Source organism: Cetorhinus maximus, unplaced genomic scaffold, assembly GCF_964194155.1.
Source record: "Cetorhinus maximus unplaced genomic scaffold, sCetMax3.hap1.1 HAP1_SCAFFOLD_419, whole genome shotgun sequence".
NCBI lineage: Eukaryota > Metazoa > Chordata > Chondrichthyes > Lamniformes > Cetorhinidae > Cetorhinus > Cetorhinus maximus.
Window position 1 is genome coordinate 42,206 of NW_027596365.1, and position 71,937 is coordinate 114,142.

Sequence of the window (71,937 nt, forward strand, 5' to 3'; positions counted from 1 at the left end):
CCCGCGTTTGCAGCTCCGGGGCTTCTCCCCGGTGACAGAGCCGGGTTCGGGGGAAGAGGCTCCGGAGCGGGAGATTCAAAAATTACGGGGAGACCGCGGGCCGCCCGAGGGCTCAGAAACTGGGAGGACGGACACAGGGTCCGGCTAAGACCCACCCGGGAGGGCCCCCCCTCCTGTGTCCCGCCCGGCGGCAGCTGGGGTCCAGCCTGAGACCCTGAATCAGAGACACAGGAGCTGGAGAACTGAACCAAGGCAGAGAAGAGGGAGGGAGAAAACTGGGAGAAACTGTTTTCAGATGCAGGAGTTTGTAACCAGAGGACACAGATTTATGATTTTGACAACAGAACCAGAGGGGGTGATGAGGAGAATATTTTTACGCAGTGATTTGATGTGATCTGGAATGCACACACTGACGGGGTTGGAAGCAGATAAAATAGCAACTTTCAAAGGGAATTGGATCAATAAATGAAGAGGGGAAAATTGGCAGAGTTATGGTGAATGGAACTAATTGGACGGCTCACTGATCTTTGTGACATTCTGAATTTTCCTCTCCTGAGGTTTTAACATTTGATCTTTTCAATCATAATGTGTCTCAAACAGAAGATTTAAAACGTTGGTTTCTACGAGCTGTCAGATCTGTTTCCTGTGTGTCTGTGCAACTTGGGAACTGCAGGCAAGGGTGAGAAGGAACCGATTCTTTTCAGTTCCTCAGATGCACCATTATCACCTCAGATAACAGAAATCTCTGGAGTTCCCCATGTCGTCATTGCCCTCCCCTTGGGTACAACAGCTCTCAGTCAAGTGGAGTCAGTCACACGTGTCTCTGTCATGACATTTCCACTCCTATTTTATCACACACCTCCCTGTGACACTCACCATAACACAGAAACCCAAATATCATTGCTTCCTTACACCTTGTCCTCCTATTACAATCGGATCTTTATTCTGCCTCTTTCCTCACTTAATGTAAGGTTCCCTGCAGTTAAAGTGACCTCTGTTATTAAGAACTGGAGTCGGCCTGTGTGATTATTTTTACACCAGACTCCAGTCAGCCCCACGTGCTGCAGTCGTAACTCCCTTCACAAACCCAAAGAGGAAGAGATTTTTTTTAAGGAGTGGATGGGCACGTCAAACCTGCAATCATGTCCCAGGAATGCTTTGCTGGATGGAGCAACTGCCCAGAATTGTCCCGTCTGTCATTCCCTTCACTCCTTCTGAGTCTAAGAAAATATTCGGCAAAAGAACAGAGACTCCCATTTATAATGACACCAGGAGCATCGGCTCGGATGATGTGGTCGAGTTTCTGGAGGGGGCTTGAACCCACATCCTTCTGACTCGGGGTGAGAGTGCCACCAATTAGTCAATATTGATATCAGTTCCCATTCCACTAGACCATGTCTGTGTTATTACATTAAACCCATCCCATTCCCATTGCAGTGATCCTTGGCTCTGTTATTAGACATTAGGCAACACATTGACATCATATTATACTAATAGACCATGACTCACTTACATTGCTAGATGAGACCCAAACTTTGGTTTTGCTGCACTAGATACTGACTGCATTATCATCACATTGGATCCAATGATGTGTTAACTAACACACTGCAGCCTAACTCTTATTATTGGAACAAATACTGTATTTGTTACACTCAAGGTGAGCCAAACCTTTGTTATTCTTCCTTTGGGCCCATCTGCACTCTTACTGTATCAGACCCTGTGTTTGTAATTGTTACACTTATACTATGCCACTGTTATTATTAGAAAATAGCCTGTCTTTTATTCCAGTTCTGGTGTCTGTGTTTATTATTATCACTGGAAACATTTTTCCTGCTAGTTTTCAACTGGAACCTGTTTCTGCTATTTGATTGTCATATTTCCATGTTTTTAACTTTATTATTTAGTCTCTATGTGAATTTCCTCATGTAAGTCACACTGCAATTCAGCCTTTGGTCTGAAAACTTGCTTCTTGAATAAAATACCGTTATTATAGCTCACAGTGTAGGATCATAAGCTCAGAATTACCACTTGGCAGGGTACAGGTGGGTAAACAGTAACTGGGATTGAACCTCACCATCACACAGCACCTTCATGAAAGAAAGGAAGAAAAATCAGTGTTGCATCCCTGTTGATGTTGATGGGCCATATTCTACCACCTGAAGCATTCCGGGTATCATCATCTGCCATTGTCTTCAGATGGTACAGGAGCTAATGGATGGTGTTCAGCTCATCGTGTTTGTACCAGCGCTTTAGTGTAGCTATCGAATTAGTCCCACTCCCCTGCTCTTTACTCCTAGACTTGGATATTTCTTCCTTCAACTATTTATTCAATTCTCCCAAAAATGTTGCTCTTGAATCTGCTTCCAGCACCCTTTCAGGCAGTGATTTCCAGATCACAGCAACACACTGCTTAAAAAAAAGTTCTGAAATCTGTGTCCTCAGATTAGCAATTTTTCTGCTACTGGACACCCTTATTCTTTCAGTTTGTCAAAACTGTTCATGATTTTGAAAACCGCTTTGCATCTTTTTTGAGAAGGTGGTGGTGAGCCATCTTTTTGGCCTGCTGCAGTCCATGGTGTAAGTTCTGGGTATTTTAAGAGTCAACCATATTGCTGTGGGTCTGGAGTCATATGCAGGCCAGACCAGGTGAAGATGGCATATTTCTTTCTCTAAAGGGTATTAGTGAATCAGATGGGTTTTTATGACAAGCAACAATGGCTTCAGGGTCATCATGAGACCTGGTGGGAATCGAAACCCAGCCTCCAGAGCATTAACCCTGGTCTCTGGGTTACTAATCCAGTGACAATACCATCATGCCACCACCACCACCATCCTGCTTAACCCTTTGCTCCAAGGAAAACAATCCCAGTTTCTCCATATAGCTGAAGCCTCTTACCTTTGGTACCATTCTAGCAAATCTCTTCTGCACCCTCTCTAAGGCTTTCACATCCTGTTTAAAGTGTGATGCCCATAACTGAATACAGCACTCCAACTGAGGCATAACCGTTGGTTTATAAAATCAGTATTAACTCATTGAATGTAAGCACACTCAAAATAATTTTTTTTAAATCTGCACTAAGAGATCGCATGGAGGTGTTCACAGGAGGCTTTTAACTGCTGCTACAATTGTATAACTGACATTCAATCCCCAGATAAAGAAGGGTACGATAACATCATGGTTATCCATCAGTAATCCCTTCTGTCAAGGGTGATTCTTCCTTGTGGATGACTGGGTGCAAGTGATACGTCAGTGTTAGTTGTGTATTCACAGGTGACTAATGTGTCCTATCTTAGCCTTGCAGGCTCTCCTTACAGTGAGGACATGGGGTTTGTTGGCCAGTAGAGTTGGTGATGGATTGTTGACTCGAGCAGCTGCTCTCTCTGTCCCTCTCTCTCAGTGGCTGTTCTTGTTGATTGAAAAGTTCATGGATGATGATTCACCGTTTTGGAGGCAATTGGGAATCTGCTTCCCAAGTGTTTCTGTTAATAGAGCAGAATGTCAGGTAGGCCTTGAGATTGTCTTTGAAAAGTTTCCTTTGGCCCCATGTGAAGAGCCTCCCTGGTGTAGCTCCGAGTACAGCACCTGTTTGTCAATCTGAATTCAGGCATTCTGACAACATGCCCAGGCATAGTGGTTACATTACTGGATTAGCAATCTAGAGGGAATAATAATCTGGAGATGTGAGTTCAAAACTCATCACAACAGTTAGAGATTTTAAATTCAGTTAATTCAATAAATCTGGAATAAAAATCTACTATAAAAGCTGTTATCAGTGATCATGAAATGAATGGATTGTTATAAAAGTCCAACTGGTTCCCTGACATTCTTTAGGATGCCATCCCAACCTCATCTGGTCTACTGGTGACTGCAGACCAACTACAATGTGATGTGTTTGACCCTTTGAAATGGTGCATAAGCCACTTGGTCATATCAAAGCCGCTCGAAGAAAGTAAAATTCAATTGGATTGCAGCGGTTTGGGAAGGCAGGTCACCATCACATTCTCAAAGGCAATTACGGATGGCAATAAATGCCCGCATTGCCAGTGACACCCACATCCTGTGACGAATGAAAAAAAGGAGCTGCAGCCTGTTTCCAGATTACTGTGTTATTGGTATGTGACAGCATAACTAAAAATGCACAACCAGGAATATCCACGAGACAACAATCCTGACAGTTACTCACTGAAAGGATTCACTCAGTCACCCCATCTGCTAAGTTCACATTTGACTGGAGGGATTGGATTCCCCGTCATTGCTGCTGTTCTGGTAAAACTTTGGGGGATTTGCAATTCACCATCAATTCCCTTTTTGGTGGATAATGGAGTTTCTGTGCACTTGGGCTTCTGTATAATTTGGTTCCTAATTTAAAAGCAAAATACTGCGGATACTGGAAATCTGAAACAAAAGCAAAAATTGCTGGAAAAACTCAGCAGGTCTGACAGCATCTGTGGAGAGGAAGACAGAGTTAATGTTACTACGGACTCGAAACATTAACCCTGTCTTCCTCTCCACAGGTGCTGTCAGACCTGCTGAGTTTTTCCAGCAATTTTTGTTTTTGTGTTGGTTCCTAATTTTATTGACTGCCCGACACTCGCCCCAATCCCCACATCTTTGCAAAAAAAACACTCACCACTACCAATTAGGCCATTCTATGGCAAGGAATTTACCCAGCATCCCCCGCGGTGGTGAATGTCCCCTTTCCCCGCCAGAGGAGAGCAATGCGCAGGTGCATTATCGCCCAGTGTTTGGAGCATGCGCCAGAATGGCGATGTGGCGTCTTCTGTCTGTCTTATCTTCAAACTGGAAAGGAAATGAAAACACGGAGGAACGATGGAGGCGCCGGGAGGACGGGGAGGGTTTCTAAACACTTTGTAAAGGCTCCAAACCTTGAATAAGACCCTGAGATACCCCTGTTTGCAGCCCGGTTCTTTTTTCCGAAGAAGCGCGTTAACGGCCGCCATTTTGGATCAGCGGGGTGCAGTGCGCATGCGCGGACGTCTTTTTTTTTGGTTAAAAATTTACTTTATTCATAAAATGTCGTCAACCACATTCCAAACCATTTCAAACACACCATTACAAAGGTACAATCAGGTTCAACTTTTACAACATGTATCACCAGGTGCATCAGTACAAACAATATTACAATCATTTGCAGACATTCATTTTGAGCTGGACAGCCCGAGGGGATTTAAGCAGTTCCCAGTCCCTCGGTGCACTGTAGCAGAAAGGTCTTAGACAGCGACCCTTCCCCATTGCGCCTTTGCGGCAGCTGCCCCAAGCTTTAGTGCGTCCCTCAGCACGTAGTCCTGGACTTTGGAATGTGCCAGTCTGCAACACTCGGGCGGGGACAACTCTTTGCGCTGGAAGACCAACAAGTTTCGGGCAGACCAAAGAGCGTCTTTCACCGAGTTGATGATCCTCCAGCTGCAGTTGATGTTTGTCTCGGTGTGTGTCCCTGGGAACAGCCCGTAGAGCACAGAGTCCTGTGTCACAGAACTGCTCGGGATGAACCTCGACAGAAACCACTGCATCTCTCTCCAGACCTTCTTTGCAAAGGCACAATCTACAAGGAGGTGAACAACGGTCGCTTCCCCACCACAGCCACCTCGAGGGCAACGTGCCGAGGGGGTGAGACTCCTGGCGTGTAAGAAGGATCTGACGGGGAGGGCCTTTCTCACCACCAGCCAAGCTACGTCTTGGTGCTTGTTGGAAAGTTATGGCGATGAGGCATTCTGCCAAATGACTTTGACAGTCTGCTCGGGGTACCATCCCAAAGGATCCACCCTCTCCTTTTCCCTCAGGGCCTCTAAGACGTTACGTGCCGACCACTGCCTGATGGACTTGTGGTCGAAGGTGTTTCACTGCATAAATTTTTCCATGAGGGACAGGTGGTACGGCACGGTCCAACTACTTTGAGCGTTCTGCGGTAGCGTGGCCAGACCCATCCTTCGCAACACCGGGGACAGGTAGAACTTCAGCACATAGTGACACTTGGTATTTGCGTACTGAGGGTCTACGCACCGCTTGATGCAGCCACACACAAAGGTGGCCATCGGTATGAGGGCGATGTTGGGCACGTTTTTTCCAACGTGTTCACATCCTTCCTGTGGTGCCCAGAACTGTACACAGTACTTCAGCTGAGATCTAAATAATGTCATATATAAGCTCAGCATAACCTACTTGCTCATGTAGTCTATGCCTCTATTGATAAAGCCCAGGATACTGTATGCTTTATTAACTGCTCTCTCCACCTGTCCTGCCACCTTTAATGATTTATGCACATATACACCCAAGTCCCTCTGCTCCAGCACCCCCTGAACAATTGTATCTTTATTTCATATTGTCTCTCCATGTTCTTCCTACCAAAATGCCACATCCAGTCGTGAATGATGGTGGACAATTAAACAACTCACTGGAGGAGGAGGTTCCACAAATATCTCCATCCTCAATGATGGAGGAGCCAAGAATATCAGTACAATAAATGCTGAAGCATTTGCTACAATCTTCAGCCAGAAGTGCCGAGTGGATGATCTATCTCGGCTTCCTCCGGAGGTCCCAAGTATTACAAATGCCAGCCTTCAGCCAATTCAATTCATTCCATATGATGTCAAGGCACGAGATACTACAACGGCTATAGGCCCTCTCAACATTCCGGCAATAGTACTGAAGACTTGTGCTCCAGAACTTGCCGCGCCTCTTACGAAGCTGCTCCAGTACAGCTGCTACACTGGCATCTACCCAGCTATGTGGAAAATTGCTCCAGTATGTCCTGTGCACAAAAAGCAGGACAAGTCCAACCTGGACAATTACTGCCCCATCAGCCTACTCTCGATCTTCAGTAAAGTAATGGGGAGGGGTCATCGACATTGCTATCAAGCGGTACTTGCTTGGCAATAGCCTACTCATTGACGTCCAGTTTGGGTTCCACCAGGGTCACTCAGCTCCTGACCTCATTACAGCCTTAGTTCAAACATGGACAAGAGAGCTGAACTCCCATGTGAGGTGAGAGTGATTGCCCTTGACATCAAGGCCGCATTTGACCGAGTGTAGCATCAAGGAGCCCTAGCAAAACTGAAGTCAATGGGAATCATAAGGAAAACTCTCCGCTGGTTGGAGTCATAGCTAGCACAAAGGAAGATGGTTGTGGTTGTTGGAGATCAGTCGTCTCAGCTCCAGGACATCACTGCAGGAGTTCCTTAAGGTAGTGTCCTCAGCCCAACAATCTTCAGCTGCTTCATCAATGGACCTTCCATCCATCATAAGGTCAGAAGTAGGGATGTTCGCTGATGTTTGCACATTGTTCCGCGATTCTTCGGATACTCAAGCAGTCCATGTCCAAATACAACAAGGCCTGGATAATATCCAGGCTTATGCTGACAAGTGGCAAGTAACATTCACGTCACACAAGTGCCAGGTAGTGACCATCTCCAACAAGAGACAATCCAACCATTTCCCCTTGATGTTCAACGGCATTACCATCATTGCATCCCCCACTATCAACATTCTGTCAGTTACCATTGACCAGAAACTTAACTGGACTAGCCATATAAATGCTGTGGCTATAATAGCAGGACAGAGGCTAGGAATCATGCGAGGAGTAACTCACCTCCTGACTCCCCAAAGCCTGTCCACCATCTAAAAGGTACAAGTCAGGAGTGTGATGGAATACTCCCCACTTGCGTAGATGAGTGCAGCTCCCACAACACTCAAGAAGCTTGACACTGTCCAGGACAAAGCAGCCTGCTTGATTGGCATCACATCCACAAACATTCACTCCCTCCACCACCAACACACAGTTGCAGCAGTGTGTACCATCTACAAGATGCACTGCAGGAATTCACCAAGGGTCCTTCGGCAGCACCTTACAAACCCACGACCACTACCATCTAGAAGGACAAGTGCAGCAGATAGATGGGAACGCCACCAGTTGAAAGTTCCCCTCCAAGTCACTCACCATCCTGACTTGGAAATATATCACCGTTCCTTCACTTTCGCACAGTGGATGTACCTACTTCACATGAAGTGCAGCGGTTCAAGAAGGCAGCTCACTACCACCTTCTGAAGAGCAACTAGGGATGGGCAATAAATGATGGCCCAGCCAGCGAAGCCCACATCCCATGAATGAATAAAAACAAAAATCACCTCACACTTCTCCACAACGAACATCATCTGCCAGATAGATGTGCCTTGACAGATAGTGTCCACTCCACAAACTTGCCTCCGTCCTTTTGAAGTTCAACATTGTGCTTCTCAAAGTTTACAATTCTTCCAAGTTTCCTATCACCCCCCAACTTCGAGATTATCCGAACTCTTTGGCTGCAATTCCAATTGAATGAAAACGATATTTCGAGTCTGCGCGGGTGAAACAAGTACCTAATTTTAATCCCATTTTCCAGCAGGAGGCCCATGGCCTTGTATGCCATGGCATCGCAAGTGCACATCCAAATTAAATATTATGAGGGTATCTGCCTCTACCACCCTTTCAGGCAGTGAATTCCAGACTCCCACTACCCTTTGGGTGAAAAAATACTTCCTCAAATCCCCTCTAATCCTCCTTCCCCTTACTTTAAATCTATGCCCCCTGGTTATTGATCCCTCCATCAAGGGGAAAAGTCCCTTCCTGTCTACCCTATCTATGCCCCACATAATTTTATACACCTCAATCATATCCCCCCTCAATCTCCTCTGCTCCAGGGAAAATAACCCCAGTCTATCCAATCTCTCCTCATAACTAAAACTCTCCAGCCCAGGCAACATCCTGGTAAATCTCCTCTGCACTCTGTCTAGTGCAATCACATCCTTCCTATAATTCAGATTCCAGAACTAAAGGCAATACTCTAACTGTGGCCTAACCAGCGTTTTATACCGTTCCAACATAACCTCCCTATTCTTATATTCTATGCCTCGGCTAATAAAGGCAAGTATCCCATATGCCTTATCTACCTGTTCAGCTACATTAAGGGACCAGTGGACGTGCACACCAAGGTCCCCCTGATCCTCGGTACTTCCCAGGGTGCTCCCATTCATCGTGTATTCCCGTGCCTTGTTTGTCCTGCCCAAGTGCATCACCTCAAACTTATCTGGATTAATTTCCATTTGCCACTGACCAGCCCGACTATATCCTCCTACAATCTAAGGCTATCCTCCTCACTATTTACCACCCCATCAATTTTCGTGTCATCCATGAACTTACTGATCAATCCTCCTACATTCAAGTCTAAATCGTTTATATATACAGCAAACAGCAAGAGACCCAACACTGATCCCTGTGGAACCCCGCTGGACACAGGCATTCAGTTACAAAAACACCCCTCGACCATCACCGTCTGCTTCCTGCCACTCAACCAATTCTGGATCCAATTTGCCAAATTGCCTTGGATCCCATGGGCTCTTACCTTCATTATCAGTCTCCCATGTGGGACTTTATCAAAAGCCTTGCTGAAGTCCAAATAGACTACGTCAAATGCATTGCCCTCATCTGCACACCTGGCCACCTCTTCAAAATTTTCAATCAAATTGGTCAGACATGACCTCCCCTTAACAAAACCATGCTGACTGTTCTTGTTTAATCCCTGCCTCTCCAAGTGTAGATTAATTCCATCCCCCAGAATTGCTTCCAATAGTTTCCCCACCACTGAGGTTAGACTGACTGGCCTGTAGCTCCCTGGTTTATCCCTTCCTGCATTCTTGAATGACGGGACCACATTGGCTGTCCTCCAGTTCTCTGGCATCTCTCCTGTGGCCAGACTTGCCTCACTGACTGACAGGAATGGATTTTGGAAACTCCTTTTACAGGGGGTTAGAAAAGGAGGATTTACAGAAGGGAAACTAAAATGTTTGATGGGATCTTCTACAGGAATTGTGTTGGTGAGTGGTCAGAAAAGGGCAAATGAAATTAAATCCAGAAAAGTGCGAGGTAATGCATTTGAGGAAAGCAAACAAAGCAAGGGAATACTCAATAAACGGGAGGATATTGAGAGGGCTGAAGGAAGTGAGAGACCTTGGACTGCATGTCCACTGGTCCCTGAAGGTGGCAGGACAGATTTACAAGAATGTTGCCAGGACCGGATAATTGCAGCTATGAAGAAAGATTGGATCGGCTAGGGTCGTTTTCCTTAGAACAGAGGAGGCTGAGGGGTGACGTAACTGAGGTACACAAAATTATGAGGGGTCCAGATAGCATAGACAGTAAAGGCTTGTTTTCCCTAGCTGAGAGGTCAATTACCAGGGTCCATAGATTTAACGTGATTTGGTAGGAAGATTAGAGGGGACTTAAGGAAAAATCTCTTCACCCAGAGTGTGGTGGGTGTTTGGAATTCACTGCCTGGTTTGGCGGTGGAGGCAGAAACCCTCAACTCATTTAAAAGGTACCTGGGTCTGCATCCAAAGTGCTGTAACCTGCAAGGCTACGGACCATGTGCAGGAAGGTGGGATTAGAATGGGTGGCTAGTTTTTTATTTTTCGGCCTGCATAGATACGATGGGCTGAATGGCCTCTTTCTGTGCCATAACTTTTCTGTAGTTCAATGAATTGTTTCTGAACTGCCTCACTATCCCATTAATATAAATAGACTGTCGGTTGCTGTGAGTGTCAGACTATATTGTGTCTCCTCATTCTTCCCCCTTCTCCCACTCCGAGTTCCAGGCTGGAGGCTCCTGCGGCTCGATGTGTAGCTTTGGTGGGAATGTGGGACAGTTCTTGGGCCCAGAGATCCTGGAGGGTTGTAGGGCTGGAGGAGATAATAGAGATTGGGAGAGGGGAGGCCATGGAGAGATTTGAAAACAAGGATCAGCATTTTAAAATTCAGGTGCTGCTGAACCGGGAGCCAATGTGGGTCAGCAAGCACGGGATGGTAGGCCAATGGGACTTGGTGTGAGTGAGGACATAGACAGCAGAGTTTTGGATGATCTCACGTTTACTGAAGGTAGAATATGGGAGGCCGGTCACGATTGTGTTAGAATAATCAAGTTTAAAGTTAACAGTTTGATGGATGTAAGTTTCAGAAGCAGATGAGCTGAGGCAGGGGCAAAGTCAGGCAATGTTACTGAGGTGGAAATGGGCAGTCTTAGTGATAGTGCAGATTTGTGGTCAGAAGCTCACCTTCTGGTCAAATATGAAATTGAGGTTGCAAACAACGTGCTTTAACTTCACACAGTTTGTGTACCATCGACAAGGTGCACTGCAGCAACTCACCAAGGCTCCTTCGACAGCACCTTCCAAAGCTGAGACCTCTGCCATCTAGAAGGACAAGGGCTGCAGATAGATAGTAACACCACCACCTGGAAGATCCCCCCCAAGCCACACACCATCCTGACTTGGAAATATATCATCATTCCTTCACTGTCGCTGGGTCAAAATCCTAGAACTCCCTCCCTAACAGCACTGTGCGTACCGACACCACATAGACTGCAGCGGTTCAAGAAGGCTAAAAGATTAGTTAAGGAAAAAGTGGGACCTATCAGAGATGAAGATGGAAACTTGTGTGTAAATGCAGAGGCTGTGAGAAGGGTTTTGAATGAATATTTTGTCTCCATGTTTACAAAGGAAAGGAGGATGGAAATATAGTAGTCCAGGAGGAACACTGCAAGATATTGGACTGGATAGTCATAAAGAGAGAGGAAGTACTCGAAGGGTTGAAACCTTGAAAGTTGATAAGTCACCAGGGCCAGATGGATTGTTTCCAAGGCTGCTGAAGGAAGTCAGGGAGGAGATAGCAGATGCTCTGAGGATGATTTTCCAATCTTCACTAGATACAGGGGAGGTACTGGAGGACTGGAGAAATACAAACGTAGTTCCATTGTTTAAAAAGGGATCAAAGGAAATGCCAATTATAGGCCAGTTAGTCTTACATCGGTGGTGAGCAAATTAGCAGAATCAATCCTGAGAGATTGGATTAACTGTCATGTGGAAAGGCATGGGCTTGTCAGGGATGGTCAGCATGGATTTGTTAAAGAAAGGTCCTGCCTCATAAATTTGATTGAATTCTTTGAGGAAGTGACAAGAAGGGTTGATGAAGGTAGTGCAGTGGATGTTGTGTACATGGATTTTAGCAAGGCGTTTGACAAGGTCCCACATGGCAGATTGGTCAGGAAAGTAAAAGCCCATGGGATTCAGGGTAATGTTGCAAACTGGATAAAAGGTTGGCTTTGTAACAGGAAACAAAGGGTAATGTTCGATGGATGCCCTTGCGAATGGAAAGTTGTCTCATTTGGTGTTCCCCAGGGCTCAGTGTTGGGACCCTTGCTGTTTGTGTTATACATTAACGATTTGGACGTGAACGTGGGGGGGACGATTGGGAAATTTGCAGATGACACAAAGATTGGCAGAGTAGTGGATAGTGTAGAGGATAGCCATAATCTCTAAAACAATATAGATGGGTTGGTGGAGTGGGCGTTAAAGTGGCAGATGGATTTTAACATAGATAAGTGTGAGGTCATACATTTAGGGAGGTCAAACAGTTACAAGGATTACACAATAAATGGGAATATACTGATAGGGGTAGATGAAGTGAGAGATCTTGGCGTACAAGTACACAGGTCCCTGAAGGCAGCAATTCAAGTAGACAAGGTTGTAAAGAAGGCATATGAATGCTCTCCTTCATTGGCAGAGGTATAGAATATAAAAGTAAGGATATCATGTTGGAATTGTATAAAACACTGGAGAGGCCACAACTGGAGTGTTGTGTGCAGTTCTGGTCACCACATTATGGGAAGGACATAATAGCTCTGGAGAGAGTGCAGAGGAGGTTTACAAGAATGTTGCCAGGGTTAGAAAAGTGTAACTATGAGGAGAGATTGGATAGGTTGGGGTTATTTTCCTTAGAACAAAGAAGGCTGAGAGGTGACTTGATTGAGGTGTACAAAATTATGAGGGGAATAGATAGAGAGGACAGGATAAAATTGTTTTCCTTGGTAGAGAATTCTAGATCCAGGGGACGTAGATTCAAGATAAGTGGCAGAAGGTGTAGGGGGGAACATGAGGAAGAACTTTTTTACGCAGAGGGTAGTGGGTGTCTGGAATTCGCTGCCCAAGTTGGTGGTAGAGGCAGAAACTTTAAACTCCTTTAAAAAGTACCTGGATCTGCACCTAAAGTGCTGTAAGCTGCAGGGCTATGGGCCGGGAGCAGGAAGGTGGGATTAGAAAGGGTACCTGGGTGTCCTCGGGCTGGCATGGACAAGATGGGCCAAATGGCCTCCTTCTGTGCTGTAACTTTTCTACAGTTCTATGGGTATAATGATGGCAGATTTGAAGGAAAGATGGACAGTACTTGAGAGAGAAAACTGTTGACATATTCAGTGAAAATGGGGAAGTTGAGTGATCAGTAGTTTAGTGGGTGTAGGGTCAATAGAGCAAGAGATGAATTTCATGGAGAAGATGAGCTCTGAGAGGGCATGAGGGGAGATGGAAGGGAAACTACAGAAAGATGTGAGTTCAGGGCTCAGGTATTGGGGAACTTTAGGGAGGGCGAGTGGAAAGGAGGGAAGCAGCAAAGGCAGCTCATCCGATTGTCTCAATCTTGGTGACAAAGAAGCTCCATGAGACCCTCACACCAGTTGTTGGGGGTGAGGATGGAGGGAGAGCATTTCAAAAGGAATGAACTTGTGTTAGAGATATTAAAAAGGTTCAACACATTGTGTCTTTTAACACAAAACTAATTTATTTGATATTTATCCAGAATATTAGCCCCCCTAAGTGGTCTGTAGTTTATTAACATCAGCAGAAACAGATCCCAATGAACATGGTTCGGTCCTGGATGTGATTACCAGCAAAATCCCACCACTTTAGTTACTTGTGAACTCGCTGGTGTGTCAGCAGGTTGGATGAGGTAGTGAATCCTTTCCCACAATGGGGGCAGATGAATGGCCTCTCCCCAGTGTGAATTCGTTGGTGTGTCAGCAGCTTGGATGAGGTAGTGAATCCCTTCCCACAATGGGGGCAGGTGAATGGCTTCTCCCCAGTGTGAATTCGTTGGTGTGTCAGCAGGTGGGATGAATTAATAAATGCCTTCCCACACTGGAGGCAAGTGAATGGCCTCTCCCCAGTGTGAATTCGTTGGTGTGTCAGCAGGTTGGATGAGGTAGTGAATCTCTTCCCACACTGAGGGCAGGTGAATGGCCTCTCCCCAGTGTGAACTCGCTGGTGTGTCAGCAGGTGAGATGACTGAGTGAATCCCTTCCCACACTGAGGGCAGGTGAATGGCCTCTCCCCAGTGTGAACTCGCTGGTGTGCCAGCAGGTGAGATGACTGAGTGAACCCCTTCCCACACTGAGGGCAGGTGAATGGCTTCTCCCCAGTGTGAATTCGTTGGTGTGCCAGCAGGTTGGATGAGGTAGTGAATCTCTTCCCACACTGAGGGCAGATGAATGGCCTCTCCCCAGTGTGAATTTGCTGGTGTGCCAGCAGCTTGGATGAGGTAGTGAATCCCTTCCCACACTGAGGGCAGGTGAATGGCTTCTCCCCAGTGTGAATTCGCTGGTGTACAGTGAGTTGAAATGATCGCCAGAACCCAGTCCTGCATTGAGAGCACCTGAACGGTCTCTTGTCAGTGTGAACACGTTGATGGGACATCAGCTCGCAGGAACTTTTAAAGCACTTCCCACAGTCTGGGCATTTAAAAGGTCTCTCTTCACTGTGAACTCGCTGGTGGCTCAGCAGGTAGCTTGAAAGAGTAAACCCCTTCCCACACGTTGAGCAGGTGAACGGCCTCTCCCCAGTGTGACTCCGCCGATGCTCTTCCAGCTCTGACGGGAATCTGAATCCCTTCCCCCAGTCCCCACATTTCCATGGTTTCTCCCCGATGTGGCTGCGCTGGTGTCTTGACAGGCCAGATGATCGGTTGAAGCCTCGTCTACACACAGGACACATGTACGATTTCTCTCCACTGTGAACGGTACTTTTTCCTTCCATGTTCAAAATCAAATGATATTCAGGTTATGATAAATCGAGCGAATGTCAGATTCTGCTGTGATGTTTTGTTTCTGTTTCCCGACTGCAAATCATCCCCTTCTAATACCCTGTGAAATTGATTTAAAACAGAAAAAAAGGTGTGAGAGAGAATCCACAAAAACACAAATGCAGGTTGTGAAATTGAGCTGAATGAATCTGGTAATTTGTGGGGCCGGCACGAGGGAAAAGTGACCACGAAAACTGCCGGATTGTCATAAAAACCCAACTGGTTCACTAATGTCCTTCAGGGAATGGAACCTGTCACCTGGTCTGGGTCTACACAAGACTCTGGCCTCCATGGGATGAAAGAGAGAGGTGGGAGGTGCAGGGGGTGAAGATGTGTTTAATACATCTTCAGCTCAACCAGAACTTTGGCAGAATATCCCAAACCCTCAACATCCACTACCTAGAAGTATGAAGGTAACAGGTGTCAATGAACACCATCACCTCCAACTCACACACTGTCCTAACTTGTCTGACATCCAGTACTGGATGAGCAGAAATTTCCTCCATTTAAATGTTGGGAAGATGAAAGCCACTGTCTCCACTCCCTAACCACCGACTCCATCCCTCTTGCAGTCTCTGAGGCTGAACCAGACTGTTCACAATCTTGTTGTCATGTTTCAGCCCAAGCTGAGCTTCTGACTACAAATCACTAAAACCACCCATTTCCACCTCAGTAACATCGCCCAGCTGTGCCCCTGCCTCAGAGCACAGCCCGGTCCCCACGCTGGCGCTCTGGGTTCCTGTTCTCATTGATAGGGGACCTTCTGACCCACAGGGCATTCTGGATAAACCAGCCGCCATCGAGACCAATCAGTGAACGGGCATTTTGTTTCCCCCAGTTGGTAAAACAGAAAGTCCATGGATGAGGGGGATATTGGACAGGAAGCACAATGAAAGGTTCAGACACTTTATTGAATACTCACAGCAGAAGCACGTTAATCTGATTGGAGATCACTTCCACACGAGCAGTCAGCGGTTTGGAGCCTCCTGAGATTCCAGTCCCTTTCCCGTCAGTATTTACAGGAGCTGCGACACGGAAAAGAGTCTCAGTAAAATCAGGGATTTATTTGTTCACTGCTTTACAATGGGTCTGGGGTCACACTTGAGGTTCGTGCAGCCTGTGATTCCCTGAGTTTATTAACTCTCCCCCCTCCAGACCCTTTGGGCTCTCTATTGTTGGACTCTCTATTGCTTTTCAATGTCCTCCTGGCCTTGTTGTATCTGATCCAATAAAAACCCTCCTTACATCACACAGGGAACAGCTTTAGACATGTTCTGACTTTTCACCTCAATCTTATTCTGCTGAATGATCTCACTGACCGTTCCTTTTCTCTCGATCCGTCCGTCCACCATCTCTTTTCTGGATTTCACTCCTTCTTGTTGTTCCAGGATTTCATCTCTCTGCCTTTTATTTCTTTTACTGAAGATTCCTGTCCATTGCTGCCTCACAGCCTCGTCCTGTTCCCAAATATTCTCCATGTCTAAGTGCTTCCCAGCGGCCGTGCCAGCCGTGGCCCCTATTCCAGCCCAGTCACTGATCCCTCTCTTCCCTCCACCCTTTTTACTGGTGTCACTATCACAGGGACGATCGCGGTGTTTTCCCAAAACTGCCTTAACACCGGGGTCTTGGCTACTGGGTGGTCATAGTCCACCCATCTCTCTCCCTGCATTCTGACTTATGAAATTCCTGGATAATTCCCTTATCATCCGAACATCAAGGTCCTTGTAGATGGGATGACATAACCTTAGGGACGGGTGTGTGGTGTTCAGGGCACATATTACAGGAACTATTTTAAATCTTGTATCATTATGTAGGTTCTGTGAGTACGAGTGATGATTAAACCATTTGTGGAACCAATTTCGTGTGGCAGGACAGATTGAGGGGGTATCAGTGAAGCATATGGGGGTCTTGGGCTTCATAAATAGAGGTACTGAGTACAAAAACAGGGAAGTGCACCAACAGAGAATTGTTCTGATCTGGAACCCTTTCCCTGAAAAGGTGCTAGAACCTGATTCTATGTTTAGCCTCTGCCCACTGGTCCTAGATTCCCCAACCAGTGGAAATAGTTCCTCTCTATCTATCCTGTCAGTTCCAATATCCCAAAAACTTTGATCAAATCAGCTTTTAATCTTATAAATTCCAGGGATTACAACCCTCACAGTGAGGTGATGTATTTTATCAGGAGGAATAGGGAGAGGGAAAATATTATTCATGGCACAGCTCTAAAGAGTGAGCAGGGACAGAGGGACCTGGGGCTTCATGGCTTTGATCTCTGAAGGTGACAGAATGTATTACGAGAGTGGTTAGCAAAGCCGATTAGATCTTGAGCTTCATAAATAGTGATATTGAGAACAAAAACAGGAAAGTTATGTTGAATTCTTTATAAAGCTCTGGTTAGGCCACAATTTGAGAATTGCATCCAGTTCTGGTCACCTCACTTTAGGGAGGATGTGAAGGTCATTGAGAAGGTGCAGAGGAGATTTACCAGAATGGTTCCTGCAAAGGAGGTTGAGGGGAGATTGGGAGAGGTGTACGAGATTATGACAGGTTTAGATATGGTGGACAAAGAAAAGCTATTCCCATCAGCTGATCATACAAGGACTCAAGGACAGAGGTTTAAAATTTTGGGTAAAAGCTGCGGGAGATGTGAGGAAGAATATCTTTACACAGTGAGTGGTGATGACCTGGAGGTTACTGCCTATGAGGGGGGTGGAAATGGACATGGTAGTGATTTCAAAAGGAAATTGGACAGAAGCATGAGGGAAATAAACTTGCAAGGATACGGGGATAGAGCAGGGGAACGGGACTGATTGGATTGCTCTACATAGCTGGCATGGACTCAATGAGTCTAATGGCCTCCTCTGTGCCATAATGACTCTGTGACTCTTATGTGTAATCTCATTCTGTAACTTAACCCTTGGAGCTCAGATCACTCAGGTAAATATGTGCTACACTCCCTCCTAGGCCATTCTATCTTTCCTGATGTTTGTTGCCCAGAACTGAACACAGTTCTTCAGGAATGCTCTAACCTGGGTTTGTGTGTCTCTGCATTTTTCCCGTCACACCTGAAATCGTCTCAGAATCACAGAGTGCAGAAGAGGCCCTTTGGCCCATCGATTCTGCATCAACATGTGAGAAACACCTGACCTACCTACCTAATCCCATTTACCAGCACTTGGCCCATAGCCTTGAATGTTGGTCAAGATGTCAAGGCCCATTGGTCCCTAATGGGCCCTACTCTTTCCCTGGTTATCCTCTTCCCATTGGCATTGAAAAAAAATATTTAGATCCCTGCAGTTGAATCTTTCAGACACTGAATTGTAGATTTTTCACCAAATATCAATTTACGATTGTAGTAAAAGTTCATAATTTTGTCAAGGGGGTCCTGCTGAAAGTTTTTCAAATTAAGGGGAAGGATCACAGATGGTGCTTTTAAAAAGGGACATTGCAGCCCTGAAAATCAGTGACACCTTCAGAATATTAGACTCCGGCCAGTTATAGGGTTGTTAACATCAGCAGAAACAAAATATTGCCAGACTATCAATATTAAACAAGCTTACAAGCAGCAAGAACAGCAGGATCCAACCCCTGCAGTCACTTATGAACTTGCTGATGTCTCAGGAGGCATCGTGACTGAGTGAATCCCTTCCCACACACCGAGAGTTGAATAACCTCTTCTCAATGTGAGTGCGTTGGTGGTCAGCAGGTTGAAAGACTTTGCAAATCCCTTCCCACACAGCGAGCAAGTGAACAGCCTCTCCCTAGTGTGAACTCGCTGGTGTGCAGTGAGGTTGGATGACCGACTGAATCCTTTCCCACAAACGGAGCATGTGAACGGTCTCTCCGCAGTGTGAACTCGCTGGTGTAAAATGAGGGAGGATGCCTGTCTGAAACTCTTTCCACAGGAAGTGCAAGTGAACAGCCTCTCTCCAGTGTGAACTCGCTGGTGTGTCAGAAGATGGAATGACTGAGTGAATCCCTTCCCACACTCGGAGCAGGTGAACGGCCTCTCCCCAATTTGGGTGCATTGTTGTACAGTGAGTGCTGAAGAGTGCCTGAACCTCTTTCCACAGGAAGTGCAGCTGAATAGCTTCTCCTCAGTGTGAATTCGCTGGTGTGACCAAAGGCCAGATGACTGAGTAAATCCCTCCCCACACACAGAGCAGGTGAATGGCCTTTCCCCTGTGTGACTGCGTCGATGGTTTTCCAGCAGGGATGGGTAACTGAATCCTTTCCCACAGTCCTCACATTTCCACAGTTCTCCATAGTGTGGGTGTCCTTGTGTCTCTCCAGGTTGAATGATTAGTTGAAACCTTGTCCAGACACAGAACATGTGTATGGTTTTCCAAACTGTGAATGATGTGATGCTTTTTCAGGCTGTTTAACTGGTTAAAGCTCTTTCCACAGTCAGTTCACTGAACACTCTCACTTGGGTGTGTGTGTGTGTGCCTCGGTGTTTATCCAGTGACACTGAAGTTCAGTATCTTTCCCCACTGACAGAACAGACAAACATTTCTCCTTCCACATTCAAAGTCTGAGAATATTCAGGTCCTGGTGAATCAAGTGACTCTGTCAGAAGATGTTTGGTTTGAGTTTCACATCTGCAAATCCTTCCCTTCTAATACTCTGGGAAACGAGTTTATAAAAATCATCACTGTCAGTCCGGGATGGAAATTCAGAACAGACAATTCTAGTTTTAATGGAATATTGTTTTCTCTCTTGTTCCCCCAAAGCTGTAAATTCCCGTCCCACACACTCTCCCTCCTCCCTGGGCTGAAATCCAAACCCATCTCCACCATTTCTTTCCTCCACTCCCAGTTTTCTCCCTCCCTCTCCTCTGCCTGGGTTCAGTTCTCCGGCTCCTGTCTGCAGACTGACAATAAAATCAATGAATTAATCATTTTCCAAACTCCATCCCTGTCAGTCCAGGATAGAAATGCACAATATTCTCTCCTCCTGCTGACAGGGGCAGGGATGACCGCGCATGCGCCCTGCTGCACAAGATGGCGGTCGTTAATCCGGGCCTCTCACCGAGGAACGCGGATCGGGGCAACTGCCGCCCACAGATACCAGCGAGGAACCGGTAGCTTGTTATTCTGGCTTCAGAACGGCTCAAAGTGTTTACGAAACCTGCCCGTCCACCCGCCGGCTGCATCTCTCCTGCAATTCCGCCCTTTATCTTACCGGCTGCGGACCTGACAAACAAGCAGCTTTCCTTCGCCCTCATACACTGCCCATGCTCCAAACTCGAGGCGGGATTGCACCTGCGCACTGATGTCCAGCAACCACACTGCGCATGCTCCCATCACAATGCCTGGGTGATTGACGGCAGCTCTGAACCAATAGCAAGAGGTTGCAGGACCAAAGGGGTGCGGCTGGCCCTCCAGCCAATTGGAGTGAATGAGGGGCGGGGCCTAACCAGGATCTCCCTCATTGGCTGAAACTCTGCATCATTTTGGAAGATGATTTGCCTCAAACTTCAGGAGAAAACTGGACCTTTCTTGCTTGTGGCTTTAAACAGATGAAACCCTGTGGGTGTGGAACAAATATTTCAATATTTGTTACTGAAATGTGGGAACATGGTGAAACAAGGCACAAACTTAAAGAAATAACTGGGCAGACAGGGAATTCACCATTTGAACAAGGGGAGTCCTTGGTTTCAATAAATGAACCGGCAGGAGGGTTAGGACAGGTCAGGGATAAAGTTAATATTCAGAACAATACAGAATGTAAAGGAAAAACTGATCTCAAAGACAATTTGTTGTAATGTGTGTGGAGGGGATGTGCTGAACCAGGTTTAAAGAGGTTAAACATGTTTTCCATATTGCACAATCACAATGCTTCAAAGATGAGACATGAAAGCCCTCAACATTAATCATGACAAGTGGGAAGCTAATTGATGATTGATGCAACTGGAAACACCAGCTGTGGGCAGGAGTTCACCACCACAGCAACATGTCGTTTCAGAAACTTCAACACAGACAAACAAGGTGTCAGCAGAAATCATCTCGCAACACGAGTAAGGAAAACCTTCATACGAGGCACTTTTGCCTTTACAGAATCGGCTTGTTCAGCCATCAGATGAAGTGCAGCAGATCGTCTCATCTGATCTCACCAAAGTTCTGAGGCTGCATTCCCATCATCTCTCACAGATGGACAGATGCTAAACATATGGGACAATCACATTAAAATCTGGAACTCAGATGCGGATAAGGATTGGTGTTAGGTGAGAAGGTCTGGATCAATGTCTTACTCCAGGAAGCTTTAAAATCAGAATGGCAGCATTTCAGAAATTATTCCTGTGATATCAGTGATCCCATTCCTATCTGTTAGTAAGACCGATGGAAGTATTTAGTGGAGACAGTAGCATGCTGGAGGATGATGTACACAAGGGTTTTCTGAACTGAGGATAATAGTGAGGGGAAAGGAAGGGATCTTGAAAAAAAAACAGACTCTTCATGTTGTTACAAAGGACATGGGACCTTCCACTTGGTTTGACACAACACACACACAAACCCACATGGATTCACTTCCTATCGATCAGGTGGACCAGGTTTTGCCTCACACCGCCAACTAACTAAGTTACTGACTAAGACTGGCGATAAAGTATCAGTGTCTGCAAGGACCAAAAAGTTATAGAAATTCAAGTAAACATCACCCTCCAGGGACTCAAAGCAGTTTTGACTATCTAATTCCAGCACTTTCTCTGAACCTTAATCTATAATGGACAACATCTTGAACAGACATAATGACAAAAAGCTAAGCCACCAATAGATATTAGGCGGTTTATGTCTCCTCTGGTGATCAGCCCTGGTGGGAGATTTTAGACAATACAGAACATCTTTGCATAATTGCAGCCTCTACTTTCCTATTGGTATTCCGGATAATTCCCCTTATATTGATGGTCTCGGTGAAGGTCAGGCCACAAGGCAGAATGGATGAAAAGATGGCTCCAAACTCCCTCTAAATCTAACCCTCTGATTTCGGTTTTGTAGCCATTTCCATCCATCTGCTGCCTGGCCCTTCACTCCACAGAGCCTGATCTTGGTCACCTTGTGCACACTGTTATGGATAACAAGCGGGTTACAAAACAGAAAGCAGAGAGAAGAGGTTAAGAGTAGCAACTCAGACTGGTAAAAGGTGGGAATTGATGTTCCACAGGGAGCAATGCTGGAACCACTGTTATTCAAATTTATATAAACGATTTGGACTCAGAAATCAGAAAACCAATTTTAAAATTTGGGAGCAGAATTACAGTAAATCACAGATAAGAATTCCCAGTTAACAAAACTTTGTTGTACAGTTCATTAAATCTTTAATTCAGTAGCACAGTGTACAATGACATGAGGAAGTGATTAACTGATTTATTTATGAATTAATTGATTACCAAATTGGGAAGTACAGTTAATACTGAGGAAGACTGCAACAAAATCCTGGAATCTAACACACACACACCAATATAGCAGGGAATTCTTGGAAACATGGTGCAGGTCCTTCTTTATCTGGAGATCAAATGTCTGTTGTATAATTATCCCGGGAGTTAAAAGGATCCTGTGAATTCCTCCTTGTGTTATTTTAATACAGACTTTACACTATTTACTTTTAGCTACATTTTACTATGTTAAAGGTGCTATGTCAATACAAGTTCTTGCTGACATTGGCTTAAAGTAGTAGACTCAGGACTGTCACCAATAAACCTTAAAAACTTCACAGAATAATCACCACAGTCATTTTTAAACTGGAGACTTATTCCTGCCATTTCAGTTTCAGTCAGGAACAGAGCACACTTTTACACCAATCTCTGATTTAACAGCACATTTCCAGACTGCCTGACTCAGGTTGTACAACCACAGTTGTAAAGGAGCCTTCTACTCGGGAACTTTGAAACCCAATGATTCCAAACAGAAATCAGAGGGATAGATTTACAGGGAGTTTGTATTTTTCCATCCATTTTTCTATGTGGCCTTGGATTCCACAGCCTGACCTTGGTCATCTTTAGGCTGTATATACTGCACAGAAGTGGCTGTGACACATTTCTCACACACCTCAGGATTAATCCACATGTGGGTTTTGCTGTCAGTGAAGAAATATGAGAAAGACCAAAATGCCATTTGTCCCTCTCAGTGTGACCCTAAAGGACTGCGTCCAGGCTGAAGTTCTGTTCCTGGTGTATGATCCTCCCCCAGGTTGTCCTTCCTGAGCTCCAGCCAGGTGATGTTAAACACTCAGGTACGAAAGACAAAATTGTACAACAATGTGTGAAAAACAAAGTTTGACATGCTATGTCCAACAAGCCTAGTCTGTCCAACCTTTCCTCATAAGACAACCCCCCCATTCCTGGTAATGATCAACTAAACCTTCGCTGAACTGCTTCCAATGCATTTACATCTTTCCTTAAATAATGAGACCAATATTACACATAGTACTCCAGATGTGGGCTCACCAAATGCCCTGTATAACTGAAGCATAACCTCCCTACTTTTGTATTCAATTTCCCTTGCAATGAACGATAATATTCTTTCAGCTTTGCTAATTTCTTGTGGTACCTGCACACTAACCTTTTGCGATTCATGCACTGGGACACCCAGATCCCTCTGAATCTGAGAGCTCTGCAGTCTCTCACCATTTAAATATGATTTTTTATTCGTCCTGCCAACATGGACAATGTCACATCTTCCCACATTATACTCCACTTGCCAGATCTTTGCCCACTCACCTAACCTATTTGTATCCTTTTGTAGCCTCCTTATGTCCTCTTCATAATTTATTTTCCTACCTGTGTGTCATAAGCAAATTTAGCAACCATACCATTGGTTCCTTCATCCAAATCATTTATATAAATTATAAAGAGTTGAGGTCCCAGCACTGATCCTTGTGGCACACTAACCATCACATTCTGCTAATCAGAAATATACCCATTTATGCCCACTCTCTGTTTCCTGTTAGCTAGCTAATCTTCCATTCATGTCAATATGTTACCCCCTACACCATGAGATTTTATTTTCCACAATAACCTTTAATGTGACATCTTATCAAAAGCCCTCTGGAAATATAGGTACAGTACATCCACCAGTTCCCCTTTATCCACAGCACCTATTACTTCTTCAAAGAACCCCAATAAATTGGTTAAGCATGATTTCCCTCTCACAAAACTTTATTGACTTTGCCTGATTACCTTGAATTTATCTAAGTGCCCTGTTATAACACTTGTAACATTTTTCCTATGATAGATATTAAGCTAACTGGCCTATACTTTCCTGCTCTCTGTCTCCCTCCCTTTTCTATTTTCCTATCTGATGAGACCTTCCCCGAATCTAGCGAATTTTGGAAAATTAAAACCAACGCATCAACTATCTCACTAGCCACTTCTTTTAAGACCCGAGGATGAAATCCATCAGGACAGGGGGACTTGTCAGCCCGCAGCTCCAACAATTTGCTCGGTACCACTTCCCTGGTGATTGTAATTTTCTTGAGCTCCTCCCCCTTTCCAAATCCTGATTTACAGCCATTCTTGGCATATTACTTGTATCCTCTATAGTGAAGACAATGCAAAATCCCTCTTCAATTCATCTGCCATTATTAACTCCCCAGACTCACTTTCTATAGGAGCAACCCTCACTTTGTTAACTCTTTTCATTTTAAAATATCGAAATTTACTCTTACTATCTGTCTTTATATTTCTAACTAGCTTTCTCTCGTTCTCGACCTTTTCCCTCTTTATTAATCTTTCAGTCATTCTTTTCTTTTTTTAAATTCTGTCCAGTCTTCTGAGCTGCCACCCATATTTGCACAATTATATTTCAGCAGAAACAAACTCCAGCTGTCAGAATGAAAGAATTCAATCCTGAACAGGATTAACAGCAACAGTAACCAGATTTCAATCCCCATAGTCACTCGTGAACTCGCTGGTGTGTAATCAGATCCTTTTCACTTTTAAAGGTCTTCTCACAGTCAGAACATTTAAAAGGTCTCTGATCAGTATGAACAAGTTGATGTGTCAGAAGGTGGGATGACCGAATGAATCCTTTTCCACACATGGAACATGTGAATGGCCTCTCGCCAGTGTGAACTCGCTGATGTGTCAACAGGTCAGATGAATTGGTGTATCCCTTTCCACACATGGAGCAGGTGAATGGCCTCTCCCCAGTGTGAATTCGTTGGTGTGTCAGTAGTTTGGATGGCCGATTAAATTCCTTCCCACAGATAAAGCAGGTGTATGGACTTTCCCCAGTGTGAATGCTCTGGTGAGTCAGAAGCCTGGATAATCGGTTAAATCCCTCTCCACACAAGGAACAGATGAATGGACTCTCCCTTGTGTGAATGCGCTGGTGTGTCAGCAGGTAGGATGACTGAGTGAATCCCTTCCCGCGCACAGAGAATGTGAACTGCCTCTCTAAACTGTGAGTTTGCTGGTGCCTCAGAAAGTTTGATGAATGACCGATTGCCTTCCCACACACGGAGCAGATGACTGAACTCTGCTCAGTGTGAATGTGCTAGTGTCTCAGAAAGCTGGATGAATGAGTGAATCCCTTCCCACACACGGAGCAGGTGAATGGCCTCTCCCCAGTGTGGCTGCGTTGATGAATTTCCAGCTTTGATGGGGAACCAAATCCCTTCCCACAGTTCCCACATTTCCACGGTTTCACCATGGTGCTGGTGTCCTTGTGGCTGTCCATGTTGGATGGTCAGTTCAAACCTCATCCACACAATTTGTCCTCGCTGTGAATGGTGCAATGGTTTTTCAGGCTGTGCAATTGGTAAAACATTTCTCCTTCTATATTAAAGATTCAATGATATCCAGCTCCTGATGTATTGAGTGAATCTGTCAGATTTTGACGTGATGTTTTCTTTGAGTTTCCTGTCAGCAAATCTTCCTGTTCAAGTATCCTGTAAAAGGAGTTTACAAAAGTCAGTAAAGGATAGAAATTCAGAACAGACAATTCCAGTTTCTTTCCTTTTTCTAATTTGTTCATGTGATGTGGGTGTCACTGGCAAGACCAGTATTTGATGCCCAGCTGGAATTGCCTTGAGAAGATGGTGGTGAGCCACTTCCTTGAACTGCTGCAGTCCATGTGGTGTCGGTGCTGTTAGGAAGGGAGGCCCATGATTTCAACTCGGCGACAGTGAAGGAACAGCGATACATTCCCAAGTCTGACTTATGATGGATGAAAGGTGATTGGTAAAGCAGCTGAAGATGGTTGGGCCTCGGACACTGACCTGAGGAACTCCAACAGAGATGTCCTGGGATTGAGATAACAAAGAATAAAAAAAATACTGAGAAATGTTAACTTGTGTTGTTGATAAAAGAGATACTCATTTAATTTTTCAGAGATGACTGATTCCCCAGGGGTTCACTCTGACTCCCCTGACTGACTGACTCAGGGTCCAATCCTCAATGCCCCCGATTGGTGACTGAACTCGCTGCTCCTTTGCTCCTCCGGCCTCTGAGCTCCTCTTGCTGTTGTTTCCCAGGACAGTCAATGTCCGCTCTCCAACATGACCCTGTCAGGTGGAGTTCAGGGGCTCAGAGGAAGAAAAGAAAATGAGGCGGTGAATATGAGTTGGGAGAAACAAGGAGAGAAACAGGATTCAATGGAGAAACTGAGCGGGGGGCAAGCGCAGCCTCAGGAACAGCGAGTGCGGCTCTCAGAGGCCGAATGAGAGCGGCCGGGCCCGGCGGCCGTGCGGTGATCTCCCCGGGCCGGGGGTCGGGGCTGCCCATTAAAGCGATGCTGCAGCGCCTCCCCCATCCTCGCCGCGGCTTCCCAGTTTCTTCTCCATTTCCACCGAGTCCGACTCACAACAAAGGAGCCGCCCAGAAACGGGATTCCTGTTGGTCATTTTCTATTCATTTTACGGAGGTTTTGGGTTTAGATTTCTTTCTGTCTCTCTCCAGCTTTCTTTCTCCGTTTATTTCTTCGCTTTGCGCTACTGAAGTCTTGAAGAAATAATGGCAAGTGAATGGAAAGCCTGTTTATGAGATAAACACACAGCAGGGGAAGTGAGCTGCAGAAGGGGCAGGGAAAGACTTTACACATGGGGAGAGGGGGGCAGGAGTTTGAGAAGGTAGAAATCACAGAGGGAGCTGTTGAAGTGGGAGATTATACAGAGGGGGTGGGAGGCTGCTGTTGATTTCGGAGGGGGGTAATTAGAATGTACATGGGGACAGGGTACTTGCACATGTTTGAAATAGTGAGGGTTCGCAGTTGCATGTTTTAAATGGTGAATGTATATGAATGATGATATTATAACGAAGTCCAGAGAGATACGGGGTGGGTTGGGAGGTGGAGGGTGGTGCTGGAAGGAGTGCAGGGACTGTTTTGATGGTGGGTTGGGTATTATATGGGGGTTTGAGAGAGAATATTGGAGTGGGCAAATACGGGGTTAAAAATGGCGCGTGGAATTTGGCGGCCGCAAAAGAAATGACAGCGTTAAAATGATGCGGAGATGGAATAATCGCCTGTTGATAATCGCAGGGAGGAAAAGAATGGGGGTTGGATAGTTGCGGGAGGGAAAACAAAAGAGTCTAGATTTCGAAAGAGTATTTTGTGGCCCAAATTGTTTACATTGGATAAGATATAACAAAGAACCTCATTAAACAAATAAGTTGAAGTCTATTTTTTGAATTGTAAACCAGGGGAGAGCGCGAACGCATTCCCCCACTACCACAAATTTTGCAGTCGAGTATCCCGCATTTGGGGACATCGCAGGCATCAGCACATCCGAAGTGCAAGGGGATAGCCTCGTCCTGGGAGAACAACCTTTTTTTTTGTAAAAATATACTTTATTCATAAAATATCTTCAATCACATTCAAAACCATTTCAAAAACAACATTACAAGGGTACAATCCAGGTTAAACTTTTACAAAATGTATCACCAGGTGCATCAGTACAAACAATATTACAATCATTTACAGCCTTTCATTTTGATCTGTACAGCCCGAGGGGCTCTAAACAGTTCCCAGTCTCTCGGTGCGCTGTGGTAGAAAGGTCTTAGACAGCGACCCTTCCCCATTGCGCCTTTGCGGCAGCTGCCCCAAGCTTTAGTGCGTCCCTCAGCACGTAGTCCTGGACTTTGGATTGTGCCAGTCCGCAACAATCGGTCGGGGACAACTCTTTGTGCTGGAAGACCAACAAGTTTCGGGCAGACCAAAGCGCGTCTTTCACCGAGTTGATGATCCTCCAGCTGCAGTTGATGTTTGTCTCGGTGTGTGTCCCTGGGAACAGCCCGTAGAGCACAGAGTCCTGTGTCACAGAGCTGCTCGGGATGAACCTCGACAGCAACCACTGCATCTCTCTCCAGACTTTCTTTGCAAAGGCACAATCCACAAGGAGGTGAACAACGGTCTCTTCCCCACCACAGCCACCTCGAGGGCAACGTGCAGAGGGGGTGAGCCTCCTGGCGTGTAGGAAGGATCTGACGGGGAGGGCCTTTCTCACCACCAGCCAAGCTACGTCTTGGTGCTTGTTGGAAAGTTCTGGCGATGAGGCGTTCTGCCAAATGACTTTGACAGTCTGCTCGGGGAACCATCCCACAGGGTCCACCCTCTCCTTTTCCCTCAGGGCCTCTAGGACGTTACGTGCTGACCACTGCCTGATGGACTTGTGGTCAAAGGTGTTTTTCTGCATAAATTTTTCCACCAGGGACAGGTGGTACGGCACGGTCCAACTACTTGGAGCGTTCCGCGGCAGCGTGGCCAGACCCATCCTTCGCAACACCGGGGACAGGTAGAACCTCAGCACGTAGTGACATTTGGTGTTTGCGTACTGAGGGTCTATGCACCGCTTGATGCAGCCACACACAAAGGTGGCCATCAGTATGAGGGCGATGTTGGGCACGTTTTTTCCCCCTTTATCTAGAGGCTTGTACATCGCGTCCCTGCGGACACGATCCATTTTCGACCTCCAGATAAAGCGGAAGATGGCTCGAGTGATCGCCGTCGCGCAGGAGTCTGGAATGGGCCAGACCTGCGCCACGTACAGCAACAGCGAGAGTACCTCACACCTGATGACCAGGTTCTTACCCGCAATGGAGAGGGAGCGTCGCTCCCACATGCCCAGTTTCCTTTTCACCATAGCCACTCGCTCCTTCCAGTTTCTAACGCATGCCCCGGTCCCTCCGAACCATATCCCCAGCACCTTCAGGCCGTCAGCCCTGACAGTGAAGGGGAAAAAGGATCGGTCAGCCCAGTTCCCAAAGAACATGGCCTCGCTCTTCCCCCGATTTACCTTGGCTCCCGAGGCCAGTTCGAACTGGTCGCAGATGTGCATCAGTCTGCGCACCGACAGCGGATCCGAGCAGAAGATGGCGACGTCGTCCATGTACAGGGAGGCTTTTACCTGAGTGCCTCCACTGCCTGGGATCGTCACTCCTCTTATGCCCGGATCCTTCCTGATGGACTCGGCAAAGGGTTCTATGCAACACACGAAAAGGACAGGCGAGAGAGGACAGCCCTGCCTGACTCCAGATTTAATCGGAAAGCTATCTGTTTCCCACCCATTGATTGAGACTGCGCTGCTGATGTTAGTGTAGAGCAGTTGGATCCAATTTCGAATTCCCTCCCCAAACCACATTTTGGAGAGCACATCCCCCATGTAGGTGTGCGATATTCTGTCAAAGGCCTTCTCCTGATCCAAGCTGATGAGGCAGGTATCCACACCCCTGTCCTGTACATAGGCAATCGTATCCCTGAGCAGCGCCAGGCTGTCAGAGATCTTCCTGCCTGGCACAGAGCAGGTCTGGTCAGGGTGAATCACCAATTCCAGAGCGGATTTGACCCGATTGGCGATGACCTTGGACAGAATCTTATAGTCCATATTCAACAGTGAAATGGGTCGCCAATTTCTAATTTCCTCCCTTTCCCCCTTGTGCTTGTAGATGAGGGTGATGATGCCTTTCCTCATGGATTCTGACATACTACCGGCCAGGAGCATACTCTCGTACACCCCTAGCAGGTCTGGGCCGATCAAGTCCCACAGAGCCGAATACAACTCCGCCGGCAAGCCGTCGCTTCCGGGGGTTTTACTCTTCTCGAAGGACTCGAGGGCCTTAGTCAGTTCATCAGGAGTTAGCGGTTTGTCTAGGCTCTCCCGCGTACTGTGGTCTAAGACCTCCGTGATAGAGGACAGGAAGGACTGGGAGGCCGTGCTGTCCGTGGGCTTCACGTCATACAGTCCGGCATAAAAGGATTTGCTGATCCTCAGAATGTCGGACCGTGATGACTTTACTGAGCCGTCTTCTTCCTTCAGGCTGCTGATCACAGAGCGCTCTCTGTGTACCTTTTGGAAGAAGAAACGTGAGCACGTCTCATCCTGCTCCACGGAGCGGACCCTGGAACGGAAAATGATCTTGGAGGCCTCCGAGGCAAAGTGCGAGGCTTGCTGGCCCTTCACCTCTTGGAGCTCCTCCTTGACATCGACCCCCATCGACTGCAGCCGGAGCAGATTCTGCATCTTTTTCTGGAGTCGGGACATTTCCCTCTGTTCCTTTCTAGCTTTCTGGGTGCCTTTGAGGATGAAAAACCTCTTGATGCTTCCCTTGATCGCTTCCCACCAGTGTGTCAGGGACTCAAAGAGGGGTTTCACGGTTCTCCAACCTTTGTAATCCCTCTTGAGCTCCTCAATGTTCTCTGGGGTCAGCAGTTGCACATTTAGCTTCCATGCCCCCCTGCCCACCCTCAGGTCCTTCTCCAAGTGGCAGTCCGCCAGTAGGAGGCAGTGGTCAGAGAAGAACACCGGCTTGACCTCGGTGGATCTGACTGTGAATGCACGGGACACAAACAGGAAGTCTATCCTGGAACGAATGGACCCGTCTGGCCGCGACCAGGTGTATCTACGCTGCGCTCCGTCTGCAGGGTTGCTGAAGACGTCGTGCAGCTTGGCATCCTTAACTGTTTCCATCAGGGATCTGGACGTAGCGTCCAATCTGCTTCCGGCCCTGCCGGATCGTCCAGCCGCATCGATGATGCAGTTGAAGTCCCCGCCCAGAATGACCGGCCTGGAGGTCGCCAGCAGCAGTGGGAGCTGCTGAAAAACCTCCAGCCGCTCAGCCCCTTGTGCCGGGCCATACACGTTAATTAACCGGAGTGGAGCGTTCTTGTACACTACGTCTGCTACGAGGAGTCGCCCGCCCACCACCTCCTTGACCTCGGAGACGGTGAAGTTGCCTCCCCGCAGCAGAATACCCAGGCCGGAGGAACGAGAGTCGTTTCCGCCCGACCAGATCGATGGCCCGTGGGACCACCATCGTGACCATTGCCTGTAGGAGCTGAGGTGCGGTATCGCACACTCCTGCAGAAACAACAGGTCAGCTTTGACCTTGGCTAGGTAGTCCAAGGTCGCAACACATCGCGTAGTAGATTTAATGCTACGCACATTTATGGATACAATCTTTAAACCCATTTTAAAGCATTTATTCTCCTACCAAACCCACTGTCTCTGAGAGTCCCAGACCTTTAGTCTGCTCCTTCATACCCGTAGTGAGCTCAAATTCCTTCACTTTGGATGGGCTGAGGTAGATCTCCTTGGCCGTGTTCTGCTCCAGTGGCATCTGGAGGTTCACGTCGAGAGCGGGTTTTGAGATGACCTTTGCTGGAGAAGCTTCTCCAAAACTCACCCCCTCTGGGGTGTTGCTGTTCCCGGCTTCCTGGAGCTGGGGTGCGATGATTGCCTCACTGCTCCCAGATTCCAGGGGCTGTGGTGCACTGGCCTCCTCAGGTTGCAGGCAAAGTTGGGGTGCGCTGGTCTCCTTGTTGTCTCCAATTTTCTGGAGCTCGGGTGTCTCGTCCTCCAACGCCCTGGAGCTTTGCCGCCTCTTCTGTCGGTGCCGCTCTGGCACTTCATCATCCGAAGAGCTGCTGCCCTTGTCATCCGTGTCGGATGGGAGACGCCTCTTGCCGCTTCTCTGGGAAACGCCTTTGCTTCTTCTTCGCTCCCTCTTACTTTTCTTGTTCTTCACCGTCCGCCACTCCCCCTGCTGCTTTTCCACTGCTGCCTCCTCCTCCATTGATTCGCTGTCCTGAGGACTGGGAGGTTCAGGGGGTAGTGCTGTTGATTGGCTCTCTGTTGCCTCGATCTCTTTCTCCACCTTGTCTCTCTCTGTGTCCTCCTTTGTCCCGTTGAGCTCCCTGGGGGCCTTGGTGGTTGGAGTGACACGAAACATTTCTTCTGCTTCCCCCTGGTCGGCTTTGGCTGCCTGTGCGTAAGTACGGCAGCGTTTGGGGCAGGTCCTGTAGAGGTGACTTGCCTCGCCACACAGGTTGCAGCACTTGGCCTGTTTGCAGTCTTTTGTCTGGTGCCCTTCCTGTTTGCAGATCTTGCAGAGGGAGGCGCTGCAGTTGGCCGCCACATGACCAGCCTTGCCGCATGAGCGACAATGCTTGGGTTGCCCAGCGTAGACCAGGTAGCCCCGGTTTCCCCCGATAGCGAAACTGGAGGGAGGGTGGAAAATGGCTCCCTTACCATCGGTCTTTAGCGTGACCTTAAACAGGCGTTTGCCTGTCCAGATCCCCAAGTCGTCTCGAATCTCGGTGCCGCTCCCCACCTTATCGAAGTACCTGGTGAGGAAGGTGACCACGTCGGCGACAGGGACGAAGGGGTTGTACACATGCACCATCACCTCACGTTCCCGTTGCAACGGCAGAGAAAAGTGCGGCTCCGCCGTCAGGATCTTCATCTCCGGCAGGTCTCTCTTCTCCTCGAACACCCTCAGGAGCCGGACGCAGTCTGCCACCCGCTTGAACGTCACGTCAAAATAACCGCCTTTGCGGGAGTCATGCAGGGTGAAGATCTCCGTAGCTTGGAAGCCGCACGCCTTCAACAGGATCCTCCTGGTGAAGAAGCCCCGATCCATAGGTGATCCTCCTTCGCTGTGGTTCACCGTGACTCGGACGGTGATAGGTAACCCACGGTATGGATTTGGATTGCGATTGGTTATCGCCCTTCCATCCCGACCTTGCCTTGGCAGGACCATGGTGTCCTAAACCCTCCTGCCTGCTCATTTATTGAAACCAAGGACTCCCTTGTTGTGGTGACATTCCCTGTCTGCCCAGTTATTCCTTTAAGTTTGTGCCTCGTTTCATGCAGGGTGAAGATCTCCGTAGCTTGGAAGCCGCACGCCTTCAACAGGATCCTCCTGGTGAAGAAGCCCCGATCCATAGGTGATCCTCCTTCGCTGTGGTTCACCGTGACTCGGACGGTGATAGGTAACCCACGGTATGGATTTGGATTGCGATTGGTTATCGCCCTTCCATCCCGACCTTGCCTTGGCAGGACCATGGTCCCCCAACCTGTACTTTGGAAAGTCCAAGCATTAGTTGCTTAAAGTTCCGTCTTTCAAGTGAGATGGATTCCCGCCCGAACAGGGACTTGAACCCTGGACCCTCAGATTAAAAGCCTGATGCTCTACCGACTGAGCTATCCGGGCTCACCATGGTATATTATTGCGCCCAGCGTGGGACTCGAACTCACGACCCCGAAATTAAGTGTCTCATGCTCTACCGACTGAGCTAGCCGGTATGCTAGCTCACCATGCTAGCTCCGGGCTCACCATGGTTTTTTTTTTTTTGTAAAAATATACTTTATTCATAAAAAATCTTCAATCACATTCAAAACCATTTCAAAAACAACATTACAAGGGTACAATCCAGGTTAAACTTTTACAAATGTATCACCAGGTGCATCAGTACAAACAATATTACAATCATTTACAGCCTTTCATTTTGATCTGTACAGCCCGAGGGGCTCTAAACAGTTCCCAGTCTCTCGGTGCGCTGTGGTAGAAAGGTCTTAGACAGCGACCCTTCCCCATTGCGCCTTGGCGGCAGCTGCCCCAAGCTTTAGTGCGTCCCTCAGCACGTAGTCCTGGACTTTGGATTGTGCCAGTCCGCAACAATCAGTCGGGGACAACTCTTTGTGCTGGAAGACCAACAAGTTTCGGGCAGACCAAAGCGCCTCTTTCACCGAGTTGATGATCCTCCAGCTGCAGTCGATGTTTGTCTCGGTGTGTGTCCCTGGGAACAGCCCGTAGAGCACAGAGTCCTGTGTCACAGAACTGCTCGGGATGAACCTCGACAGCAACCACTGCATCTCTCTCCAGACTTTCTTTGCAAAGGCACAATCCACAAGGAGGTGAACAACGGTCTCTTCCCCACCACAGCCACCTCGAGGGCATCGTGCAGAGGGGGTGAGACTCCTGGCGTGTAGGAAGGATCTGACGGGGAGGGCCTTTCTCACCACCAGCCAAGCTACGTCTTGGTGCTTGTTGGAAAGTTCTGGCGATGAGGCATTCTGCCAAATGACTTTGACAGTCTGCTCGGGGAACCATCCCACAGGGTCCACCCTCTCCTTTTCCCTCAGGGCCTCTAGGACGTTACGTGCTGACCACTGCCTGATGGACTTGTGGTCAAAGGTGTTTTTCTGCATAAATTTTTCCACCAGGGACAGGTGGTACGGCACGGTCCAACTACTTGGAGCGTTCCGCGGCAGCGTGGCCAGACCCATCCTTCGCAACACCGGGGACAGGTAGAACCTCAGCACGTAGTGACACTTGGTGTTTGCGTACTGAGGGTCTACGCACCGCTTGATGCAGCCACACACAAAGGTGGCCATCAGTATGAGGGCGATGTTGGGCACGTTTTTTCCCCCTTTATCTAGAGGCTTGTACATCGCGTCCCTGCAGACACGATCCATTTTCGACCTCCAGATAAAGCGGAAGATGGCTCGAGTGATCGCCATCGCGCAGGAGTGTGGAATGGGCCAGACCTGCGCCACGTACAGCAACAGCGAGAGTACCTCACACCTGATGACCAGGTTCTTACCCGCAATGGAGAGGGAGCGTCGCTCCCACATGCCCAGTTTCCTTTTCACCATAGCCACTCGCTCCTTCCAGTTTCTAACGCATGCCCCGGTCCCTCCGAACCATATCCCCAGCACCTTCAGGCCGTCAGCCCTGACGGTGAAGGGGACAAAGGATCGGTCAGCCCAGTTCCCAAAGAACATGGCCTCGCTCTTCCCACGATTTACCTTGGCTCCCGAGGCCAGTTCGAACTGGTCGCAGACGTGCATCAGTCTGCGCACCGACAGCGGATCCGAGCAGAAAACGGCGACGTCGTCCATGTACAGGGAGGCTTTTACCTGAGTGCCTCCACTGCCTGGGATCGTCACTCCTCTTATGCCCGGATCCTTCCTGATGGACTCGGCAAAGGGTTCTATGCAGCACACGAAAAGGACAGGCGAGAGAGGACAGCCCTGCCTGACTCCAGATTTAATCGGAAAGCTATCTGTTTCCCACCCATTGATTGAGACTGCGCTACTGATGTTAGTGTAGAGCAGTTGGATCCAATTTCGAATTCCCTCCCCAAACCCCATTTTGGAGAGCACATCCCCCATGTAGGTGTGCGATATTCTGTCAAAGGCCTTCTCCTGATCCAAGCTGATGAGGCAGGTATCCACACCCCTGTCCTGTACATAGGCAATCGTATCCCTGAGCAGCGCCAGGCTGTCAGAGATCTTCCTGCCCGGCACAGAGCAGGTCTGGTCAGGGTGAATCACCAATTCCAGAGCGGATTTGACCCGGTTGGCGATGACCTTGGACAGAATCTTATAGTCCACATTCAACAGTGAAATGGGTCGCCAATTTCTAATTTCCTCCCTTTCCCCCTTGTGCTTGTAGATGAGGGTGATGATGCCTTTCCTCATGGATTCTGACATGCTGCCGGCCAGGAGCATACTCTCGTACACTTCTAGCAGGTCTGGGCCGATCAAGTCCCACAGAGCCGAATACAACTCCGCCGGCAGGCCGTCGCTTCCGGGGGTTTTACTCTTCTCGAAGGACTCGAGGGCCTTAGTCAGTTCGTCAGGAGTTGGCGGTTTGTCTAGGCTCTCCCGCGTACTGTGGTCTAAGACCTCCGTGATAGAGGACAGGAAGGACTGGGAGGCCGTGCTGTCCGTGGGCTTCACGTCATACAGACCGGCATAAAAGGATTTGCTGATCCTCAGAATGTCGGACCGTGATGACTTTACTGAGCCGTCTTCTTCCTTCAGGCTGCTGATCACAGAGCGCTCTCTGTGTACCTTTTGGAAGAAGAAACGTGAGCACGTCTCATCCTGCTCCACGGAGCGGACTCTGGAACGGAAGATGATCTTGGAGGCCTCCGAGGCAAAGTGCGAGGCTTGCTGGCCCTTCACCTCTTGGAGCTCCTCCTTGACATCGACCCCCATCGACTGCAGCCGGAGCAGATTCTGCATCTTTTCCTGGAGTCGGGACATTTCCCTCTGTTCCTTTCTAGCTTTCTGGGTGCCTTTGCGGATGAAAAACCTCTTGATGCTTCCCTTGATCACTTCCCACCAGTGTGTCAGGGACTCAAAGAGGGGTTTCACGGTTCTCCAACCTTTGTAATCCCTCTTGAGCTCCTCAATGTTCTCTGGGGTCAGCAGTTGCACATTTAGCTTCCATGCCCCCCTGCCCACCCTCAGGTCTTCCTCCAAGTGGCAGTCCGCCAGTAGGAGGCAGTGGTCAGAGAAGAACACCGGCTTGACGTCGGTGGATCTGACTGTGAATGCACGGGACACAAACAGGAAGTCTATCCTGGAACGAATGGACCCGTCTGGCCGCGACCAGGTGTATCTACGCTGCGCTCCGTCTGCAGGGTTGCTGAAGACGTCGTGCAGCTTGGCATCCTTAACTGTTTCCATCAGGGATCTGGACGTAGCGTCCAATCTGCTTCCGGCCCTGCTGGATCGTCCAGCCGCATCGATGATGCAGTTGAAGTCCCCGCCCAGAATGACCGGCCTGGAGGTCGCCAGCAGCAGTGGGAGCTGCTGAAAAACCTCCAGCCGCTCAGCCCCTTGTGCCGGGCCGTACACGTTAATTAACCGGAGTGGAGCGTTCTTGTACATTACGTCTGCTACGAGGAGTCGCCCGCCCACCACCTCCTTGACCTCGGAGACGGTGAAGTTGCCTCCCCGCAGCAGAATACCCAGGCCGGAGGAACGAGAGTCGTTTCCGCCCGACCAGATCAATGGCCCGTGGGACCACCATCGTGACCATTGCTGGTGTCCTAAACCCTCCTGCCTGCTCATTTATTGAAACCAAGGACTCCCTTGTTGTGGTGACATTCCCTGTCTGCCCAGTTATTCCTTTAAGTTTGTGCCTCGTTTCACCATGTTCCCAAATTTCAGAAACAAATGTTGAAATGTTTGCTCCACACCCACAGGGTTTCATCTGTTTAAAGCCACAAACAGAAAAGTCCAGCTTTCTCCTGGAGTTTGAGACAAATCTGTTTTCAAAATGATGCAGAGTTTCAGCCAATGAGGGAGATCCGCGCTCAACCCCGCCCCTCATTCACTCCGATTGGTTGGAGGGCCAACCGTACCCCCTTGATCCTGCAGTCCCGCCCCCATCCACCATTGGTCCGGAGCTGCCGTCAATCACCTGGACATTGTGACGTTTGCATGTGCAGTGTGGCTGCTGGAGCTGGACATCAGAGCGCAGGTGCAGTCCCGCCTCGAGTTTGGAGCATGCGCAGTGTGAGTGAGGGCGAAAGAAAGCTGCCTGTTTGTCAGGTCCGCAGCCGGTAAGATAAAGGGCTGAATTGAGGGAGAGATGCAGCCGGCCGGTGGACGGGCAGGTTTCGTAAACACCTTGAGCCGTTCTGAAGCCAGAATAACAAGCTACCGGTTCCTCGCTGGTATCTGTGGGCGGCAGTTCCCCCGATCCGTGTCCCTAGGTGAGAGACCCGGGTTAACGGCCGCCATCTTGTGCAGCAGGGCGCATGCGCGATCATCCCTGTCCCTGTCAGCAGGAGGAGATGATATTGTGTATTTCTATCCTGGACTGACAGGGACGGATTTTGGAAACTCCTTTTACAGGGGATTAGAAGGGGAAGATTTACACACAGCAAACTCAAATCAAAAGAAATGTTTGTCCCTTCTCAGTTTCTATCCTGGATTTATAGTGACGGTTATTGTAAACTTACAGGGCACTGGAAGTGGAGGATTGACAGACGGGAAACTCAATCCAAACATCACATCAACATCTGACAGAGTCACTCGATTAATCAGGACCTGAATATCATCAAAGTTTGAATGTGGAAGTGAAACAGTTTGTCTGTAGGCAAAGGTTTCAGGTAAGTATGAGAATAATGAACTGGGGGAAAGCCAATTTCAGTGGGGTAAGAATGGATCTGACCCAGTTAAGTTAGAATCAAAGGTTGGCAGGTGAAACTGGAATTGAAAAATTGGCAGCCTTTGAAAAAGAGGTAGTTTAGACACAGTCAAGGTTTATTCCCACAAGGCAAAAGATAGGGGCAAGAAGTCCAGAGCTCTCACGATGACAAAAACGACAGAGATTAAGATGAAGAAGAAAAAATGTGCTTCTTGCAGATGTCAGGTGTAAAATAGAACCAAGCTGAATAAAAAAAGTTCAAAGCAGAATTGGAAAAGCAATTAAGAGAAGCAAAGAGAGAGTATGAAAAGAGATTGGCAGGTAACTTAAAAATTAAAATGTCTTCTGTAGGCATACAACTAGGTAAAGGGTGATAAAGGTATGGGTGGGGCTGATTAGGGACCACAAAGGTGATTTACACATAGAGGCAAGGGGCATAGCTGAGGTATTAAACTAACAATTTGCACCTGCCTTTACCAAAGAAAAATACATTGCACAGGTCCTGATGAAAAAGGAGATAGTTGAGACCATTGAAGGGTTTAAAATTGATGAGATATTGGATAAGCTGTCTGTATTGAAAGATAGACAAGGTACCAGGATGGTTTCCATCCACAGATACTGAGGGACCGGAATCTCAGGAGGCTTCACACCGCTGGCTGCTCGTGAGGAAGTGATCTCCGATCAGATTAATGTGCTTCTGCTGTAAGTATTTAATAAAGTGTCCGAACCTCTCATTGTGCTTCCTGTCCAATATTCCCCTTGCCATGGATCTTCCAATTTACCAACTGGGGGAAAAAAATGGCTGTTCACTGATTGGTCTCGATGGCGGCTGGTTTATCCAGAATTCCCTGTGGGTCAGAAAGTCCCCTATCAATGAGAACAGGAACCCAGAGCGCCACTGTGGGGACCGGGCTGTGCTCTGAGGCAGTGGCACAGCTGGGCGATGTTACTGAGGTGGAAATGGGTGGTTTTAGTGATTTGTAGTCAGTAGCTCAGCTTGGGCTGAAATTTGACAACAAGATTGTGAATAGGTTGGTTCAGCCTCAGAGAGCTGCAAGAGGGATGGAGTCGGTGGTTAGGGAGTGGAGACAATGGCTTTCATCTTCCCAACATTTAAATGGAGGAACTTTCTGCTCATCCAGTACTGGATGTCAGACAAGTTAGGACAGTGTGTGAGTTGGAGGTGATGGTGTTCATTGACACGTGTTACTTTCATACTTCTAGGTAGTGGATGTTGAGGGTTTGGGATATTCTGCCAAAGTTCTGGTTGAGCTGAAGATGTATTAAACACATCTTCACCCCCTGCACCTCCCACCTCTCTCTTTCATCCCATGGAGGCCAGAGTCTTGTGTAGACCCAGACCAGGTGGCAGGTTCCATTCCCTGAAGGACATTAGTGAACCAGTTGGGTTTTTATGACAATCCGGCAGTTTTCATGGTCACTTTTCCCTGGTGCCGGCCCCACAAATTACCAGATTCATGCAGCTCAATTTCACAACCTGCATTTGTGTTTTTGTGGATTCTCTCTCACACCTTTTTTTCTGTTTTAAATCAATTTCACAGGGTATTAGAAGGGGAGGATTTGCAGTCGGGAAACAGAAACAAAACATCACAGCAGAATCTGACATTCGCCCTGAATATCATTTGATTTTGAACATGGAAGGAGAAAGTACCGTTCACAGTGGAGAGAAATCGTACATGTGTCCTGTGTGTGGACGAGGCTTCAACCGATCATCTGGCCTGTCAAGACACAAGTGCAGCCACATCGGGGAGAAACCATGGAAATGTGGGGACTGTGGGAAGGGATTCAGATTCCCGTCAGAGCTGGAAGAGCATCGGCGCAGTCACACTGGGGAGAGGCCGTTCACCTGCTCAACGTGTGGGAAGGGATTTACTCTTTCAAGCTACCTGCTGAGCCACCAGCGAGTTCACAGTGAAGAGAGACCTTTTAAATGCCCAGACTGTGGGAAGTGCTTTAAAAGTTCCTGCGAGCTGATGTCCCATCAACGTGTTCACACTGACGAGAGACCATTTAAATGCTCTCACTGCGGTACTGGGTTCAGGCGATCATCTCAACTCACTGTACACCAGCGAATTCACACTGGGGAGAGGCCATTCACCTGCCCTCAGTGTGGGAAGGGATTCACTCAGTCATCCCACCTGCTGACACACCAGCAAGTTCACACAGGGGAGAGACCTTTCATCTGCTCTGAGTGTGGGAAGGGATTCACTGCCTCATCCTACCTGCTGAGACACCAGCGAGTTCACACTGGGGAGAAGCCATTCACCTGCCCCCAGTGTGGGAAGGGATTCACTCAGTTATCTAGCTTGCTGAGACACCAGCGAGTTCACACTGGGGAGAAGCCATTCACCTGCCCCCAGTGTGGGAAGGGATTCACTCAGTTATCTAGCCTGCTGACACACCAGCAAATTCACACTGGGGAGAGGCCGTTCATCTGCCCTCAGTGTGGGAAGAGATTCACTACCTCATCCAACCTGCTGGCACACCAACGAATTCACACTGGGGAGAGGCCGTTCACTTGCCCCCAGTGTGGGAAGGCATTTATTCATCCATCCCACCTTCTGACACACCAACGAATTCACACTGGGGAGAGGCCGTTCACTTGCCCCCAGTGTGGGAAGGCATTTATTCATCCATCCCACCTTCTGACACACCAACGAATTCACACTGGGGAGAGACCATTCACCTGCCCCCAGTGTGGGAAGGGATTCACTACCTCATCCAACCTGCTGACACACCAGCGAGTTCACAAGTAACTAAAGTGGTGGGATTTTGCTGTTAATCACATCCAGGACTGAACCATGTTCATTGGGATCTGTTTCTGCTGATGTTAATAAACTACAGACCACTTAGGGGGGGGCAAATATTCTGGATAAATATCAAATAAATTAGTTTTGTGTTAAAAGGCACAATGTGTTGAACCTTTTTAATATCTCTAACACAAGTTCATTCCTTTTGAAATGCTCTCCCTCCATCCTCACCCCCAACAACTGGTGTGAGGGTCTCATGGAGCTTCTTTGTCACCAAGATTGAGACAATCGGATGAGCTGCCTTTGCTGCTTCCCTCCTTTCCACTCGCCCTCCCTAAAGTTCCCCAATACCTGAGCCCTGAACTCACATCTTTCTGTAGTTTCCCTTCCATCTCCCCTCATGCCCTCTCAGAGCTCATCTTCTCCATGAAATTCATCTCTTGCTCTATTGACCCTACACCCACTAAACTACTGATCACTCAACTTCCCCATTTTCACTGAATATGTCAACAGTTTTCTCTCTCAAGTACTGTCCATCTTTCCTTCAAATCTGCCATCATTATACCCATAGAACTATAGAAAAGTTACAGCACAGAAGGAGGCCATTTGGCCCATCTTGTCCATGCCAGCCCGAGGACACCCAGGTACCCTTTCTAATCCCACCTTCCTGCTCCCGGTCCATAGCCCTGCAGCTTACAGCACTTTAGGTGCAGATCCAGGTACTTTTTAAAGGAGTTTAAAGTTTCTGCCTCTACCACCAACTTGGGCAGCGAATTCCAGACACCCACTACCCTCTGCGTAAAAAAGTTCTTCCTCATGTTCCCCCCTACACCTTCTGCCACTTATCTTGAATCTACGTCCCCTGGATCTAGAATTCTCTACCAAGGAAAACAATTTTATCCTGTCCTCTCTATCTATTCCCCTCATAATTTTGTACACCTCAATCAAGTCACCTCTCAGCCTTCTTTGTTCTAAGGAAAATAACCCCAACCTATCCAATCTCTCCTCATAGTTACACTTTTCTAACCCTGGCAACATTCTTGTAAACCTCCTCTGCACTCTCTCCAGAGCTATTATGTCCTTCCCATAATGTGGTGACCAGAACTGCACACAACACTCCAGTTGTGGCCTCTCCAGTGTTTTATACAATTCCAACATGATATCCTTACTTTTATATTCTATACCTCTGCCAATGAAGGAGAGCATTCATATGCCTTCTTTACAACCTTGTCTACTTGAACTGCTGCCTTCAGGGACCTGTGTACTTGTACGCCAAGATCTCTCACTTCATCTACCCCTATCAGTATATTCCCATTTATTGTGTAATCCTTGTAACTGTTTGACCTCCCTAAATGTATGACCTCACACTTATCTATGTTAAAATCCATCTGCCACTTTAACGCCCACTCCACCAACCCATCTATATTGTTTTAGAGATTATGGCTATCCTCTACACTATCCACTACTCTGCCAATCTTTGTGTCATCTGCAAATTTCCCAATCGTCCCCCCCACGTTCACGTCCAAATCGTTAATGTATAACACAAACAGCAAGGGTCCCAACACTGAGCCCTGGGGAGCACCAAATGAGACAACTTTCCATTCGCAAGGGCATCCATCGAACATTACCCTTTGTTTCCTGTTACAAAGCCAACCTTTTATCCAGTTTGCAACATTACCCTGAATCCCATGGGCTTTTACTTTCCTGACCAATCTGCCATGTGGGACCTTGTCAAACGCCTTGCTAAAATCCATGTACACAACATCCACTGCACTACCTTCATCAACCCTTCTTGTCACTTCCTCAAAGAATTCAATCAAATTTATGAGGCAGGACCTTTCTTTAACAAATCCATGCTGACCATCCCTGACAAGCCCATGCCTTTCCACATGACAGTTAATCCAATCTCTCAGGATTGATTCTGCTAATTTGCTCACCACCGATGTAAGACTAACTGGCCTATAATTGGCATTTCCTTTGATCCCTTTTTAAACAATGGAACTACGTTTGTATTTCTCCAGTCCTCCAGTACCTCCCCTGTATCTAGTGAAGATTGGAAAATCATCCTCAGAGCATCTGCTATCTCCTCCCTGACTTCCTTCAGCAGCCTTGGAAACAATCCATCTGGCCCTGGTGACTTATCAACTTTCAAGGGTTTCAACCCTTCGAGTACTTCCTCTCTCTTTATGACTATCCAGTCCAATATCTTGCAGTGTTCCTCCTGGACTACTATATTTCCATCCTCTCCTTTGTAAACATGGAGACAAAATATTCATTCAAAACCCTTCTCACAGCCTCTGCATTTACACACAAGTTTCCATCTTCATCTCTGATAGGTCCCACTTTTTCCTTAACTAATCTTTTAGCCTTCTTGAACCGCTGCAGTCTATGTGGTGTCGGTACGCACACAGTGCTGTTAGGGAGGGAGTTCTAGGATTTTGACCCAGCGACAGTGAAGGAATGATGATATATTTCCAAGTCAGGATGGTGTGTGGCTTGGGGGGGATCTTCCAGGTGGTGGTGTTACTATCTATCTGCAGCCCTTGTCCTTCTAGATGGCAGAGGTCTCAGCTTTGGAAGGTGCTGTCGAAGGAGCCTTGGTGAGTTGCTGCAGTGCACCTTGTCGATGGTACACAAACTGTGTGAAGTTAAAGCACGTTGTTTGCAACCTCAATTTCATATTTGACCAGAAGGTGAGCTTCTGACCACAAATCTGCACTATCACTAAGACTGCCCATTTCCACCTCAGTAACATTGCCTGACTTTGCCCCTGCCTCAGCTCATCTGCTTCTGAAACTTACATCCATCAAACTGTTAACTTTAAACTTGATTATTCTAACACAATCGTGACCGGCCTCCCATATTCTACCTTCAGTAAACGTGAGATCATCCAAAACTCTGCTGTCTATGTCCTCACTCACACCAAGTCCCATTGGCCTACCATCCCGTGCTTGCTGACCCACATTGGCTCCCGGTTCAGCAGCACCTGAATTTTAAAATGCTGATCCTTGTTTTCAAATCTCTCCATGGCCTCCCCTCTCCCAATCTCTATTATCTCCTCCAGCCCTACAACCCTCCAGGATCTCTGGGCCCAAGAACTGTCCCACATTCCCACCAAAGCTACACATCGAGCCGCAGGAGCCTCCAGCCTGGAACTCGGAGTGGGAGAAGGGGGAAGAATGAGGAGACACAATATAGTCTGACACTCACAGCAACCGACAGTCTATTTATATTAATGGGATAGTGAGGCAGTTCAGAAACAATTCATTGAACTACAGAAAAGTTATGGCACAGAAAGAGGCCATTCAGCCCATCGTATCTATGCAGGCCGAAAAATAAAAAACTAGCCACCCATTCTAATCCCACCTTCCTGCACATGGTCCGTAGCCTTGCAGGTTACAGCACTTTGGACGCAGACCCAGGTACCTTTTAATTGAGTTGAGGGTTTCTGCCTCCACCGCCAAACCAGGCAGTGAATTCCAAACACCCACCACACTCTGGGTGAAGAGATTTTTCCTTAAGTCCCCTCTAATCTTCCTACCAAATCACGTTAAATCTATGGACCCTGGTAATTGACCTCTCAGCTAGGGAAAACAAGCCTTTACTGTCTACGCTATCTGGGCCCCTCATAATTTTGTACACCTCAATTAGGTCACCCCTCAGCCTCCTCTGTTCTAAGGAAAACAACCCTAGCCGATCCAATCTTTCTTCATAGCTGCAATTGTCCGGCCCTGGCAACATTTTTGTAAATCTGTCCTGCCACCTTCAGGGACCAGTGGACATGCAGTCCAAAGTCTCTCACTTCCTTCAGCCCTCTCAATATCCTCCCGTTTATTGAGTATTCCCTTGCTTTGTTTGCTTTCCCCAAATGCATTACCTCGCACTTTTCTGGATTTAATTTCATTTGCCCTTTTCTGACCACTCACCAACACAATTCCTGTAGAAGATCCCATCAGGAAAACATTTTAGTTTCCCTTCTGTAAATCCTCCTTTTCTAACCCCCTGTAAAAGGAGTTTCCAAAATCCATTCCTGTCAATCAGTGAGGCAAGTCTGGCCACAGGAGAGGTGCCAGAGGACTGGAGGACAGCCAATGTGGTCCCGTTATTCAAGAATGCAGGAAGGGACAAACCAGGGAGCTACAGGCTAGTCAGTCTAACCTCAGTGGTGGGGAAACTATTGGAAGCAATTCTGGGGGATGGAATTAATCTACACTTGGAGAGGCAGGGATTAAACAAGAACAGTCAGCATGGTTTTGTTAAGGGGAGGTCATGTCTGACCAATTTGATTGAATCTTTTGAAGAGGTGGCCAGGTGTGCAGATGAGGGCAATGCATTTGACGTAGTCTATTTGGACTTCAGCAAGGCTTTTGATAAAGTCCCACATGGGAGACTGATAATGAAGGTAAGAGCCCATGGGATCCAAGGCAATTTGGCAAATTGGATCCAGAATTGGTTGAGTGGCAGGAAGCAGACGGTGATGGTCGAGGGGTGTTTTTGTAACTGAATGCCTGTGTCCAGCGGGGTTCCACAGGGATCAGTGTTGGGTCTCTTGCTGTTTGCTGTATATATAAACGATTTAGACTTGAATGTAGGAGGATTGATCAGTAAGTTCATGGATGACACGAAAATTGATGGGGTGGTAAATAGTGAGGAGGATAGCCTTAGATTGTAGGAGGATATAGTCGGGCTGGTCAGTGGCAAATGGAAATTAATCCAGATAAGTTTGAGGTGATGCACTTGGGCAGGACAAACAAAGCACGGGAATACACGATGAATGGGAGCACCCTGGGAAGTACCGAGGATCGGGGGACCTTGGTGTGCACGTCCACTGGTCCCTTAATGTAGCTGAACAGGTAGATAAGGCATATGGGATACTTGCCTTTATTAGCCGAGGCATAGAATATAAGAATAGGGAGGTTATGTTGGAACGGTATAAAACGCTGGTTAGGCCACAGTTAGAGTATTGCCTTTAGTTCTGGAATCTGAATTATAGGAAGGATGTGATTGCACTAGACAGAGTGCAGAGGAGATTTACCAGGATGTTGCCTGGGCTGGAGAGTTTTAGTTATGAGGAGAGATTGGATAGACTGGGGTTATTTTCCCTGGAGCAGAGGAGATTGAGGGGGGAAATGATTGAGGTGTATAAAATTATGTGGGGCATAGATAGGGTAGACAGGAAGGGACTTTTCCCCTTGATGGAGGGATCAATAACCAGGGGGCATAGATTTAAAGTAAGGGGAAGGAGGATTAGAGGGGATTTGAGGAAGTATTTTTTCACCCAAAGGGTAGTGGGAGTCTGGAATTCACTGCCTGAAAGGGTGGTAGAGGCAGATACCCTCATAACATTTAATTTGGATGTGCACTTGCGATGCCATGGCATACAAGGCCATGGGCCTCCTGCTGGAAAATGGGATTAAAATTAGGTACTTGTTTCACCCGCGCAGACTCGAAATATCGTTTTCATTCGATTGGAATTGCAGCCAAAGAGTTCGGATAATCTCGAAGTTGGGGGATGATAGGAAACTTGGAAGAATTGTAAACTTTGAGAAGCACAATGTTGAACTTCAAAAGGACGGAGGCAAGTTTGTGGAGTGGACACTATCTGTCAAGGCACATCTATCTGGCAGATGATGTTCGTTGTGGAGAAGTGTGAGGTGATTTTTGTTTTTATTCATTCATGGGATGTGGGCTTCGCTGGCTGGGCCATCATTTATTGCCCATCCCTAGTTGCTCTTCAGAAGGTGGTAGTGAGCTGCCTTCTTGAACCGCTGCACTTCATGTGAAGTAGGTACATCCACTGTGCGAAAGTGAAGGAACGGTGATATATTTCCAAGTCAGGATGGTGAGTGACTTGGAAGGGAACTTTCAACTGGTGGCGTTCCCATCTATCTGCTGCACTTGTCCTTCTAGATGGTAGTGGTCGTGGGTTTGTAAGGTGCTGCCGAAGGACCCTTGGTGAATTCCTGCAGTGCATCTTGTAGATGGTACACACTGCTGCAACTGTGTGTTGGTGGTGGAGGGAGTGAATGTTTGTGGATGTGATGCCAATCAAGCAGGCTGCTTTGTCCTGGACAGTGTCAAGCTTCTTGAGTGTTGTGGGAGCTGCACTCATCTACGCAAGTGGGGAGTATTCCATCACACTCCTGACTTGTACCTTTTAGATGGTGGACAGGCTTTGGGGAGTCAGGAGGTGAGTTACTCCTCGCATGATTCCTAGCCTCTGTCCTGCTATTATAGCCACAGCATTTATATGGCTAGTCCAGTTAAGTTTCTGGTCAATGGTAACTGACAGAATGTTGATAGTGGGGGATGCAATGATGGTAATGCCGTTGAACATCAAGGGGAAATGGTTGGATTGTCTCTTGTTGGAGATGGTCACTACCTGGCACTTGTGTGACGTGAATGTTACTTGCCACTTGTCAGCATAAGCCTGGATATTATCCAGGCCTTGTTGTATTTGGACATGGACTGCTTGAGTATCCGAAGAATCGCGGAACAATGTGCAAACATCAGCGAACATCCCTACTTCTGACCTTATGATGGAAGGAAGGTCCATTGATGAAGCAGCTGAAGATTGTTGGGCTGAGGACACTACCTTAAGGAACTCCTGCAGTGATGTCCTGGAGCTGAGACGACTGATCTCCAACAACCACAACCATCTTCCTTTGTGCTAGCTATGACTCCAACCAGCGGAGAGTTTTCCTTATGATTCCCATTGACTTCAGTTTTGCTAGGGCTCCTTGATGCTACACTCGGTCAAATGCGGCCTTGATGTCAAGGGCAATCACTCTCACCTCACATGGGAGTTCAGCTCTCTTGTCCATGTTTGAACTAAGGCTGTAATGAGGTCAGGAGCTGAGTGACCCTGGTGGAACCCAAACTGGACGTCAATGAGTAGGCTATTGCCAAGCAAGTACCGCTTGATAGCAATGTCGATGACCCCTCCCCATTACTTTACTGAAGATCGAGAGTAGGCTGATGGGGCAGTAATTGTCCAGGTTGGACTTGTCCTGCTTTTTGTGCACAGGACATACTGGAGCAATTTTCCACATAGCTGGGTAGATGCCAGTGTAGCAGCTGTACTGGAGCAGCTTGGTAAGAGGCGCGGCAAGTTCTGGAGCACAAGTCTTCAGTACTATTGCCGGAATGTTGAGAGGGCCTATAGCCGTTGTAGTATCTCGTGCCTTGACATCATATGGAATGAATTGAATTGGCTGAAGGCTGGCATTTGTAATACTTGGGAACTCCAGAGGAAGCCGAGATAGATCATCCACTCGGCACTTCTGGCTGAAGATTGTAGCAAATGCTTCAGCATTTATTGTACTGATATTCTTGGCTCCTCCATCATTGAGGATGGAGATATTTGTGGAACCTCCTCCTCCAGTGAGTTGTTTAATTGTCCACCATCATTCACGACTGGATGTGGCATTTTGGTAGGAAGAACATGGAGAGACAATATGAAATAAAGATACAATTGTTCAGGGGGTGCTGGAGCAGAGGGACTTGGGTGTATATGTGCATAAATCATTAAAGGTGGCAGGACAGGTGGAGAGAGCAGTTAATAAAGCATACAGTATCCTGGGCTTTATCAATAGGGGCATAGACTACATGAGCAAGTAGGTTATGCTGAGCTTATATATGACATTATTTAGATCTCAGCTGAAGTACTGTGTACAGTTCTGGGCACCACAGGAAGGATGTGAACACGTTGGAAAAAACGTGCCCAACATCGCCCTCATACCGATGGCCACCTTTGTGTGTGGCTGCATCAAGCGGTGCGTAGACCCTCAGTACGCAAATACCAAGTGTCACTATGTGCTGAAGTTCAACCTGTCCCCGGTGTTGCGAAGGATGGGTCTGGCCACACTACCGCAGAACGCTCCAAGTAGTTGGACCGTGCCGTACCACCTGTCCCTCATGGAAAAATTTATGCAGTGAAACACCTTCGACCACAAGTCCATCAGGCAGTGGTCGGCACGTAACGTCTTAGAGGCCCTGAGGGAAAAGGAGAGGGTGGATCCTTTGGGATGGTACCCCGAGCAGACTGTCAAAGTCATTTGGCAGAATGCCTCATCGCCAGAACTTTCCAACAAGCACCAAGACGTAGCTTGGCTGGTGGTGAGAAAGGCCCTCCCCGTCAGATCCTTCTTACACGCCAGGAGTCTCACCCCCTCGGCACGTTGCCCTCGAGGTGGCTGTGGTGGGGAAGAGACCGTTGTTCACCTCCTTGTAGATTGTGCCTTTGCAAAGAAGGTCTGGAGAGAGATGCAGTGGTTTCTGTCGAGGTTCATCCCGAGCAGTTCTGTGACACAGGACTCTGTGCTCTACGGGCTGTTCCCAGGGACACACACCGAGACAAACATCAACTGCAGCTGGAGGATCATCAACTCGGTGAAAGACGCTCTTTGGTCTGCCCGAAACTTGTTGGTCTTCCAGCGCAAAGAGTTGTCCCCGACCGAGTGTTGCAGACTGGCACATTCCAAAGTCCAGGACTACGTGCTGAGGGACGCACTAAAGCTTGGGGCAGCTGCCGCAAAGGCGCAATGGGGAAGGGTCGCTGTCTAAGACCTTTCTGCTACAGTGCACCGAGGGACTGGGAACTGCTTAAATCCCCTCGGGCTGTCCAGCTCAAAATGAATGTCTGCAAATGATTGTAATATTGTTTGTACTGATGCACCTGGTGATACATGTTGTAAAAGTTGAACCTGATTGTACCTTTGTAATGGTGTGTTTGAAATGGTTTGGAATGTGGTTGACGACATTTTATGAATAATGTAAATTTTTACCAAAAAAAACAAGACGTCCGCGCATGCGCACTGCACCCCGCTGATCCAAAATGGCGGCCGTTAACGCGCTTCTTCGGAAAAAAGAACCGGGCTGCAAACAGGGGTATCTCAGGGTCTTATTCAAGGTTTGGAGCCTTTACAAAGTGTTTAGAAACCCTCCCCGTCCTCCCGGCGCCTCCATCGTTCCTCCGTGTTTTCATTTCCTTTCCAGTTTGAAGATAAGACAGACAGAAGACGCCACATCGCCATTCTGGCGCATGCTCCAAACACTGGGCGATAATGCACCTGCGCATTGCTCTCCTCTGGCGGGGAAAGGGGACATTCACCACCGCGGGGGATGCTGGGTAAATTCCTTGCCATAGAATGGCCTAATTGGTAGTGGTGAGTGTTTTTTTTGCAAAGATGTGGGGATTGGGGCGAGTGTCGGGCAGTCAATAAAATTAGGAACCAACACAAAAACAAAAATTGCTGGAAAAACTCAGCAGGTCTGACAGCACCTGTGGAGAGGAAGACAGGGTTAATGTTTCGAGTCCGTAGTAACATTAACTCTGTCTTCCTCTCCACAGATGCTGTCAGACCTGCTGAGTTTTTCCAGCAATTTTTGCTTTTGTTTCAGATTTCCAGTATCCGCAGTATTTTGCTTTTAAATTAGGAACCAAATTATACAGAAGCCCAAGTGCACAGAAACTCCATTATCCACCAAAAAGAAGGGAATTGATGGTGAATTGCAAATCCCCCAAAGTTTTACCAGAACAGCAGCAATGACGGGGAATCCAATCCCTCCAGTCAAATGTGAACTTAGCAGATGGGGTGACTGAGTGAATCCTTTCAGTGAGTAACTGTCAGGATTGTTGTCTCGTGGATATTCCTGGTTGTGCATTTTTAGTTATGCTGTCACATACCAATAACACAGTAATCTGGAAACAGGCTGCAGCTCCTTTTTTTCATTCGTCACAGGATGTGGGTGTCACTGGCAATGCGGGCATTTATTGCCATCCGTAATTGCCCTTGAGAATGTGATGGTGACCTGCCTTCCCAAACCGCTGCAATCCAATTGAATTTTACTTTCTTCGAGCGGCTTTGATATGACCAAGTGGCTTATGCACCATTTCAAAGGGTCAAACACATCACATTGTAGTTGGTCTGCAGTCACCAGTAGACCAGATGAGGTTGGGATGGCATCCTAAAGAATGTCAGGGAACCAGTTGGACTTTTATAACAATCCATTCATTTCATGATCACTGATAACAGCTTTTATAGTAGATTTTTATTCCAGATTTATTGAATTAACTGAATTTAAAATCTCTAACTGTTGTGATGAGTTTTGAACTCACATCTCCAGATTATTATTCCCTCTAGATTGCTAATCCAGTAATGTAACCACTATGCCTGGGCATGTTGTCAGAATGCCTGAATTCAGATTGACAAACAGGTGCTGTACTCGGAGCTACACCAGGGAGGCTCTTCACATGGGGCCAAAGGAAACTTTTCAAAGACAATCTCAAGGCCTACCTGACATTCTGCTCTATTAACAGAAACACTTGGGAAGCAGATTCCCAATTGCCTCCAAAACGGTGAATCATCATCCATGAACTTTTCAATCAACAAGAACAGCCACTGAGAGAGAGGGACAGAGAGAGCAGCTGCTCGAGTCAACAATCCATCACCAACTCTACTGGCCAACAAACCCCATGTCCTCACTGTAAGGAGAGCCTGCAAGGCTAAGATAGGACACATTAGTCACCTGTGAATACACAACTAACACTGACGTATCACTTGCACCCAGTCATCCACAAGGAAGAATCACCCTTGACAGAAGGGATTACTGATGGATAACCACGATGTTATCGTACCCTTCTTTATCTGGGGATTGAATGTCAGTTATACAATTGTAGCAGCAGTTAAAAGCCTCCTGTGAACACCTCCATGCGATCTCTTAGTGCAGATTTAAAAAAAATTATTTTGAGTGTGCTTACATTCAATGAGTTAATACTGATTTTATAAACCAACGGTTATGCCTCAGTTGGAGTGCTGTATTCAGTTATGGGCATCACACTTTAAACAGGATGTGAAAGCCTTAGAGAGGGTGCAGAAGAGATTTGCTAGAATGGTACCAAAGGTAAGAGGCTTCAGCTATATGGAGAAACTGGGATTGTTTTCCTTGGAGCAAAGGGTTAAGCAGGATGGTGGTGGTGGTGGCATGATGGTATTGTCACTGGATTAGTAACCCAGAGACCAGGGTTAATGCTCTGGAGGCTGGGTTTCGATTCCCACCAGGTCTCATGATGACCCTGAAGCCATTGTTGCTTGTCATAAAAACCCATCTGATTCACTAATACCCTTTAGAGAAAGAAATATGCCATCTTCACCTGGTCTGGCCTGCATATGACTCCAGACCCACAGCAATATGGTTGACTCTTAAAATACCCAGAACTTACACCATGGACTGCAGCAGGCCAAAAAGATGGCTCACCACCACCTTCTCAAAAAAGATGCAAAGCGGTTTTCAAAATCATGAACAGTTTTGACAAACTGAAAGAATAAGGGTGTCCAGTAGCAGAAAAATTGCTAATCTGAGGACACAGATTTCAGAACTTTTTTTTAAGCAGTGTGTTGCTGTGATCTGGAAATCACTGCCTGAAAGGGTGCTGGAAGCAGATTCAAGAGCAACATTTTTGGGAGAATTGAATAAATAGTTGAAGGAAGAAATATCCAAGTCTAGGAGTAAAGAGCAGGGGAGTGGGACTAATTCGATAGCTACACTAAAGCGCTGGTACAAACACGATGAGCTGAACACCATCCATTAGCTCCTGTACCATCTGAAGACAATGGCAGATGATGATACCCGGAATGCTTCAGGTGGTAGAATATGGCCCATCAACATCAACAGGGATGCAACACTGATTTTTCTTCCTTTCTTTCATGAAGGTGCTGTGTGATGGTGAGGTTCAATCCCAGTTACTGTTTACCCACCTGTACCCTGCCAAGTGGTAATTCTGAGCTTATGATCCTACACTGTGAGCTATAATAACGGTATTTTATTCAAGAAGCAAGTTTTCAGACCAAAGGCTGAATTGCAGTGTGACTTACATGAGGAAATTCACATAGAGACTAAATAATAAAGTTAAAAACATGGAAATATGACAATCAAATAGCAGAAACAGGTTCCAGTTGAAAACTAGCAGGAAAAATGTTTCCAGTGATAATAATAAACACAGACACCAGAACTGGAATAAAAGACAGGCTATTTTCTAATAATAACAGTGGCATAGTATAAGTGTAACAATTACAAACACAGGGTCTGATACAGTAAGAGTGCAGATGGGCCCAAAGGAAGAATAACAAAGGTTTGGCTCACCTTGAGTGTAACAAATACAGTATTTGTTCCAATAATAAGAGTTAGGCTGCAGTGTGTTAGTTAACACATCATTGGATCCAATGTGATGATAATGCAGTCAGTATCTAGTGCAGCAAAACCAAAGTTTGGGTCTCATCTAGCAATGTAAGTGAGTCATGGTCTATTAGTATAATATGATGTCAATGTGTTGCCTAATGTCTAATAACAGAGCCAAGGATCACTGCAATGGGAATGGGATGGGTTTAATGTAATAACACAGACATGGTCTAGTGGAATGGGAACTGATATCAATATTGACTAATTGGTGGCACTCTCACCCCGAGTCAGAAGGATGTGGGTTCAAGCTCTCTCCAGAGACCCAACCACATCATCTGAGACGATGCTCCTGGTGTCATTATAAATGGGAGTCTCTGTTCTTTTGCCGAATATTTTCTTAGACTCAGAAGGAGTGAAGGGAATGACAGACGGGACAATTCTGGGCAGTTGCTCCATCCAGCAAAGCATTCCTGGGACATGATTGCAGGTTTGACGTGCCCATCCACTCCTTAAAAAAAATCTCTTCCTCTTTGGGTTTGTGAAGGGAGTTACGACTGCAGCACGTGGGGCTGACTGGAGTCTGGTGTAAAAATAATCACACAGGCCGACTCCAGTTCTTAATAACAGAGGTCACTTTAACTGCAGGGAACCTTACATTAAGTGAGGAAAGAGGCAGAATAAAGATCCGATTGTAATAGGAGGACAAGGTGTAAGGAAGCAATGATATTTGGGTTTCTGTGTTATGGTGAGTGTCACAGGGAGGTGTGTGATAAAATAGGAGTGGAAATGTCATGACAGAGACACGTGTGACTGACTCCACTTGACTGAGAGCTGTTGTACCCAAGGGGAGGGCAATGACGACATGGGGAACTCCAGAGATTTCTGTTATCTGAGGTGATAATGGTGCATGTGAGGAACTGAAAAGAATCGGTTCCTTCTCACCCTTGCCTGCAGTTCCCAAGTTGCACAGACACACAGGAAACAGATCTGACAGCTCGTAGAAACCAACGTTTTAAATCTTCTGTTTGAGACACATTATGATTGAAAAGATCAAATGTTAAAACCTCAGGAGAGGAAAATTCAGAATGTCACAAAGATCAGTGAGCCGTCCAATTAGTTCCATTCACCATAACTCTGCCAATTTTCCCCTCTTCATTTATTGATCCAATTCCCTTTGAAAGTTGCTATTTTATCTGCTTCCAACCCCGTCAGTGTGTGCATTCCAGATCACATCAAATCACTGCGTAAAAATATTCTCCTCATCACCCCCTCTGGTTCTGTTGTCAAAATCATAAATCTGTGTCCTCTGGTTACAAACTCCTGCATCTGAAAACAGTTTCTCCCAGTTTTCTCCCTCCCTCTTCTCTGCCTTGGTTCAGTTCTCCAGCTCCTGTGTCTCTGATTCAGGGTCTCAGGCGGGAACCCAGCTGCCGCCGGGCGGGACACAGGAGGGGGGACCCTCCCGGGTGGGTCTTAGCCGGACCCTGTGTCCGTCCTCCCAGTTTCTGAGCCCTCGGGCGGCCCGCGGTCTCCCCGTAATTTTTGAATCTCCCGCTCCGGAGCCTCTTCCCCCGAACCCGGCTCTGTCACCGGGGAGAAGCCCCGGAGCTGCAAACGCGGGACATGGAGGCTATGATCCGGGATTGCGGCCTACACCGGGTGTTTCTGAAGCCTCTCCCCCGACCCGCCGGCTCGATTCGGCCTCACTCACCCGCCGCCTCCAGTCAGTTTCTGTCTCCCTGCGGTTCCGACACCGGCCCGTCCGAACACCTGCACTGCGCATGCTCCAGTCAGAGCGACACTGCGCCTGCGCAGCAATCGCCTGTTGTACAGATAGGGCACATTCTGCCTCTCGGTGAATGCTGGGTAAGTCCCACCGCCATTGACAACCTGTTTCATCGAATACAACATCATCTTTTGTGGTCTGATTACGATTTGAACCCTGGATATAAAATGGTTAAGTCAGTTGACACAGTATCCATAGTTCTATCCTGGACTTGATTAACAGCAGGAAAAAACCCTCAATGTCAAATGTGAACTCACTGGATTCTTAGCAGGCGGTGTGAACGAGTGTGTCTTTTCTCGTAAACAGAACATTTAAACAGCTCCTCATCACCAATTGATTGTATATCAATTGCTTTGAACTTTTAAAGCTGGAGTGTTAACTAGTGGAAATACTGAATAGATCCCTCCGCGCATATAAAGTATCTGAATGGTCTCCCTCTGACGTGACTGTGTTCTTGTGTCAGTAAATGGGATGACCAAGTGAATCCCTGTCTACATACAGCTGGTGGACGGTGTATTTGTGGTGTGGTTGTACCCATGAGTTCCCAGCTCTGACATGCTTCGCAAACTCTTAATATAACGAATTCCATATTCTCACATTCCCCTGGTCAAAGAAAAGCAAAAATACTGTGGATGCTGAAAATATGCAATAAAAATAGAAAATGATGGAAATACTCTGATATTGAGCAACTTCCAGATCAGAATTGACTTGATATGATGTGTTGCAGCCGTAGCATTTGGACGTTGGTAGGCACGAATGTGATCCACAACAACAACATTTGCAGTAAGTGCAGCTCGAGGAACTTCAGCTCAGAGTTGTTGAGCTGGAGCCTGAACTTTGGACAATAGGGAGAAAGTTGCCTGGACAATTTGATTCAGCAAGCAGCCACTCTCCTTAAGTTACATAATATCAGATTTAGTCTGTGGTCAGGGATGGGAGGGTGTGACTACTGGTGATACAGGTATGGGTATCAAGAAGGTAGCACTTTGCACTTGTCCAGTAAATTCAAAGTTCTTGGAGCCATGAGGACAGCAGCTTGATGTGTGAGCAAAGTGACCATGTTACCGAGTTACAGGGGACCATTCAAGCTGGGGGTGGTGGGTGGCGGAGAGAACAGAGTGTAGGAACAGTCGGGGACAGTAGCCAAGGGTGTGAGTCCCGAATGCTGTGCAGCCTGCTCAGTAATGGATTTAAGGACATCTCCTCGGGCTAGAGAGTAATGTGGAGAGGGAGGGAGAGGGCCCAGTTATCGTGGTTCATGTAGGTACCAGCTACATAGGTATTATCGTGTAAGAGGTTCTGCTCAGGGAGCATGAGCAGCTAGGACCTAAATTAAAAAGCAAAAACAAAAGTAATAACCTTTAGATTACTGTCTCAGTCATCAGTAAATCGGTCAAAATGTTGAATGTTCAACAACTGGTGTCACAAGGGTCATTTGGAAGAACTCCTTCAGACTCATCCCATCTGGGTCACTAATGTCCTTTAGGGAAGGAAATCTGCCAACCTTACCTGGTCTGGCCCGCGTGTGACTCCAGGCCCCAACAATATGATTGACTCCGAACTGCCCTCTGAAATGGCCTAGCAAGCCTCTCAGTTATACTCAAGGCAGCAACTCGCCACCACTTTCTCAAGGAGCACAGGGAGAGGCCATTCAGCTCCTCGGGCCTGCCCCCCCTCCCCCATTCAATAGGATGGCGGCTGATCTTCTGCCTCGACTCCACCTTCCCGCCCTATCCCTTCGCGCCCAAAATCCTATCAGTCACAGACTTGAATAGACTTAGCGACGGAGCATCCACAGCTCTCGGTGGGGATGGTGGGCGGGGTGGGGGGGGGGGGGGGGGGGGGTTAGAATTCCAAAGATTCACAACCCTCCGAGTGAAGGAATTTCCCCTCATCTCAGTCCAAAATCGACGACCCCTCACCCTGAGACTGTGACGCCCCCGCCGCCCCCCATTATAGACTTTACTGCCGCAGGAGGGAAACAGTCTGTCAGCACCGACCCCGTCAAACCCTCGAAGAATGTTCAAAGTTTCAATCAGATCACCTCTCGTTCTTCCAAACTCCAGCGGTAACAGGCTCCCCTACTTCAATCTCACCTCGTAGGACGGCTCTCTCATAGGGATTCACGGAATGAGTAAGGAGGCCATTCTACGCTTCACCCCCATGCCAGCATCCCAGGCATCAGTCTCGTGAACCCTCACTGCATCCCCACCAAAGGCAAGTCTCCTTAGCTAAGGAGACTGAAACTTGTGCACGTGTGCTCCAGGCGTGGTCTCGCCAAGGCCTTGTATAATGGGGGCAAAACTTCCTTACTCTTAAAACAGCACCTCCCTCGCAAGGAGAGAGCCGACATGCCATTCGCCGCCCTTTATTGCTTGCTGCCGCCAGCGGGGCAGCTTACCGCGTTTTGGGTGTGGGGCACCCAAATCCTCCCACGGGTCAACGTTGGCCAGGGCTCTGCAAGGTGGCTGAAGGGTGCAACGCCAAAGCAATTCGCTCCGGGGCGTCGCCCTGGCTCCCTTTGAGCGAGGGGCACTCGGCGAATCCCAAGTGAAATTGGCGCCGTTCTCCCTTTTGCCCCACATGCAATGATGATGGTGTGATGATGATGATGGTGTGTGTGTGTGTGTGCACGTAACTCCTGCCATTTCGTCTTATCTGGACCTTTGGTGCTCTGAGACCCTTTACTGCCTTATTTCAACTCTTCAGCCTGCCACTGGTCACTTGCTTACCTCCAACCTGTTACGCTTCATTAACTTGCTCTATTACTACGTCACAACCTCTCCTAACTCTTAAAGCCTATCTTTCCTCTTAAGAGGGAAAGTTTTCATTTAAGTCCAACAGTTCTGACATGCAGTCAGAGCCACATTAGTTGGCCAATATTTGGGTGACCTTTGACCCTGCCTAAACTGGCATCCCAATGAGGTCCGGGTTGCCTTTTATTTCACTTTTTAAAACAAAGGGGAACCTCTCCTGATTAGAGTGACCTTATTTCAAAAACAGTGCTCCCTCTTATAATGTTTTATTTCTACTTTATTCCATGACCAGCCCCTCTACCTCACATCCTCAAAAGGCGTCGCTTCCCACGCCATCTAACTGCTTAACTACCGGGGCGGCCGCAGGGAGGGGGCGGGGACAGCCATCGCCACGCCCCCGCCACCAATCACGGCGGGCGTTTCTGCTTCGCCCATCGCGCGGCGGCGGCCCGCCGTCCAATCAGCTCCCCATCACCTCCAGACCCCGCGCGGGCGGCGGGCGGCTCGAGCTTTCCCGCCAACGGTCGGAATTCAAAATGAGGACCACGTGGTTGGGGTGGTTATTCGGCCCCTCCCGCCATTACAAGCCCCTTTCCCCAAAAATGCGTCGCAAAAAGGCATTAACATGCTAAAGGATATGGGGACCTATCTTCTCAAAATACATGAAGACGAAGACATTAAGATGACTGAAAAACAGAACATCTTAAAAGGCATTCGCAAAAGGAGAGCACATCTTCTTAAAAGGCAATGAGATGACTAAAAAGGACATATTTTCTCAAAAGGCATTAAGATTATTGATAAATAGAACACATCTTCCCAAATGACTGGAAAGGAGGACAAATGTTCTAAAATGCATTAAGATACAGAACATATCTTCCCAGAAGGCATTAAGATGACTGAAAAAAGAACATATCTTCTTAAATGCATTAAGATAACCAAAATGAGGACATATACAAACATATGAACTAGGAGAAGGAGTAGGTCACAAGACCCTTCAAGTCTGCTCCGCCATTCAATAAAATCATGGCTGATCTGATTGTAACTTCCTCCTACCCCTGATAACCTGTCACCCCCCTTGTCAGTCAAGAATCTATGTAGCTCTGCCTTACAAATATTAAAAGACCTTGCTTCCACCGCCTTTCAAATAAGAGAGTTTCATGACCCACCACCCTCCGAGAGAAAAAAATTTCTCCTCATCTCTGTCTTAAATGAGTGACCCCTTATGTTTAAATAGTGACCCCTAGTTCTAGATTCTCCCACAAGAGAAAACATCCTCTCCACATCCACTGACCCCTCAGGATCATAAATGTTTCGATCAAGTCACCTCTTACTCTTCTAAACTCCAGCGGATACAAACCTAACCTGTCCAATGTTTCCTCATAAGACACCCACCCATTCCTGGTATTAGTCTCGTAAACCTTCGCTGAACTGCTTCCAACGCACTTACAACTTTTCCTTAAATAAGGTGACCAATACTGTACACAGTTCTCCAGGTGTGGTCTCACCAGTGCCTTGTACAACTGAAGCATAACCTCCCTACTTCTGTATTCAATTCACCTCGCATAAACTATTACATTCTATTAGCTTTCCTAATTACTTGTTGTATCTGCATACTAACCTTTTGTGATTCATGCACTAGGACACCCAGATCATCCAGAATCTTAGATCTCTGCAATCTCTCATTATTTACATAATATGCTTCTTTTTTATTCTTCCTGCCAAAGTGGACAATTTCACATTTGCCCACATTGTACTCCATTTGCCTGGTCTTTGTCCACTCACTTAACCTATCTATGTCTCCCTCTTTATGTCCTCTTCACAGCTTACTTTCCTACCTATCTTTGTGTCGGTAGCAAATGTAGCCACCAAACCATCTGCCCCTTCATCCAAGTCTTTTACATAATTTGTAAAAAGTTGAGGTCCCAGCATTGATCCCTGCGGCACACCACTCGTCACATCCTGCCAACCAGAGAAAATACATTTATGGCTACCCTCTGTTTCCTGTTAGCCAGCCAATCTTCTATCCATGTCAATACATCCCTACACCCACGAGCTTTTATTTTCCACAATAGCGTTTGTGTGGCACTTTATCAAATGCCATCTGAAAATCTAAGTACAGTACATCTACCGGTTCCCCTTTATCCATAGCACATGTGGCTCCTTCAAAGAACGCCAATAAATTGGTTAAACATGATTCCCCTTTCAAAACACCATGTTGACTCGGCCTGATTGCTTTGAGTTTTTCTAAATGCCTTGCTATAACATCTTTAATAATAGCTTCTAACATTTTCCCTATGACAGATGTTAAGCTAACGAGCCTGTAGTTTCCTGCTTCCTGTCTCCCTCCCTTCTTGAATAAAGGAATCACATTTGCTCTATGCCTATCTAATGGAACCTTCCCAAAATCTGGAGAATTTTGAAAAGCTTCTTAAAAGGCATTAAGATGATCAAATATCTCCTCAAATGCATGGAGGCGGCATATTATAAGGCATTAAGATAACTGAAGAAGAGAGCATTTCTCAAAAGGCATTAAGATAATTGAACAAAGGAAAATATCTTCTTTAAAAGGCATTAAGATATGGAAAAAAGGAAAATATCTTCCTAAGAAGCATTAAGAGGATTGAAAAAGAGGACATATTTCCTTAAAAGGCATTAAGCTGGCTAAAAAAGAACATAACCTCATCCTATTGCTGAAAAATTGGGGGAAATATCGAAGGCAAGTTAATCAACGGTCAACGCCAGGATGGTTGATCAAGGCCAAATAATTGCCTCCATGTCCAAACAAGAGTTGTCAACACAGGCCATCAAGAGTCACTAAAATTTCCTGAGGTGCAACCACCCACTAAAAACTTAAATGTAGCCCAAAGAGTTTCGGGGAGATGACGGTGTAGTGGTACTGTCACTGGGCTAGTAATCCAGCGGTCCAGGCTAACGCTCAGGGGACACGAGTTCCAATCAAGAAGATTTAGCAGAAGCGACATATATTCAGAAACAGGAACGTGTCCTCTGCAGGCAAAAGGAACATGTCCAGGCATTACGCCTTTTTTTGAATTAAACAAAAGCCTGGGGGGAAACAGTTCCCTTGGTGCATTGTCCAAAGTAACACCTTGACCAATCTGCTAAGTGCAAGACGAAAATCTTCGCAGCATGTCTCCTCAGCAATACACAACTCTTATCTATTCTAAACAATTTGGTAGATATGATGCCTTTATAAAGCACCTTTCATGGCATCCCACAGCACTTTACAAGTCAATGAAGTATTTTTGAAGTGTAAGCACTGTCGCATTGTCGGATTACCAATGTGATTACTGCTTTTTTCAGTGTCATTGGCCAAGAGATAAATGCTCATGGCACAGTAGGGATAATTCCTCTGCTCTTCTTCGGAATAGTACCCTTGCAATCCTTTACATCCAGCCGAGAGGGCAGATGGGGGGCCCTCGGTTGAAAGCCTCATACGGCAGTGCAGCATTCTCTCAGCACTGCATCAGGAGTGTCAGCCCAGCTTGTGGGCTCGAGTCACTGGACTGGGCCTTGAATCCACAACCTCTGACCCTGCGGCCAGGCTGCTAGCCAACAAGCCATGCTGGATATACAGTCAGGCTTTGTTTTCAAAAATCAGGGTGATTTGATTGAAGTGTATACAAGATCCCGAACGGCCTTGACAAGGTGGATGTCGAAAGGATGTTTCCTCTTATGGGTGAGTCCAGAACTAGGGGGCACTGTTTTAAAATTAGAGGTCGCCCTTTTAGGACAGAGATGAGGAGAATTTTTTTTCTCTCAGAGGGTTGTGCGACTTTCGAATTCTCTGCCTCAGAATATGGCGGAGCCGGAGTAATTGAATATTTTTAAGGCAGAGGTGGACAGATTCTTGTGAGGCAAGAGAATCAAAGGTTGCCAGGGTTAGATGGGGATGTGGAAATCGAAACACAAGAGGATCAGTCATGATCTTATTGAATGGCGGAGCAGGCTCGAGGGGCTGAATGGTCCACTCCTGTTCGTATTTGTTATGTTCTAATGTTCCAATCATGTCAATATTTCCTATGGGGAATAAATGTTAACATCTCCACTGTTAGAGGTGAATAAGATTAGGGCAGGTTTAGATAAAGTAGACAAAGTAAAGCTGTTCCCATGAGCGAGGTACAGGAGACATAGACTTGAGGTTTTGCACAGGGGATGTGGGGGAGATGTGAGGAAGAAATTTTTTACACAGCGAGTGGTAATGAACTCGCTGCCCACGAGGGTGGTGGAATCAAAGACGATGAATGATTTCAGAAGGAAATTGGGTGGAAACCTGATGGAAATAAACTTGCAGGGGTACGGGGATAGAGTAGAGGGAATGGGACTGACTGGATTGCTCTACAGTGGACCAGCATGGACTCGATGGGCCAAATGGCCTCCCTTCTAAGTGCTAATGGCTCATTGACTATCATCTGTGGCCTTATACCCTACTATTGAACAAAATGTTAAAGTCTCTTTTCCTACATATATCCAAAAACTTTCTACACAAATTTCCATTTGCTTTTTCAACTCATTAAAACTTCTAGCATACAAATTGAGGCTTTAAAAAAATTACGCATTTCACATGATTAAATTTATCCATAGGGTTTTTATTTGAAAGGGCCGACTTTTCTACACGACAGCAGCACAGAAACAGACCATTCGGCCCATCTGCTGCATGCCAGTATTTCTGCTCCACATGAGCCTCCTCCCACCCCCTTACCACATCCTTCTGTTCCTTTCTCTCTAATGTCTCTCCACTTCCCTTTAAACATATCTATGCCGTCCACGTCAACCCCTCCCCGTGGTAGCGATTTCCACATTCTCACCACTCGCTGGGAAATGAAGTTTCTCCCGAATTCCCCATCGGAGTTTCCATTCAAAAGGTCTCAACCTCTTTCAGCACTTTGGGTTTAAGACTCAATATCCATTTACTTACAGCTGTATTTTCACTGTCTAAATATATATCAAAGGCTCCTTGGCAGCTGGAATATAATGGCACTGAGACGGACGAGTCACTGAATGTTCTGGTTCAACCCTCGTCAGTGCGTGCATTATTTTTCAAAACTATTTAAATGAAATGCTAGAGGGGGAAACTTTATTTTGAAAGGAGGTGATTATTTGTGTAGTGATTTAACATCTCCTACTTGGGCAGCCCTTCAGGTTCGAGGATGACTTGCTTCCACTCCAGTCCGATGGGTTCTATGGTGGCTGAGAAGCCCAGCGTACGATCTGCAGACTGTGCCACATGCAGAGGCAGCTGGAGATTGAAGGGTGGGGCGGATGGCTCGTGCACGGGTTTGCGCGCTCTCTCGGACACCTGGGCTTCACCTTCACAAAAGAACCTCCTCCATCCATTTTGGTCGGTCACAAGCCAGGGACTCCCATGAGTCGGTGTTACTTGGGGGGTGGGAAAGGGGGGGAAATAAGTGTCACTGAAGCGTCTCCTGCCTCCATTGAGTTCTGAGTACAGCAGTTGCTTCCGGAGTCTGGTATCAGGCATATGAAAGACCTGTCCTGCGTAACAGAGTGGGTTTGGAGTGATTTGCGCCTCACCACTGGGCATACTGGCTTGGGAAGAGGAAGCTGGGGTTGGATGGCCTTTTTAGTTTAAAAAATAAACTGCAGGAATAATTACGCATAATTATGCTTTTGAGGGATTCTGCATAGAGATGGTTGGATATTTGAGACTCATTTTAAGATTTTTCCCCCCCCAAACACACCATACGTTGGGAAGTCAAGATGCCAAATGTGCTGATTGTGTAGCATATTAAATCATTCTGCTAGCATAGACGATACCCAGAGGGACTCACCAACTTGGTAATAATATTATTTATTCGCCAATATGCAAATATTTGAGGTTTAGTCGTCAGAATCCTCCACACCCACTTCAAACTCGCAGGCTTCTTATCTAAAATGGAACGCAATTTATTGGCTGCGATCTCACCTTAAATCTGGCCCTTCCACTAAAGGAAATGTTACCTATTTCGCTTTCTTTGGAACAGAGGAGACCAAGGAGTAGAACGTAAGTAGTGTACAAAATTAGGCATTTTATCTGTAATGAAGAGGGCCATGATGCAGAGTGGATATGAAGTACCCATTTCCCTCAGGAGCTCTGTATTTGAGAGGACTGTCTAAGTGTGTTGGTACTCAAACAGAGTCAGTGGGTGCACACTCGCACAGGTGCATGTAGGAGATTAATAGGAGTCAGGTTGTCTTGAGCTTTTGAAAGATGTAAAGGATAGCGGTGTTTAGCTTGAGGGACAAGTAACTAGGTTAGATCTAAAATTTGCGTTTTTCGAGAAGTTGAGAGTTTGTTTGAATATCAAAGGGGAATCAGAGATGCCAAAAAACATCTTTACATTTCGCAGGGAGTTCCATAGGTAGATTTTATTGACCGCAAAAGCAAAGACAAGACAGAAACATAAAAAGATTTTATATGTGGATGGATTTGAGTTTCAAAGAGGTGTGAGAACAATGGAACTGGGATGGAAGGGGAAAGAGTTTAGGATTAGAGATAGCTGGAGCTCTGGGCCCGGAGAGTTTGCCATTTGAACCGGCCATTCAGTCAACAGAAAAGTCCTGGGCTGCAACAAGCAGTTTTATTCTGAAGTGGATTCCAACGTAGAGTGGAAGAGGTTAGAGGTCATGTGCTATGCCTTTATTAAAGCTACAACACTTCACCTTGTGTAATATTACTGGATTTTATAGTTAACCATCTATAAAGGGACTGTTGCCTGGGAGGTGTTGCCTGGGAGGTGTTTACTTGTAGGATTGACCAAGTAGAATTTTCCTTTCTTTGGGGAATGTTTTTTAAAAAACTAACATTAATGGTGTAACTAATCTTGTGTGTTTAGGTTTCCTTTTATTGTTGCTAATAAAACTTTTGGGATTTTAAGAAATAAAAGTAAAAGCATTACTGGACTTCTTACTAAGATCAGTACATCGCTTTGTTTTCAGAATACAAAACAAAGGGTATAGTCCATAAGACAAGTTTCCCTGAGATTTGGTTTGCTCAGCAATTAACACCGGCTGTGGTTATAACAATGGAAGATGGCCACACTCCCAAGGACCTTCCGTGTAGCAAGGTACATGGACCCAAATTACTAGTGGACAACCAAAGCAATGGTTCAGGGATAATTGTAGCCATGACACGAAGGCCCTAACCATCGACAATTGCACCTGGGAGTCAATTCTTTTAGGTTGGCATGCTATGCCACAAATGGCCAGTGGCAACAATCCCCATTGTCATTTGGCAGCTTCATGGTGCAATGCCCGAGACAGAACCTGTCACTTGGCCTTCAAAGAGAAAGGTACACCAAGTGAAGACACCCCTCTGAATGGATCATTTGCAACCTGCCCTCCATTGCCCACAGATTGACCTCACCAAGGGGAATGTTGGTGTCCTTCAACAACCAGGAGACAAATTTAATGTCATTGGCAGAAGGATTAGATGGGCATAGAAACTGAACTAGCCATATAAATACTGTGGCTACGAGAGGTCAGAGGCCAGGAACCATGTGACAAGTAACTCATCTCCTGACTCCAAAGCCTGTCCACCATCTGCAAAGCACAAGTCAGGAGTGTGATGGAATACTCCACTTGTCTGGATGAGTGCAGCTCCCACAACACTCAAGAAGCTCGACACCATCCAGGACAAAGCAGCCCCGCTTGATTGGCACCCCATCCACAAACATTCACTCCCTCCACCACTGATGGTACACACTGCTGCTACTATCTACAAGACGCACTGCAGGAATTCACCAAATCCCCTTCAAAGCACCTTCCAAACCCACAACCACCACCATCTAGAAGGACAAGGGCAGCAGACACATGGGAACACCACCACCTGGAAGTTGCCATCATTGTCACTCACCATCCCGAGTTGGAAATATATCAGCCATTCCTTCACTGTCATTGGGTCAAACTCCTGGAACTCCCTCCCTAACAGCACTGTGGGTGTATCTGTACCACAGGTACTGCAGCTGTTCAAGGCAGCTCACTAGCACCCTCAAGGGCGACTAAGGATGGGTAATAAATGCTGGCCCAGCCAGCATAGCCCACATCCCATGAATGAATTTTTAGAAATTCATATGTGATGGGTACAGACAGCAACTTTATACACATTTATTGGAAGTGGACATCGCTGGCTTGGTCAGCATTTATTGCCCATCCCTAATTGACCTTGTTCAGACATTAAGAGTCAACCACATTGCTGTGGATCTGGAGTCACATGTAGGCCAGATAAGGACAAGGACATCTGAAGGTCAGTGAACCAGATGGGACTTTACAACAAGAAAAATGGTCAGACATGGGGTCTACTTTTTTTTTTTGCAAATTGAATTCAAATTTCACCATTGGGATTTGGACCTAGGTCCCGGAGCATTACCCTGGGTCTCTGGAATACCAGCCTGGTGACAATACCACTACACCACCACTTCCCCAAAAAGTTCACTTGGAAATCTGCGTGTCATGCTGTAACCCACAAGGCTAGGGACCAATCCCAGTTGGCACAGACACGGGCCAAATAGCTTCACTATGCTGCAAATCTAAACAAAAATTGCTTTTAAAGTTATCCAGGGTTTGGGAGCGTGTGTATACCTAATCCAGTTTTACAGAAACATAACTACACAGTTATCATAGAGAAAAAAATTCCAAGGTAGCTGACTCCAGGATAAATTGCATAAGTTATTCATTTTAATAAATCAATTCCTCACGAGTGACAGACAGCTCTAACACAAAAGTCTTTGATGACCCACATACAAACCTGCATTTATGAAATCAGTATTTACAGGAAATTCTTCAACAGGAAAATGAAAAAGTGGATGACAAACAGGTTTCATGCAGCAGTTAACAAAATGTTGAAGCTTTTTTTTTATAAATTCATTTTTTTTTTTAAAAATTCAACTGCAGTTAATCCCTTCACTAAAGCTACTTTGCAAAGTCAGATAACAGTCACTGTACACATTAATAATTTTATTTAAATTCTGAAGTTCCTCAAATAACCGTAGTGAGTTCAGTTATCAATTGGAAATAGACTGAAACGTTAAGTTGTGCGAATTTTGACACTCCCAATAGCATTCCTTTCGTGAAATAAAATGAGACTCACTCAGCTGTAATCTGTACAAGAAACAGCTTTGTTTACATTTTCAGCAAAAAAAGTGAGTTTACTTGCATTGCTCAGAAATCACATCTTTCATTTCTTTTGCACACATTTGGCATTTCCTTATTGAATCCTGGCCTTTCACCCACCAACTCCCCCTGCAGTGACAAGTTTCTACTACCTCCTCCTGTTGGGAGGAGAGGAAAACAAAGCAGTGCCGTCAATAGTCAGCCATTCTGCCAAAATATTGGCCTCAATTAGTGTTTATGTGCTTGAAACAAAGGTTCAATTTTTTTTAAAAATTGAAGTGTTGCTCGACAATCACACTGGACTCAGGTTTAAGTCAAAAATATCACGCCCATCATCTTTAAAAGTGGAGAGTCAGCAATTCAATCTACACTAGGGCTTCCAGAGACGGTCATTGGCTGTTAAATGATGGTGTTTACTATTACAACATCTACAAGAGCTATTGCTACTTTTAACATGGGAAGGATAGAAGAAATGATCCCCAATATTGCATCAACACTTGGATGTACAATACAGCTTAAACTTAACCCAGATGTGTTTTCTTTTGTATGTTGCTCATTCAGACAAAGAGGGTCAGTCAATATGTTGCATTGACAACAGCTGGAGGGTTGCAGTAATGTGCTTAGGCAAAACCTCACACACACCTAGCATGGCAGCTACCAGCTGCAGTGAAATACGAGTCTTGTAGTGCCTAGCCTTCAATTTTGGCCCATGCCCATGTGGACTGCCAAGTAGAATTTCATCTGCAAGCCAATCTCATTTAGTTAGTTGTGACAGGTGAAGGTCTTGCGATGAAACGGCTATGTTTTGTATCTGAATAGAAGGCATTGTGCATTAACAATCTTGGACTGGCAGAGCATGGAATGCCTCTGCAACAAGGTTACATTGCAGACTATGGAGGAGAAGAATAGGGAATTAAGCCGCGTCACCCACCAGAGGATACCAACATTGGCCTTTGATACTGAAGTTGAGGTTTCCTCTCCCTTCATGTGTACCAAACACCATTAGATTGTTGGGCCTCAAACAGTGTTATTCACCCTTCAGTACATCCTCCATTTTCCTCTGAACACGGTAGGCATCGTCCGTAAACTTCTGCAGCATGGTATCCAACAAGCGGATGGTGGAAGCCCCAGACAGCTTCCCTCCAGGCAGGGTCTCGAGGAAGGGAATCCACTTCACGTAGCTGTGCGGGACTGACACGTTTATCTTCGTCCACTTCAGCAGCTCCACCGAGACGCCCTTTTCCGTCAGCATTCTCGCCATCGTGGTCTGGATCTCATCCGAGAGGACAAAGGTCGGCCGGCGAATCAGCTTGGCCCTTTTGCTCAAGGCTGGGTAGTCCAGCTCTAACAGGACGCGGTAAAGCCGGATCTCGTTGTACAGAAAGTGGACATTGGCCTGGTAAGGCAGCTGCTCGACCGGGATGGGGTTGATGAGGCAGCTGTAGATCGCCGACACCGGAATGAACTCCCTCAGGGAGTCCTTGAGCTTCATCTTGTTGGCCAAGTAGTGCAGGGAGAGCAGCAGGGCGTGTTTCTGGAGTGGAGGAGAGGAATTTCTCTGCAGAGCCTGGACGCACTCCAGAAAGTCGAACCTGTCAACCTGGTGGGAGGAGACACAGAAGAAGTGAGCAATCGCGTATTCAATGTCCAGGTTTGCAAAGTAGTCGACGGTGAAAACATTCAGGACGTCCTCAACGAACTTCTTCTCCCTGTAGCCAGGAGGGCCCAAGTCAATCTTGGTGCGGATGAAGTAGAACTGCTTGCCAATCCGCCTGAGCTCGCTGGCAAGGGCTGCGACCTCCCACGTGAACCACGTCGATGACAGGATGAAGAAGCCTACGTACTTGTCGACCTCCACCGTCTTCAGGTAGTGGCCCGACGAGAAGCCGGGTCCCCGAACGCTGGGCAGCTCCCAAAACACGGAGCTGGGGTTCCCCGGCCGGCTGTAAGGCGCCGGCTTTGTCACCTGTTGGGCGGGGCCGGTGGGTGCCGCGCCATCTTCGCCATCCTTGTAACCCATGACTGAATTAATGAAAGCAGACTTCCCCACTCTCGGGGTCCCGGTGACAGCCACATGAACCGTCACGCTTTCCAATCTGCTCCTCTCAGCTTTCACCAAAGATGCCACTTTGGATATCCCGCCACGGCTCATGGCATCTGAAAATCTTCCTATAATCCCCGCAATTTCCAAATCCATGCTATTAAACTGAGAGAAAAATAAACCAGAGTTAGAATCTAATCTACAGCATAGAACAAATAATGAACACACCGATGAGCTCCAAGAGTCCTCCTTCCGTTTCTTAGACCCACAAACAACACACGTGGGAGGAGAGAGGGAGTGGAGGTGCCACATAATGGATGGCACTAGTAATCCAGAGACACAGGGCAATGCTGTATGGGCCCGGGTTCAAATCCTGTCATGGCAGATGGTGGAATTAGAACGCCATAAAAATCTGGTACTAAAAATTTAGTGATGGCCACGAACCCATCTGGTTCACTAATGCCCTTTCGGGAAGGAAATCTGCTGCTGTCCTTATCTGGTCTGGCCTACATGCGATTAATTCTGACACCCACGCCCCATGAATGAATCAAAAAATTAACTCAATGCCAACTGAGGGAAGTCACTTTTTTCTCAGGCCTTGAGGAAACAGACAGGTCACTTTGTATAGATGGAGGCCTGATTTTAATCTCTTGCGTGCTAGTCTGCTAGATACAACAACAAGATTTGTCACACAAGGAGGCCATTCGATCTGTCAACTGAGCAATTCAGCTAGTGCCATTCCCCTGTAGTCCTGCATATTCTGCTGTCCTGTAGCCAAGATCTCACTATTTTTATGAAACTTAAATGGCTAAATTACATGTTTGAAAAAACCTGGATGAAGGCTTACAAATGACTGGAGCTATTGCTGGCCGACTCAAAAAGTAACTTCCTGGCACTCAGAACAGCTGCCACTTCGTTATCTCTGAAGAGATGCCAATGATTGTTGTGGCTGCAAAGATCAAATCCAAGGGAATTGTACAAAGACCAATTACATTTCTAAGGCCAAGGCCTGGCCAACAGGGAAGACCACTCTAATAGTTCAAAGGACCCCAAAACCTCTTGGAAATGATTAATGGTTGAAACATTAACCATCAAGAATCCAGACTAAGGAATATAAATAAATCCTTTGTCCGAACCAAAGTGGAGAAGTGGGAGTCATATCACATGATTCCCTCACCACCCTAGCTGGGAGAACCAGTTACCCTGCCTTGTGGAGCTGCGAAGCAGATTGCTATCTTCCATAGAGCAAGTGGCAGCAGAACCAGGACTCTGTCCAAGTTTAAATGGCCCTAGTCCCCATCTACACTGTTTCTACTGGAACTTACTGCACCAGCGCCTACAAAGCTAATTAATCTCATCATAGAAGTTCTGCGCACTGGAAAATTGAATTATCCAGGATTAGTCTTCAACCTGCCGACTCTGAAAGGAATACATCATTGGACCTTTGATTCTGGACTCCAGTGAAATAATGCCTATTTTCTGTGGTCTTTGCCCTGTACTTCTTCCTTTATCCCTCTTTTGTATGAATGTAAAAGTGGGTGGGGGTGTGTGGTGTGGCAAACCCTGCTTTGTACGTGTAAAATAAACTCCTCCGATTCTACCCTCGAGTTTGCTGTGGAGTGGTTAATAAAAATTCGATCACATCAAAACGGAGGCTTGGGGAAAAAAATGCCACCACTTTTGAAATCATTCATCCCCCCACTTCCACCGCCCCTCACGGTGTTAAAAAATAAAAATGTTCTTCCTCTTCCTCTTCCTCTTCCTCTTCCTCTTCCTCTTCCTCTTCCTCTTCCTCTTCCTCTTCCTCTTCCTCTTCCTCTTCCTCTTCCTCTTCCTCTTCCTCTTCCTCTTCCTCTTCCTCTTCCTCTTCCTCTTCCTCTTCCTCTTCCTCTTCCTCTTCCTCTTCCTCTTCCTCTTCCTCTTCCTCTTCCTCTTCCTCTTCCTCTTCCTCTTCCTCTTCCTCTTCCTCCACACCCCGTCTCTTAACTAAAATCTGTGTTCATAGTCCTTGGTATAATCAGTATCATCAGCTTTTCCTCTTACAGGTACAACGTGGAGAAGCTGGGATTGCTCTCTTGAGAATGGAGAAGCTTAAGAGGACATTGAATTTCTTAAAAAAAAAATCACAAACCGTTCAATGGCAGCAGAGTTAGATTTTAAACGGGGGATTGCTGAAAAAACCGTAGCAACACGAGAAACTTTTTTTTTAAAAAAACGCTTGTGAAATGATGGCAGCAACAGATTCTAAAACGAATATTCCTATTTGTGTAACTTTAAGGCTACAGGGAACACCACAAGAGCGGAACTAATCAGATAAGAGTCAGTACATGCAGGGTGGGCTGAACGGCCTCCCCGTGCTGTACAAATGCAGAAACTGTTCAGCCTGCAGATGGTCAACGGTGATGGTCGAGCATTCAGCTGGACGGCAGTGTAAATAAATGCAGGATTAATTACATCTAATGGAGGCAAGTCCCATATGCAAGAAGTCAACCAAACCCATTTCTACTCGGATGTAGAGAGGACAACCGCAAGGCACAGGGCCCTCTATGACCAGTTGTCTATGTTAGTGCGCGGGTAAATCATTGCTTCAAAAGATCTCAAGCAAGCTATCAGGGTCACTGACCAGGGGAAGTCAATTCTGACAGCATAGAACTAAACAATCCACTCAAATTCAACCTTTTGATTTGCACATCAATCCAAGAAATACTATGATGCACTGTAAAGATACTTTTGGCATTGTAAGAGGACAACACTTGGCCCGTTGTGTCTGCACTGGCTCTCTGAAAGAGCATTCTGCATAGTCCCACTCCTCTGCCTTATCCCTGTAACCTCGCACGCTTATCAGGGAGCAATCCAATTTCCCTTTGAATAGCTCAGTTGTACCTGCCTCCACCACCCTTTCAGGAAGTTCGTTCCAGACTCCAACCACCCTCTGGGTGAACACATTTTCCTCACCACATTTACTCCTTTTCCCTCAATTATTTTGAATTTGTGCCCTCTAGTTCTTGGTGTTCTCTTGAGTGGGAACAGTTTCTCACTATTTACCCTGTCCATACCCCTCAGGATCTTGAATCTCTCTTATCTAGTCTGTTCTCAGCCTTATTTTCTCCAAGAGAGTCCCAGCCTATCCTTATAGCTACAGTTCTTTATCCCAGT

At 46.8% G+C, this 71,937-nt stretch overlaps 2 protein-coding genes and 2 non-coding genes across 4 annotated transcripts; 1 reads left to right on the forward strand and 3 right to left on the reverse strand.

Moving 5' to 3' along the window:
- Positions 1–13,643: 13,643 nt before the first annotated feature.
- Positions 13,644–20,197, reverse strand: LOC144673655 (uncharacterized). The gene is made up of 3 exons (XM_078535383.1): positions 20,139–20,197; positions 15,877–15,979; positions 13,644–15,015 (listed from the first exon to the last, which is right to left on the reverse strand). The coding sequence occupies exon 3, from the start codon at positions 14,906–14,908 to the stop codon at positions 13,787–13,789; it is 1,122 nt and encodes a 373-aa protein (XP_078391509.1). The 5' UTR covers positions 14,909–15,015; positions 15,877–15,979; positions 20,139–20,197; the 3' UTR covers positions 13,644–13,786.
- A 7,391-nt stretch (positions 20,198–27,588) lies between these two features.
- LOC144673657 (U1 spliceosomal RNA) lies at positions 27,589–27,753 on the reverse strand. Its single transcript, XR_013574401.1, has one exon. It is a non-coding gene; the product is annotated as a U1 spliceosomal RNA (small nuclear RNA).
- A 5,552-nt stretch (positions 27,754–33,305) lies between these two features.
- trnak-uuu (transfer RNA lysine (anticodon UUU)) lies at positions 33,306–33,378 on the reverse strand. The gene has a single exon. It is a non-coding gene; the product is annotated as a tRNA-Lys (tRNA).
- Positions 33,379–37,472: 4,094 nt separating this feature from the next.
- Positions 37,473–41,047, forward strand: LOC144673656 (uncharacterized). Its single transcript, XM_078535384.1, has 5 exons — positions 37,473–37,681; positions 37,933–38,080; positions 38,734–38,820; positions 39,681–40,668; positions 40,752–41,047. The coding sequence occupies exons 4-5, from the start codon at positions 39,774–39,776 to the stop codon at positions 40,919–40,921; spliced, it is 1,065 nt and encodes a 354-aa protein (XP_078391510.1). The 5' UTR covers positions 37,473–37,681; positions 37,933–38,080; positions 38,734–38,820; positions 39,681–39,773; the 3' UTR covers positions 40,922–41,047.
- Positions 41,048–71,937: the final 30,890 nt, after the last annotated feature.

What these genes read in the sequence shown, in the direction of transcription:
- LOC144673655 (XM_078535383.1), bottom strand. Translation starts at nt 14,908, where the DNA reads ATGGAAGGAAAAAGTACCGTTCACAGTGGAGAGAAATCGTACATGTGT.
- LOC144673656 (XM_078535384.1), top strand. Translation starts at nt 39,774, where the DNA reads ATGGAAGGAGAAAGTACCGTTCACAGTGGAGAGAAATCGTACATGTGT. An exon ending in GCCGTTCACTTGCCCCCAGT is followed by an intron (nt 40,669 to 40,751) that starts GTGGGAAGGCAT and finishes ACTTGCCCCCAG; the next exon opens with TGTGGGAAGGCATTTATTCA.